The sequence below is a fragment of the Impatiens glandulifera genome, chromosome 6, assembly GCF_907164915.1.
Source record: "Impatiens glandulifera chromosome 6, dImpGla2.1, whole genome shotgun sequence".
Classification (NCBI taxonomy): domain Eukaryota; kingdom Viridiplantae; phylum Streptophyta; class Magnoliopsida; order Ericales; family Balsaminaceae; genus Impatiens; species Impatiens glandulifera.
In genome coordinates, this window is record NC_061867.1 from 42050490 (window position 1) to 42122578 (window position 72089).

Below are 72089 nucleotides of genomic sequence, written 5' to 3' on the forward strand. Positions count from 1 at the left end.
TTAGGTGGATATGTGGAATTTGACGAAAATACCGACTTAAAATGTGAGGTCGGGCGGGGAAGAATTCGTGTTGGTCCGCTGGAATGAATGTCGAATATTATTGTCCTAGAACATGGTATGATTGTGTATAAGGTCACAATGTGTTTGAATGGACTTTGATTGTGTCAACTGTCTCAAGTTCTAATTTAGGTCCGAATTGTGGGAGCAAGACGTGTCGGGTCAGACTCCTCCTTCCACGGACTTAATGGGAAAAGATATATTTAGTTAAAAGTCGCAACCAATTAATGTGGATAATTGATTAAAGGAGGGGATTTATTTCCGCAAGGCTATGGTGGATGTGGCAGATATTCACCAAAGCGGTGAACCATTAGAGGTAGCGATAAAGATGAACCAGGTAGTGCCATGGAGAAGGAGGGTCGAGATTGCAATATTGTGATTAGTATATAAATCATCACCTACATCCTATAATTCAGAATTCGATTAGCACTTGACGCCTAAGGAGACTCCTATAGTTAATATTTTGATTAATACGCTCCATTTAGTTTTGTATCAAGCCTTGGTGGAATTTTTCGTCTATCCTATCTCAAATTTGGTAGTTGATTATGAGCGGATTGATGCGGCATAAAGTGTAATATGGCCACTCATGGAAAATGTTGTTCAGATAAATCCCATCAGATTTTTGTATCCCGAGAATGTGAGTGATTTGTCTATCAAGATACATGAGGTATCAGAGGAAGAGTCAATTGAGTTAGATGAAGAATATGACGCTAATGAGGAGGTATGTAAGGAGTTTTCGATTCATAACATGATGTTGAACGAAAAAAATCTCCTGTCAGAGAGATTTTTGTTGAAGAGTTCGAAGTGTGGTCCAAAATTTGCAAATCCCCATATTTACATATAATTAGAGGTGTCAACACAAAAAGATTGGTAATCTACCCCTTGAGTTCTTGTCAATAGGAAAATGTGTACCAAAGTCGAATCGAATATACTCTGTGTAAGCCTATTTTGATGATTAGTAAAATATTAGTTTGAAATATTTGTGGGATTAATGATAATGAGAAACGATGTATTCTTAAGCCTCTTGCGGAATCTATTGGAAGTGGACTATATTGTTTTTTGTGAGACGAAAATTCGTCAGATGGATTAATGAATTGTTAGGGAGCTATGTAATTGGCGATTGCATTATCGTAAGTTTGTCAAAAAGAAATTTGGCTTCAAATTATGGTGAACCGTAAAACCTCGATCACCACTGCTGAGCATGTTCCTCTTCTCTCCCACAACCCAAATGAAGTTGTGGCTCTAATTAGTAGAAATCCTAAATCATAAGAAATGAAACAAATAATGGTGTGACCACTATAGGAAAATTTGACATACCAAGGAAAATTGGTGTTACGAACTGTGTAACTAAAGAATGACCCAACAAAGACTATGGAGCCACGTGGACGTTAGAGAACGATTGGATGAAACTGTTTTAGACTTAGTTATTTTATTTTGTAGTTTTCCTATTGTCTTTAGTAGTTCCTGAACTTATATTCTTTTTTTCATTTTGGCCCTTATCTTTAGGCCACCTCATAAGTATTTTGTAACATATTTAGGGCATGATTTCATGAGATTGTTATTAACTTAAAACGATATGCTCATGCGGGTATGTTGAATGATCGGTATTCCTCATCTTCCTCAGTGACCTGTCTGAGTTCTCTTCTCATATCTCCTCTTACGTATCATTTGGTATTAGAGACGATGTTCCTCAAGATGGTCAATAACAAGCATCACTTAGAAACGACTCCTTGCATGTATCCATAGACTTTATTGTCGAGACTATAAACAAGACGCAAAGTGGATGGAAAATAAAGTGAGGTCGATTAAAGAATAATTACATATTTTATCAAGTTAAGAGGCTAGTGATTATCTAAATGATTCAACAGATTCCTCACGAGCAACTCCACATAGAGATGAAAATTATGTTTCCCCAACGCGCCTAATAAAAGTGAATTTCCCAAAATTTGATAGATTAAACGTGGAAGAATGGATTATCGTAACTGAACAATTTTTTAGGGTTGATTGTATCACTGATACAACTAAAGTTGAGAATGCTTTCACTCACTTCTCTAGAGACACTCGAACTTGGTATGGGTCATCTATGCAAACAAGGAATAATAACACTAACTTAGATGAACTTGAATAAGTTTTTATTGCAACAGTTTGGGTCTTCAATTTGCGATACATCTATTCGCCAATTGATTAACCTAAAACAAAATAAGACAATTCATGAATACAATTTGAGTTGGTGTTACTCCCTTGATATTATGGATTTTAGATTTGTTGGTATGTCAACTTCTCAACAATATAAGTGTTGGAATTATTAATAAATGAAAATTAGAATGTGGTTAATAAAATCAAATAAAATTTACATGAAATTTAAAGGTGAATTAAATGGTGAAATTTGATACAAATATTTATTTGAATTCATTAAATTAAAATGACTTAAATACAATTAACAAAATGTTGTTAAATTTAGTGTAACTTACATGAGTATTATTATTATTATTATCAACTAGCATGTATCTCGTGCATTTGTACGAGTAATAATATAAAAACTATGAAAAAATATTACGGTAAAAATGTGATAGCATTTTTAATTTTATTTTTAACCGTTTTAAATTTATGGGCGGGTCAACCCACAATCCGACCCAAGTATCCATTTACTCTCACATATATATTCAAATTAACTACAGCTCTCGACCCGGCAATCCAGACACTAAAAATTATGCATCATTATATATATATATATATAGATTAGTTAGTTAAAATGTTGAACTTATATTGTTAAAATGTTCAGCGTTCATCAAATTTGGTGTTTAATTTAAAATATGAAGTGTTATTAGCCTAGTTGGTTAAAGAGTTTTACTTGTTTTGTTAGGTTGCAAGTTCGAACCATACCTATATCATTTTTTATTTTATTTTTAACCTTTTTAAGTTTATGGACGGGTCAACCCACAATCCGACCCCAAATATCAATTTACTCTCACATATATATACAAATTAACCACAACTCTCGACCCGGCAATCCAGACACTTTATAAAATTAAGCATCATTATATATATATATATAGATTGTTATAATAATTAACAAATTAGAAACCATGTAACGTTAGTTTTAAATTATAAATGTCTTAATTATTTTTGGTAAATAATTACTCCCTAATGAAGAGGAAACATTAAAGTAATGAAGAGGCAAACAATGTCAACATTGAATCAATTGATAATTTTATTTAATGATTTAACATTTTAACATTATAAAATCCTCTCTTCTCTAATTAATTCATATAATCTATTCTATATGAGATATATCATTTTATCATTTCTCACTCTAAAATTCTAAAAAGTCTCTCCTTATTTTGTGAGTGTTATTCGAGTTCTTTATTTAAAATTTTTTTCTGAAACTCCGTGATAGTTTAGGTACATTGGTTAAGTTCGTTGCATAATTATTCTGATACTAAATCAATAATAGATCCGTTGTACCCTGAAAAACAGTTATATGCGATAACCTCCATCACAAAAGAGAGTGGATAAAACTATTTTAAGATAAATATATTTAACACATGAGTCAGATCAACCTTTATTTAGTGATTTCATTCTTTGTATGCATTTAGTTTATTTCATTTCTTTATAATATTAATGTAATTTGAATACAATAATACTAACAATAAGTCTCCAAATATTCAAACAACCCCTATTATAAATCCCAAAATAGATTATTCTTAAAATGAGGCATAATCTAGACAGTCTACTTCCGACATATCCATGTGGGCGAATATTTTAAAAATTCTTCAGCCATTCAGTTTTCCTCAAGAAAAATCATCCCCAAGAAATACTGAAAAGTCTGCACTTGCTCGCTTTACAAGTGAGACTGGATTGCACCTGTCCCAAAATTTTCTTCGACGAATAATGATTCTGTGGATCATACAACAACACCCTCTATTTTAATTGGATCCATCACTAAAGGGTTTGTGGATTCCTAAAAAATGCAGTGAAGATTGTGGAGGTCAAAGCTTGCCAAGTTGTTTTCCAAAACAATAGAAGAGATATTTGGAAGGAGGATTTGATTTGGACATGACTTACATCACAAAGAATATAATTGCAATAAGGTTCCTTGTTGGTGATAGGAGTTTCAACATTTTCGAATGTGGAGGAATATTTTAAAAATCACATGGAAGAAGTCATCATTTTCCTTGAAATACATCACGCGGAAAAATATAAAGTGTACAATTTGTGCTCTAAGAGGTTGTATGATATATCACTCTTTGAAAGAAAGGTGATCAATTTATCATTACCATAATTGTCCCCATTCAACTCATAATATTCTTATATAAAATTGCATACTCTGGTTGGAAAAGGATATAAAGAATGTTGTAGTTGTGCACTAAAAGGCTAGAATGACCAGAACATCCCTAATGATGTTTATTCTTCTTTTGTACCTGAATATCTTTCCACAATTGAGGATTCCATAGATTATTATAAGAAAAAAAAATATATAGGTGACAAAGGGCTTGTGTTACCAAGTTAAATTAAGTGTCCTTAATAGGTTAGTCCATCCATCACTATTTTTAATCACAATGTTGTTTTGTTTTTTACAGAGATACATCCAATAACTAAGGATCTCTCTTCAGAGGATTTTTTATTTAGTGCTTCTAAGAAGGGTGTGAGGATTTTTGCTCTGCCTGAATATTTTATATTTATAGAATTTACTAGTGACTTTAAAATTTATTTTTAAGACTTCTAGAGAGGCTTTTACTATTGGTTAAACATAATAATGATAGAGAATAGAAAGATCTTATCAAAAAGTGATATTGATGGGTTAAGCAAGAAGAAATTCTCATCTCTTGGATTTCAAGTTGAGGTTGTATGTCTTGATATTAACCCATCAATGACAATGATTGTTCCTACTACTCATGCTGAAGAACTTAATTTTGATAAACCAATTGAAAGCTCTAATGCTACTCCAATCCATGTTTCAGGTGAACCAACAACCTCAAACAAAGTTGATGTCTTCCCTCATAGCGAGGCTGATAAATTGGGATCTTTACAAGGCAGGAGATTGGAAGAAACTTTAGTAGCAACCCAACCTAAGGCTATTTCTCAAGAAATCTCTAATACTACTCCAGTTGATTCTAAAAAAGAAAACAAAATGGAGAATTTGACTCGCGAGACTGCTCGAATTATTATATGAAAGACAAACTCTAACTAAAATCATCATAATAGTAACAATAGTAAAGAAGAAAAATTTATTGCTACTACTATTGATTCATCATCACCGTTAATTTGCTTGTGGTGGAGAGGAGAGTTATGATTTCAATGCAATGGCTACTGATGCATATGTGATCACATTTGGAGAGGAAGAAAATGGTTGCATGAATTCATCGGATTCATCGGGACGTTGAGTTTCAGATGGAGAAAGTATTGTTATAAGTTGTAACTAAAGAATGATTCAAAGAAGACTAGAGCCATATGGATGCTAGGAAAAATTTGGATGGAACTATTTTAGTTTTAGTTATTTTATTTTTGTAGTTTTCCTGTTTTCATTAGTAGTCCTTGAACTTTTATTTCTTTTCATTTTGTCCTTTCTCTTTAGAACACCTCATCATTACGTTGTAACAGATTTAGGGCATGATTCTATGAGATTGTTATTAGCTTAGAATGATCTGATTATTTGGGTATTTTGCATGATTAAGAGAATAATTTATATTTCTTTACTCTCGCATGCTTTTTGAATCTTCGATCGAAATTTTCGTCTTTGTTGAGTTTTGGGCTCATATTTTATTAGAGTTTATATATTGTAATTGGGCTTTAAGTTTTTATTGGGCTTAGGAAAAAATAGTTTAGTCTTTTGACTTTTGATGTACTCTTATAAATAGAGACATTGTAGCATGGGGTTACTTGCACCATTATTCCATGGAAAATCAATAGAATGGACGACTCCCCGAGAATGTAGACATTATTGGCCGAACATCGTTATATCTTGTGTTCTTTATTATTCTTTATCTCTTTATCTCTTTCTCTTTATATCTTTTTTATTGTGTGTTTAGATTAGATCTTTTCTCAATAAGTGTTATCAGAGAATGTTTTGAGAATATTTTATATTTGTGAAGATATGATAGAAACCCTAACCACCATAAAAAAGTTGTTGGAAATTTGTGCTTTTGTTAAAGATTGTTGGTTGTTTGAGAAAACGACATTGGTTACAGAAGAATTAGCCGTTGTGAAGATTTGAGTTGAAATCTTTAATTCCTAAGGAGATGGCAACGGTCGTTAAAATATTTCTTATTTTTGGTTGACAATATCTTGAGAAGAAGACAATGAATCTTTTGTTTTCTCAAAGGCGACAATGGGTGCAGGTGACGAAAAATCGTCATGTGGGCAGCAACACCAGAATGAAGAAAATGAGGTATATTCTTTTGACTTATTTTAATTTGGAACATATGATCTATTAAAATATATAAAAATGAAAAAAATATATATATCCACATATATATATATATTATATTATGATATAATATAATATAATATATATAGAGAAGGAGCTAAGAAATTTTGAAGCGGTCAACAACTAAGATTTTTTCAACTAAGATTTTTTTTTACGTCTCGTTGATTTCAAAAAATAGGTTTAAGGCCTATTTGATTTCAATTTTCACAAGTAAAGCATTGTTTGATTTTAATCAAGTTCTTAAAGCTTTGTTTTCTTTGATCTTGGATTTGTATTGAGGCTTGTTTGACTTGAATTTCTCAAAGATTGAGATTTGTGATTTATCTTCTAAGAGATTTGATATTCGTCAATATGGAGATTGACAATTGAAAATTAGTGTTGAAAAGGAAGGTGAAGTGCTTATTCGATGTTGCAGATTATGGAAGACAATTAATGCAACATGTAAAGAGTTTTTCTGATTAAAGTGGTGGATTTAATATTTGTTTGTAAGAGTGTGGTTTTGATATGTGTATATAAGGGACAAAATTAGATTTGCATCAAACCTTGTGAGTAGGTTTTGATTGACAATCTCTGGTAAGTGTTGGTGCGAAGTTGTCAAGTGGGTGTTGATGCCTCAAGGGTTCTACCAAGAATGATAATTTCTAAGGTATAAGTTGAGTGTGCACTAATCATATACATGGTTTGTTAGATTCTTTCTATGCAGGATTTGGCTAGAAAAATGTGGAGAACAAACGATACATCTTCATGCTTGTTGAAAATTAGTTGGAAGTTTTATTATAACCGATTGTTGTCTTGGCATACATGAGTGACATTATTTCACTATGTCGAGGACCCTGACTTGAAGAAAATCTCGGATAAAATGATTTTGGAAAGATTTTTCTTTGGAAAATGGTTATTAAAAAGTCATAATTAAAAAAGAGGTAGAGAGTGATAATCTAGCCGTAGATTTTCGCCTATAGTCACGCAGGGTTCATCAAATTGATGATCGGAGATTCAAATGGAGTCCAATTGCACTAAGATTTTTTCGAGAGGTTGGTAACTCGTTGCTCTACATTTTTAATGGTGGCGTCAAGGTTTGGACGTCTCAAAGTTTGATTTTCTTGGACTTAAAGTATCTTCCTAGTTTGCGTTTTATTTGACTTGTTTGGGACAAAAAGTTTGTATCTTTTTTATTATGACCTTTATCTTTTTAAAGAAATATATTGGAAAAGCTAATCAAGATGAAGACGTTGGTGAGATTATGTGCTTTATATTTGACAAAAATATGATCGAGTATGGAAAATTGTTATCAAAATAGTGTTTACCGATGACAACATTGTTGACATGTTGATAGGGAAATCCTTCAGGACAAATTGCAAGATTGCATTGAGTTGGCAGGTGATTAAGGATTGACACAATTTCAGTTAACACATAATATGAATGAAAGACCAGAAAGAGGAAGACACTTATAAGTTGAGGTGGAGTCATCTTGAGAGCAACTCTCAAACGAACTAAGAATAAATCATTGCATTATCTTTTAATGTGAGAAGATAAATTAAACCTTTAGTGAGATTACAAGTAATGAAAAAGGGACTAAATGGGAGACTCAGTTAATTCGAATGTGATGATTTGTTACTTCTTTTGTTTTATCTTAATTGTCTTGGGGCGGGGTGGTACTTGTGATATTTCGGCTTGGGACACTTTTTACTTGGCAGTTTTCTGGATGTTAAATACCATTGGGTGGGTTACTTTTTATTGGCACTAGAAGCACATCACCAACCCTTTCGTTCTTATTGCTTTGGGTTCCAATCTATATGACCTCCGGGAAGTACAAAGTACACCTCTAGAGTAGAGGCAGGGTCGATGTAATTGAGCTTGATTCCTGGTAGCATCTTTTTCAGATCCTCGATTTTATTCTTATAGCCTTGTGGTCTTGTGGCACTTCTGAACTTGGAGAATGGGGAAGTCATTTTGAAAACATTTCTTCAGATCAAGAACAAATTCAGTCCGTCCGAATAGAAGTTAAATGCGGACTTGACGTCATCCCACCTTCTTCCATGGATTGAGCTGCGGGCATCAAGGAGAAACTATGCTACTACAGAAGCGTAATCGAAGGAAAGCTACTTGATTGACTAGACAAAGACTATAAAAATCATATCATAGTTTAGATGAATAAGATGATTGATTTGTCATCTTATTGATGAGATTATTGAGATCTTTATTGGGATTCATAGTCATGAAAAAGGGGATAGATGAGAGGTTCGATAAATTCAAATGGAAGGATATTCGATTTCTTTCAAAGAAACTATAGATGATCATTTGAAACATTCGTAAAGACAATTGAAGAGAGATATTGAATCTTGAAATAATATTCTTGAATTGCTAGTCATTTTTGGATTAAAAAACTAGTAGATTGATAGCTAATTTGTTCAAGGAGAAGTATGAGATTCAAGTTGGTTGAGTAATCAACGTTCAAGGCAAGATGGGTGATAAATACTTTGTTAGATCTTGAGCTTGAGAAAAGAGATGTCATGTTAACCTAATTTATTTGTTATGAAGTAGACGATAAAAGTTCGTCTTGGGTCTTCTCGCTTTCAATCAATATCATATTTTGAGGAAGTAGACAATGGGATTTTGTTTTGGGTGTCCTTAGTTTTCGATAGATATCTAAATTTTGAAAAAGTAGACGACGAAAGTTCGTCTTGGGTCTAATTGATATTTTTGGTTTCAGTCGATTGATGAACTTGAAAAATAAGACAATTTGTGGCAAACAAGGGTAAAAATTATTTTGACATAATAAAGAATTGTTAATTCTAGTTTCCGCATATGTCAAGGTATGAACAAAGATTGGGAAGAGTTGTTGAATGTCTCTCATTGTTGAAATAACGTGGTTACCCAAATTTATTTGGTGTTATAAACTCTATGATTTTATCTTCTAAGGGCTTTTGAGCGGAAGTGGAAGTATAATGATTTATCTCGTGAATGACTCGAGTAGTGAAGATTGATGTGTGACTCATAACATTTTGATGAAGCGATATACGTGATGATGAAAATTGTTATTCTTCTAAAGGCTCTTGAGTGGAAGTGGAGGTATGAAAAGTTATATCATTAATTGCTCGAGCAAATGTGAAGATTGAAAGTGTTGAACCCACTTATTTCATGATGGTTTGACTTTTGTCAAGGTATAGATTGATGGGTACGGCTCGTGTATTTCTTAAGGGACGTGAAATTCATCAAGGTGGAGATTGTTAAAATTTTAATTTATTCATCATATATCAATAAGCGTGGTATTTGCCAAATGTGGAGATTGTTGGGTTTTGGGCTCATATTTTATTAGAGCTAATATATAATTGTAATTGTGCTTTAAGCTTTTATTGAGCTTAAGAGTAGTAGTTTAGTCTTTTATTTTTTGATGTACTCCTATAAATATAGACATTGTAACCTAGGGTTACTTGGACTATTATTCCATGGAAAATTAATAGAATAGACGACTCCCCGAGAATGTAGACATTATTGGCCGAACCTCATTATATCTTGTGGTATTTATTATTATTTACCTCTTTATCTTTATATCTTATTTTGTGTTTTTAGATTAGATCTTTTCTCAATAGTATTTCCCAACGAGTTGTCCGAGTTCTCTTCTCATTTCTCCTCTTAAAAGTATCAGTGTTCTCAAAAGTCCGTTAGGAAGAATTTGGCCTCAAGTTATGGTGAACCCTAAAGCCTTGGTCGCCACTGTCGAGCTTATTGCTCTTCTCTCCCACAACTTAAATGAAGTTGATGCCTTAGTTAGTAGAAATCCTAAATCAGAAGAAATGAAACAAACATTGGTGTGACCACTACAATAAAATTGGACATACAAATGATATATATTGTATCCTCCAGACGACCAATCTCTTAGGGTGTATTCGTCTTCATCATCATCGAACTTTGGAGATGCATTTAATCATGAGTAGCTGAAACAATTAAAATATATATTTGGTCAGTTAGGGATGCACGACTAAACAACATATCAGATAATTCAGGACAGTTTGGTTCCAAATAAAATTATGAAAGTATAAATAGTATAAGGTTTGTTTGGTAGATTTTCTAAAGGTATCTAATTCAGATTATTAAATAAATTTTTTGTTGATTATAAAATAAAAAAAGTGGAGAATTTAACTCGCGAGACTGTTCAAATTAGTATTAAAAAGGCAAACTTTAGAAAAATCATCCTAAACTACTACTAATTCACCATCACCGTTTGATAGTGATGGGGAGGAAATTATGATTTCAAGGTAATGGTTGATGATGCGGAGAGGAAGAAAATTGTTGCATGACTTTGTTGGGACGTCAAATTTCATATGTAAAATTTATTGTTATGAACTGTAACTAAAGAATGATCCGAAGGAGACTATAGAGCCACATGGATGATAAGTAACGATTAGATGAAACTATTTTAGTTTTCAGTTATTTTATTTTTGTAGTTTTCTTGTTGTCTTTAGTAATCCCTAAGCTTATATTATCTTTTCTTTTTGTCCATCGTCTTTAGACCACCTTATTATTAGCTTAGAAGGATCTATTCATTCGGATATGTTAAGTGATTAAGAGCATAACTCGCAATTCTTTTCTCTCACTTGATTTTTGAATCTTCGATCGGCATTCCTTGTCTTTCTTAGAGAGATGTCCGAGTTCTCTTCTCATCTCTCCCTCAACCCAAATGAAGTTACGACCCTATTCTCAAGAGCATCCAAAACTATTATCCTCTGAGCCTCGTTAAGAAGATTACGAAATTAATGAGAAGGAGTTGTTAAATTCTGAGAGGGAGTGTCATTAAAATTATACTGCGATGAGTAACCTACTTGAGGAGACGAAATCTCTCTAAGGACAATGCTCAGCACGCCTTAACTACAAATCTCGATAAGTTGTTTTCATATAAGTTTATTTAGTTACAATTATTTGTGTAACTTAATTTTTCTTCCATATTCATACAAATCTAATTCTTACAATCTTAGAGAGATCCTTTATTTAAAAAAAAATAAAATGAATACGACTTTCCTTCTCCTACTTAATCTTTTCCTGACATCAATCGCATTGAACATTTTAATGGTCAAAATTTTAAAAGGTGGCAAAAGAAAATATTGCTTGTTCTTGATATTGCCATGGTTAAATTTGTTTTAACTACTCCCAAACCTTTGGATAATACAAGTACTGAATCTTTAAAAAATCTGGAAAAATGGATTACAGCAGACAAAATCTGCAAAACTACAATTTTAAATGCCTTATCAAATAAGTTTTTTTTATGTCTACTCAAATTTTAATAAAACATATGAGATTTGGGAAACTTTAATAAATAAATATATCATTTAATATGCATGCATTAAAAAATATGCTATAGGAAATTTTTAAAATTTTCAAATGAACGAGGAAAAAGATGTTTCTTCTCAAATAAATGAGTTCAACTTGATTGTTTCTGAACTAACAAATAAATGTATCACTTTACCCGAGGCTTTTGTTGTTGGTGCACTAAAGGGAAACTTCTAGATTCTTGGAAGCACTACAAGAATTCCATGAAGCACAAAAGGAAATTAATGACACTACTAAAATCGTTGTTCATGTTCGCATTTAGGAGAAATAAAAATATCAAGATAAAGCAGAGAAAGAGAATGAACTAACAACAAAAGACAACCTAGTACAAGATCAATGTGGTAACATCAACTCTTGTTCATTCCATCGTAACCGTCCCCATTGTTGGACGGATAGAAAGCAACAAACTAGATCAAACGAAAAATATTATGAAAGGGTAGTGCGACCTCATCATCATATAGAAAAAAAGAAAATTTAGTCACCATATAATTAATTACAGGCACAAGAAGAGAGACAACAGACCTACACCTAGGGAAAACCTAGTTGAGACAGATGATGTGATAGTTGCAGTTGTCTTTGAAATAAATTTTGTGGCAGAAAAAAAGTCATGGGTAGTAGACTCTGGTGCTACCAGGCATGTATATGCTAACAGAAATGCATTTTCCTCCTACACTAAGGTAGGGGAAGGAGAGGAACAAGTATTTATTGCAGACTCAAGAAGAATTGGTGTTTGTGGAAAAGGAAATGTGAATATAAAACTCACCTCCAGTAAAATCCTCTCATTGACTAATGTTCTTCATGTGCCCGAGATTCGCTCAAATCTTGTGTCAGTTTCTGTCTTGGTGAAGGCTGGAGTGAAGAGTATTTTGATTCTAACATACTAACACTTACGAAAAATAATATTTTCATAGGTAAAGGTTATTTTGCTAATGGTGTATTTTTATTAAATGTTTTTGAAGTTATTAATAATAATGCACCTTCTTCTGCTCATATGATTGACTCGTTTAATTTATGGCATCTAGATTAGGACATTTGAATTATAGTTATATTCGAAAAATGAAAGAGTTGAATATTTTACATGATATATCAACTAATAAAAATGAAAAATGTCATGTGTGCGTAGAATCTAAGAGTACAAAAAACCATGTAAAATAATTAATAATAGAGAAAGTGAACTATTAAGTCTTATACACTCAGACTTGAGAGACATGAAATATAACATGATTAGAGGAGGAAAAAGATATTATGTAACATTTATAGACGACAAGTCTTGATACACATACCTATATCTTTTAACAAATAAAGATGAGACGGAAGGAAAATTTATAAAATATAAAGTTGAAGTAGAGAATAAATTAAATATAACCATTAAAAGACTAAGATCCGATAGAGGTAAATCTTTTAGTGAATTTTGTGAACAACATAGCATAATACATGAGGTAACTCTTCCATATTCACCAAAATTTAATGGGATAGCTAAACAAAAAAATAGGACATTAAAGAAAATGATGAATTCTATGCTTATAAGTTCGGGTGTTCCTTCAAATTTGTGGGGTGAAGCTATTTTGTCAGCGTGTTTTATACAAAATAGAGTTATATTTAAAAAAACAAAAAAAACTCCATTTGAAATTTGGGAGGATAGATTACATAACTTAAAATATCTAAGAGTGTGGGATGTTTAGCTAAAGTTCTCTTACCTGATATTAAAAAGAGAAAAATAAGATCTAGGACATGTGCTTGTATGTTTATTGGTTATGCTGAAAATAGTGCAGCTTATAGATTTTTAGTGTTAAAAAGTGATCTCTTAAATATAAATACAATAATTGACTCTAAAAATGCTGATTTTGAAGATATGTATTTCCTTTGAAATTATCGATTAGTAAATCACCTTCTTTAATTAATAATGAAAATAATAATTAGATTGAGGTTGAAAATTTAGAAAATATTGATACAATTGAATTGAGGAGGAGTAAGAGAATAAGAAAAAAAACAACTTAGGAGATGATTATTATATGTTTCTAGTTGACGGTGAACCACTAAATTATAATGAAGTTATTTCCTCATCTGATGGTGTACTATGGAAAGAAGCCGTAGACAATAAGATTAATTCAATAATGATAAATCATACTTGGGAAATAGTAGACTTACCTACTAGAACTAAACCAATAACCAATAGGTTGTATATGAATATTTTTAAAAAAATTAAAATTAGATGGATCAATTTAGAAATATAAAGTTAGACTGGTAGTTAAAGGTTATAGACAAAAGAAAGACATATATTACTTTGACACATATTCCCCTATTGCTAGAATAACCTCAATTAGAGTTTTGATAGCGCTTGCTTCAGTTTTTAAAATGGTGATACATCAAATGGATGTAAAACAAATTTTTTTAATGGTGATTTAGATGAAGTAATATAATGATTTTATTAGTTTACACCCCAAATTATTTCTCATGATGCTCCTTTTATACTACGACTTGATTGCAGTTTTTGTCTATAAGAAGATTGAATATGAATATTAAGTGTTATGTTAAAATCTTACCGAATCGTTGTGATTTTCTGGCTACGACTTTGAGAACGATGATTGGGAGTGCCGATTTGTTCTTTGGTCTCTTCATCATTCATGAAAATTTCTATTCAACAACCTTTAATTCTATTTTCAATCGAAATTTCGATATCATGTTGTGGAATTATATACTAGGTCTCGTAACTTTATGTATCAATCTAAACTATTTCCTAAGTTATTTATCCATGCGAATTTTAATTTTTTTTAATTGAAGTTTATTAGTATGCTAAACATTCACTTGTTTTATTTCCTCGTTTAACATACAAAACTTCAAAATTATTTGCATTATTTCATAGCGACATTTGGGTCTCTCCAAGAAGTCAAAACATTACATGGAAAACATTGGTTTGTTATTTTTGTCGATAATCATACACGTTTGATATGATTATTTCTTATGAAGAAAAAATATGAAGTTAAAAATATTTTCAACGATTTTACACCATGATTCAAACTAAATTTCAAGTCCCATTCTCGTTTTAAAAATTGATAACGCAAAAGAGTATTTATCTCACTCTTTTAGCCACTTTCTTTCGATGAAAGGTAATATTCATTTTACTTCATGTGTTGATACTCCTCAACAAAATGGAGCTGACAAACGCAAGAATTAACATCTTTTCGAAGTCACTCGTCTAGTTATTTTCTCCTCAAATGTTCCAAAAGTTTTTTGGAGAGATGTCTCCACTGTCACCTATCTTATAAATCATTTGCTATCGAAAATTCTTCAATTCCAAAATCTTATCCAATGTCTTCTACCACTCTTCATACATACCAAAATAATCTTTTTCAATAATCCTCTTAAAGTGTTTGGTTGTTCCTTTTTTGTTCATATTCACTCTCAAAACCAAAGAAAACTTGATTTCACCGCCAAATGTATTGATGTTACTCTCCAACTAAAAAACGAACATACATCAAGATGGATGTCACAATTCTAGAAAATCAACCATTTTATCTCGTTTCTAATATTTAAAGGGAGACTTTTGAAGAATATCAATATCATTCATCCCCATTTGGGGAATCTCTATCATCATCACATCATCATCCCATTCTAGAACCTATACATGAGTCTCACTCTCCACGTGACTCTTATCCCATTCTCTTTAATAACTCTCCACTACACTCTCCTCCTATTCTTTCTAATTTCTACACCTCACCCATCTAGAGACCGAGAACCATCACACTCTTCACCTGAACCATTATCGAGATTGAAGTGGTGATGATATTTTTAATCTACCTATTGCATGAAGAAAAAGAATGAGAAAATGTACTCAACATATAATTAGTAATTCTGTTTTATATAAAGGTTTGCCATCACAAATTATTGAGATTGTCTTGTTGCGTATAATAGTATAGAGGTTCCTAAGAATGTTGATGAAGTTTTACAACACCCTCAATAGAAATGAGCAGTACTTGAGGAATTACAAGACTTCATAAAAATGGAACATCGACCATTTGTGATTTACCAAATAACAAGAAAACTATCGGATGTAAATAGATTTCCAAAGTGAAACACAATTTTGATGAGTCAATTGAAAGATCAAAACTCAATTAGTAGCAAAAGGTTTCTCACAATCATATAATATTGATTATCAAGAGACTTTTGCTCCACTGACAAAGTTAAACACAATGATAATACTATTTTCCTTAGTTGCTAGCAAGGATTGGTTGTTGTACTAACTTAATTTGAAAAATGTCTTCCTAAATGAAAATTAAGAAGAAAAAATATATATGGATATTCCTCTGGGTTTAGATTTAGATTATCAACAAAGTAAGGTTTGCAAACTTTACAAATCATAGGATGGGCTCAAGCAATCCCCATAGATTGGTTTGACAAGTTTGCAAAATCTGTCATTAATTCTAGCTACAGTCAAAGTCAAGTCAAAATCAAGTTGATCACACCTTATTTATTAAGACCTTTTTGTAAAAATAAGAGAATTATTCTTAATATTTATGTTGATGACATTATTCTCACCATTGATGATGAGAAATAATTACTTAACTTGAAAAAGACTTTATCTATATAGTTTATACTAAAGATCTTGTACATCCCAAGTTTTTTAATGGAATGAAAATTGTCCAACTAAAGGTATTGTTGGGAAAAAACCCTGACAGAAACACAAAAGAAGAAAACAATCAAAAGAACACACTAACATAATTGATAACGGAGTTCGGCCAAAATGTTGTCTACGTCTCCGAGCACTAAGGCTATCAATTAATAAGAAGAAGAGATACAAATATTGGGTGCAATAAACCAAAGAGGGGAGAGTTCACTAAGAAACTTTCCCAACTCCCATCATCTTCCGATGTGGGATTTATTCTAATTGTGGATATAGTTTCTTTTATATACTAAGAAACTTCTTTCAATCCCATCATCTTTCAATGTGGGATTCTAATTGTGCCAAAACAACAAATCTCCACCTTTGCACAATATCCAAATACAATCTTCATTATTAAAAAATAGTTCTTAAGTGCTTCCTTTACCAAATCTAAACAATGTTTAGATTTGGGTTTTCCCGTGTCTTTCATATCGAACTCTTTACCCAATTGAGCCTTCAAGTTATCAATTTCATATTGGCTCTTTGATGCTATCAACATATCATCAACGTACAAGAGTAAATAGATATAAGACTCATCTTGTAGTTTACGCAAATACACACATGAACTGAATCTGCTTCTTGTGTACTTGTGCTCAATCATAAACTTGTCAAGTCGCTTGTACCATTGTCTCGACGATTGATTCAACCTTTACAATGATCTGTTCAACTTTGCAAACCCAATTGTCTTTATCAGCAACTTTGAATTCATCTGGTTGATAAATGTAGATTTCCTCGTTCAAATAAATGTGTATGTCTGCGGTCTTCACATCTAGTTGAGCTAGCTCCAAATTCATCTACGCTACCAAGACCAAAAAAATTCCAATGGAATAGTGTTTAACAATAGGAGAAAGTACCTCATTATAATCACCTCTTTCCTTTTGAGCGTAGTCTTTAACTACCAATTTTGCCTTGTAGCGAACATCAGTTTTATCAAGAAATCATTCTTTCTTCGCAAAGATCCATTTACAACCAATAACCTTCTTCCCTTTTGTTAGATGCGTCAACTTGTATGTCTCATTCTTCTGAAGAGATTGCATCTCATCTTCCATAATACCTTTCTTTTTTCCATTTTCAATACTTCGACTAACATCTGAAAAAGTGGATGGAACATCATCTACGACTAGATGTGCATAGGCTGCCATGTCAATAAACCGACCTGGTTTTGAATAACTCGTCTTGGCCTATTCACAACAATTGATTCACGTTGTTCTGAAGGATCTTGGGTCGGAACCTCTTCCTCATTTAACTCTTCGTCTATCGTCGGAGAGTCACTTATAGTTGGGCTTATCTTTATCTGCTCAAACTCCACCTGTTGCGGAGTACAATCAATCTTGTCTGGTGTTACCTTATTCAACATTGAATAATCATAAAAAGTAACATCTCTACTGACTACTGATAATGGTTTTCTTTGAAACAAAACACCAAAGCATTTTTTGCTCGTGGATCTAACTTTGATTCAACTACATGATAATATGCTGTAGAACCAAAAATATGTAAAAAATCATAATCAGTAGTAGGTTTTCCAGACCATACCTCTAATGGAGTCTTACCACCAATTGCAGATGATGGTAGGTGATTTACCAAATGTTGAGCGTATGACACAACTTCTGCCCAAAACTTCCTATCTAACACAACATTAGACAACATACATCGAACTTTCTCCACCAATGTTCTGTTCATACGTTCAAGATTTTTTAAGCAATAATCTGGCTATTTCAAGATTTATTTATAACATGTATTTCATTTAATTAGTAGTCTCCAGGTCCTAAACAAGGATAGGTTTAGGTTACAAAAATAATTGTACACAATTATTTAAAAGGGAATACATACGACCGTGTTGATATAAAATTGAGTTAAAACCCTAAAAAATATCAGAAAATTGTTAGAATTTAAAAATAAATTTTAAATGGGGCCTTAGTCAAAATATTTGTTTAGGAAATATCCCGAAAATATTTAAATATCATTTTCTTACATTATGGGATTATTTAAAAATGAATTGGGTTCCAAAATTACAAAAATAATTTTGGATTTTGAAAAGTGGAACCAAACAGGCTTTAGGACCGGAGTCCTAGGGTCTGGGTTTGGTTTTGCCAATCTAAGCTCAGACGGGCTCGGTCTAGATCAGGGTGGTCTGGATTAGAGCTCGGGATGCATGGTCGAGGGACCATAGGGCTCAGTCTTGGGATTCAGGAGGCTCGGTCCTGGACTTAGGCTATTCGGTCTTAGGCCTGGGAGGCTCAATCCCAAGTCTAGCTTTCTCCGTCATGAACTTTGGAGGCTCGGTCCTAGGTCAAACCTTCGGTCCGAGGTTAGAAACCTCGGTCGGCTTCCTCAGTCCTTGCTCAAGAACACTAATATTAAGTCTCAATCCTAACTCAAGAACATCGTTCCTTGATCTCAGTCCGGACTAAAAAACATTAGTCCTTAGTCTCGGTCCAGACTCAAGAACATCGGTCTTAAGTCTCGGTATTAACTAAGATTCTCGGTCCCAAGAGGACCGAGTGTTCTTGAATTGATAAAAAAAATTATCGGTCTTGTATCTTTTTATACAGATCATGAAATCATGATCTGTAAGTTGCAATCAACTCATATGATAATAAGGGTTAAAAGCCCTAACTAATTACAATAAATCGATCTTTACAAAGATCAATTTTTAAAAACCGTTTTTAGGTAAAAAATTGAGACCTTCTGAATTAGGTCATCTCAAGGTCTAATTCTTGTTCCATTAGCTTTGAAATGATGAACATAGTCGAACACAACCAAAACAAAAACATCATTCAAGCTCTGTAACAACTTTTGAAAACGAAATTCAAACTCATTTTTTTTTTCAAAATTTCAGTTGGATTGAACATGATTGGGATGTTGTTACAATGATCTGGAAATCATACTAACATGTTTACAAACATGTTTAGTAGCTATTTGAACCAAAAATTCAAGCTTAAAGTCCAAGAACATTAAATTCAAAAATCCAGAATTTCATTCCAAATTTTTATTTATTCTGTTTGAGGTTGATTTGATCAAAACTATTTCAATAGAATGTTCATATAACATCTAGGGAATGATTCTAAATAAATAAATCACATAATTGAACCCTAGAACAGATCAAACCGATCAAACTTGGTAAAAACTAATTTTAATCACAAATCGAATTATAAAGGATCTGAAAGCTTACCAACAGCTGGAGAACACTCCAAGGATGTATTAGAAGCTTTCCTGAAGCCTGGATCAAAGTTTGATTTCCAGAGAGAATTTAACAAAAAAATTCAGTTTGACCGGAATTTTGATTTCTTTTATTTAGGCCCTAATATGTGATAATTGTTTGATAATCTTGAAGTTTAACACCTAAGGAGTATTTTTACTTAGCTAGGTCGGTTGTGTTGGACTAATTCAACTTCAATTTCGTCATTAAAGTTATTATCCATAGTTTTGATCTTATCTTCGACAGTCTAGTTTTAGGCTAAAGTGGAGATTATAGGCTTAGGGAAAATGATGTCGGAGAGGAGACGTGCACGGGGTGAAAAAACGAAGGGATAAGGTTGAGAAACAGATGAGATGGAGCTTCTAGAAGAATCGCCGGTGATCGATTGTGTTTCCGGCGATCCCTTATAGCGACGAAGAAGAATGGTCAAAATGATGTCGTTTTTCTTTAAAATAAAACGCACCGTTGCGTTCCATTAGAGATCTGTCCGTGTTTGGGCGTTTTGGTTAACAAGCTTGACGTCCCATTAGTTGACTCCGTGTGGATCGGGCGTGTGTGTGCTTATGCTACATCGGGGTGTGTGGCGTCTTCCTGGGCGTTGGATGATGCCCAGAGGTGCTCATCTGATGGTCTATGATCCTACTACAATTTAATTTTCCATTTCCGGTTACATCCGAAATAAAAGAGTTATTTAAAATCGAATTTTAATCCCTTTTTGCGTTTTTTCTTCACCAAAAATTCCACAAAAATATTTTTAACAACATAATAAAAATTATGTTTATTTATTTTATTTTTGGGTATTTTAGGATATTTATTTAATTGTTTTAAGCCATAAATTATACTTAATTTATGTTTAAAATCATAATTAAATAATTTCAACCTTTTTGGGTTTAATTTGATTAAAATAAATACAATATTTTAACCTATTTTTTTTTTTTAATTTTTATTTATTTTTTCTAATTAGGGTTTAATTATCTCAATAATTAACTCTAATTTAATCTTTAATCTCTTTTTGAGTTATTTTGAATTTAAAATTTTAAAATATTATTTTAATATTATTATAATTTAATAATATTATTTTATAAATTATTGTATGTCAAATTTTCATATTTATAAATAACATTTAAAATAATTAATTTTTTTTATAAAATAAAATATTTTAAGGATGATTATATATTCTCCTTTATAAGATTTTGCAAATATATAACTACAACTAATAGTAAATTATAAATATTACATTTAAATATATTTTATGCATCTTTTTTATTAAATAATGTATACTTTTACTAAGAAAAATAATTTAAGTTAAAAGTGGAGTCATTTATTAACTTTCTTCCAAGAATAAATATCTAAAAAAGCATAATTGAACTTATAATCATTCTGAATGAAATAAATATTGATGGTATATTTTTAATATGGTAAGAAAAATATTTACAAATATAGTCCTATTCAATAATAAATATATATTGAAAATTATTTTATTTTCATTAATTATCATATAATTAAAATTAGAATATCAAAAATATTAATTAATCATATTAAAAAGTAAAGTCTTAATTTAATTATTTTAGAAAAAAACATTGTTAAACCTAATGGGGGGTTTTGCATCCACAATTCCACATGCATTATAATACATTTTAATGGAATTTTTTTAGATTGGCCAAGAAGTTTATTTTGAATATTTTGATTACCTAATGGACAAAAATAGGTATTTTTGGTCACCAATAAAAGATTGGGATAGTGGGAGAGAGAAACATTGATGTTCATCGAAGACTGGAAGAAAAGCGGCACTCTTGAGAGAAAAGTGAAAATTGGGTTTTATTGGGTTAATGAAGAATTGGAGTAGCAAGATTGAGTATATCTGTACAAGTTGATTCTTGTATTCTTAAGCGGGATGGGCGGCGTTCGATGATCATTTCTCAGTTACAAACATTGAATTTCTCATCATCAATCCACTTGGATAACTCTTTAAATTGTCGATCTTTACAATTCAATTTCTTGCGTTTTCACTTGACAAATTCTATCCAACCAGTTTTGTGTGGGATTCTGTTGATATAAAATCAACTAGCAACTGGGTTGCTAATCAGTTTATCATGGAAAATGTTGAAGATGATGATGATCAAAGCTCTGGATGGTTGCTAGTTAAAAAGGTATATTTTATCATCAACTTATTTTCAAGAATTCTGTTTGATGCTTTGTTGGTTTGTGGGTTTGTTATGCTCTCTTATATAAGTTCTGTTCTTCTGTATAATTAAAGCTACAGACTTGAACCCGAATCAGATGACAAAAGGAATGGGCATCAATCTGAATGAACTTGAATTCTATGAATCAAAACTGTTGAATGATTAGGGTTCATAGCATTCAGTATATGTTTTATGATGGATTATTTGGATTTAATTGAAATAACCCCTTATCCCATCACCACTAATTTCTTCATTCAAATCAAAATACCAAATTACCTTTACTTTATTTTTATACATTTTCAGTATTATAGTGTCCTTAAACCCAAATAATTCGCTTTTCTTTAAACAAGTTTTTTTTTTCATTCTTTCTAAATTTGGAATATTTAAAAAAAACCTACATCAGAGAAGCTCTAAGAATTAGTAGTTTGCTACTCGTGTGTCTATGAAGAGCCTGGTTCAACGAAAGCGTCGAGAAACTCGGTTTTACATATTTGCCTTCTCAACAAATTTGTTTGCTCTATAGATTATGAAAAAAATGTTTAATTGTGAGTGTTTCTATTGCTTATTAGAATATTGCTGAAATTGTTTTGTATGTGTAGGACAGGTGTTTGCCTTCTCTGTGTTAATGTTTCACAAGGTCCTAGTGTTTGAGAATCCCAATCTTATATTTATTTTGTTCTAAACAAAAGTTGTATTAGGCAATCCATGCGTCATTCTTTCTACCTGACAAGTTGTCAGATGGTAACATGTAACCCTAGAGAAATTTCAAATAATTTCTCATCTTTTATTTCAATTCCATTGACTTGTGCTGTCCATATCTTCCCCAGACCTTTGTAGGAGTATTTGAAGCTATCAAATCATATTTACTTAGAGCTATTACTAATTCTTAGACTCGTGCTATCAAAATTATTGTTGACAACAGCCTATTTGGAAACTAATCTTTTGTCGCGATCATGATCAAATTAATTTTTAGACCATGATCTAGATTATTGGGTTTTTTTGTTGCTTCTTTTGGTATGCAAATTATTTTCTACATCATGATCCAAATGATATATTGTATTTTTTCCTTGTTTTATTTGATATAAAATTCTTTTCTACATCAAATTATTTTTTAAGTCATGATCCTATTTTTTTTTTCTTTTTTCTTTGGATCATTCATATTATTTTTGATCATTGTGGTATTTGTCAAACATAACCAATGTAGATTTTTCAGGATCATGATCAACATGAAAAGAATTGATATCAAAACAGCCAATTGTTGTTCAGTTGTCACTTGTCAGATACAAAATTTGGAATGTATTACTAATTCTTGCTAGGAACTGATATGATGTCCTCAGGAGAGGATATGACATGACTGTAGAGCTTATGTTGTACAGGAAGCTATCTTGACCCTTTTATTTTATTCTCAACAATGGAAGACTGCAATGTAAATATTCACTAATATTCTCGAGACAATGTTACCTGGAACTGCAAAACAATCAATACACTAAATGATTATTGAACAAAAGGATATTTTGGTCCTGCTCAAATGAGGTTCTTTTAGTGGGAAATAATTGAAGTTTTTCATAAGCAAAAATTACTACCGTATACCAATGAGATAACTAGAGCGAAAAATGGGACAAGTTGCATTCACATTAAGCAAGCACGTCTCTCAATAATGTCTTTGGAGAAAAACTTAAACCATGTATTGCATAAATTTGTTATGGAAAGAAGAAGCAGCTTATGTTCTTCCAAACAATACTTAACGACGTTGAACTGCATTACGAAATAGGATTCTTTTTGTTTTTCCTTGATGAGGGAGGATGAAGTCTTTTGAAATGCATTACTATCTCAATAAAGCACAACCTTCCTATCAGATAATGTTTAACTAGTCATAGCTAAGGGTACCACAGACTAATTTCCCACTTCCATTGGACAGTCTTTCATTAATTGCATCAATGCACCAAAGCTCATTTTCATCTGTTCAAGTATTGTAAGCCAGTATATCCTAGGCCATTGCACCCCCATAAATAGTTGGTTGAGAAATACAATTTTCTTCCAGGTCATAATCCTATTAGAACAGTTTCTTATTTTGCTTTTATGACTTCTACTTTAAGTATCATATCTTACAATAAGTAATTATTTCACATACCCCTGTATACTCCCTTGCTTTTAGTTTATGTTGTCCATTTGAAAGATTGTTAACTTATTTTATGTCTAGTCACATTTTCACTTTATTAGTATCAAATGTATAATATGTTATAGGTTATATTTTCATTTTATTAGGTCATATTTTTCTGTTCAAAAGATATTCACTGTCAAAATTGTTTATGTATGTGGATCCGTTATCGGATACAAAACGTTCGGAAACTAAATTTAGTCAGGGATAAATTCAGAATTTTATTTTTGTTTCTATTTCTGATACGGATCCAGATACAAAAACAATAAGTGTTTCTAGAGTGGGCAATGAATGCAGTGTGTTCTATATATTATTCTTAAATTAGGGGCAAAATTGAGCATAATATGTTGCATTAAACTTTGTGAAACTGAAAAAAAGCTCACATAAATGGAAATGAGGGAATATGTCGTTTTTAGTTGTTTTTCTCTTGTAATGTTTTACTAGTATTAACTAACATATCATCATCCATTAGTGGAATATGTTGGTTCTAAAAATTCATTATTTCCTTCTTTAGTATTCTAGCTTAACAACTCCAGTAGCTAAGTTGGTAATTAGCATTCTCTATGTTAAAATGATATTAATATGACTCTTAACGATATATGTCAATTTATGCTGTTTTCGGATATCTCAACAACTTAGGAATTTTTATATTTGGCATTATATGCCATTTTCTATTGCTGTAATATTGCCTTTTTGTCCATCTCTCTTGCACGTGGTTATTGTTTTTGTTAATGTCTTTTTTTTGAATGGTCGTGACAACTCGAAACCTTGCAGACACAAGTTTTCGAGCTAAATGAGTGTTGTATTTTTTTTTAGTTTTTTGAGAACGCTGGGTTCCGCTACTCCAAAGGAGTACGACTAATCCCCGCGGGTTAAGCACATAGCCCGCAAATGTACTCAACCAATTTAACTAGATGAGCGGAACTTGCCGTTTCACGGGCTCGAACCCAGGACCTCAGAGAGGCTGGGGACTTGGGGTATCCACCTCTTTTTGCCACTAAGCTAGAAGAGAGGATAAATGAGTGTTGTATTTTTGTTAATGTTTTTAGTTTTGCTATTATTGAGAGGTGTATCGTCTAACAAATAAAAAAATATTTATTTTGCTTCAAAGATAAAACATTTTGACATGTATTAGAGCAACTTTGTAGGATGTATCATTTCTTTAGATGCCAATGAAACTCATATATATGATCCCATTTGGTCTAAGGATATTCTAGACGGGTTTGACTCATTGAATTCTCACTTTGAAGTTTTCTTTTTCAAAGATCTCGTACAAAATCTATTAGTTAGTATTATGAGTCCCACATGCTTCTTCATTGGAAATGTTTTGCTTTAAATTTCATCTCAGTTGATTTATTAGTTGGATGTTTTAATGTGCCTCTCTATTGTTCTTCAAAATGCTTGCCCAACTTCACCCTTAAAAAACTTATTTGTGTCATTATTGACCTTTACACCATTCCTTTAACTTTCCATATCCTGAAAGTATCCTTCATCATCTTCAAGCTCCCCCCTTTCCTTACTTGATGATTTTTGACATTTTCTAAATCATTTATTTTTATAGGTGATATTCTTGTATATCTTGTGTTATTTTCGTAACATAATTGTATTATTGATTTTCGCTCTCATTTCTTGTCTAGAAACATAGGAGTAGCTCAAAGATCTCTTTACAAGGCTGGGTTGCTGGAAACTCAGTAAAGAATTCTTTAAATACTGCCTGCAATTCGGCTCTGTTAAATGGAGAACTTGAAAAATCAGATGGCAAGCATGGTGTTCAGCCTTCTAAAGCAGGAAGCTTCTCTAGACAAGTAAATCCCACATCTGTTCAAACGAAAGCAGCTGTGCAGTACTTTGACAAATGTGTGGTGTCTGAAGACATTGAATGTTCAAATTCAACTGTTAAAGAGTTTCCTGAAAAATGCAAGCCTAGTACCATTCAGAATAACATATTTCTTGGATTGACTGAAGAAAATTTGACAGGGGCTCCACAGGGAACTGTTGCCCAGGAAATTAGATTCGGTGAATTTGGAAATGTTCCTTTGCTTAGTAGCAAATCTGATAGTTCTGTTTCAAGTATTTCTGCTTCCTCCAAACAAGAAGAGAGCAAACAACTGCATGGAGATCACACTCATCAACTTAAGAGAGAACGAGAAGACTATAAGGGGATGACTGAAGATGTGAAGGTTCGAATTACAGACGAAATTCTAGTCAATTCACAGAATGATGTTTCTGATGTTTGTGCAATTCCCGATGAGCATGTGAAAGTATTAGATGATGTTTGTCCTAACAAAGATATGCTCAGTGATGATGGTACATCAGACATTTGTGAAGTACCTCCTGTTGATGAGAGTGAGAGTTCAAATTTAGTGCTAGATTCCCAAGATTCTGACTTACTTCCCTGCAAAAGGAATATCAGTGAAGCTTCTGGAGGGCCTAAGGTCTCAGCTTTGGTTGAAGACATTGGGAACCAAATCTCCGCTGCTATTGTTGGTAATGCACATAACCTTAATGACGTTAGTGCAAGTGGATCTGCTGATTGTAAGGAAAGATTTAGACAACGGCTTTGGTGCTTTCTCTTTGAGAACTTGAATAGGGCCGTGGATGAACTTTATCTTCTTTGTGAATTAGAATGTGATTTAGAACAGGTGAAGGAGGCTATCCTTGTGCTTCAAGAATCTGCTTTGGATTTTAAAGAACTAAAGTCTAGAGTTGAGGAGTTTGAGAAATTAAAGAAGTCATCTTCCCAGTTAACCGATGGCCCTCTGACAATCATGAAGTCTGATCATCGCAGGACACATGCATTATCGTGGGAGGTCAGCATTTTGACTTCTGATAAGATATATGTTTTTTTTTTCAATTATGCACTTCTAAATTTTCAGAATCCATAACATGGAAATTGGCATCATATCCTGCTGTATAGATAATTACGCACTTAGATAACTTTACTGCTTTTTAATATTCCTGGTGGAAGTTTCTCTACGAAAGTAACTTTTGGGTATTATTGATTCTATTGAGTAAAACTGTGATAATGAAAGTATTGTATTTTACTAACTTAGTTGTATAAAAGATGCTAAAAGTTTTTATATGGAACTAACTTTTTGGTATTATTGATTCTATTGAGTAAAGCTTGTGATAATGAACGTACTATTTATTATTGTATAGTAAATTTACCCTCTTACATATTTCTTTTGTTAAAACTTGGATACTAATGGTAGGAATTGTGGGAAGAAGAAGACGTGTTGTATTTCTTAAAGATTTATTACACAATGAAACCATGGCTTAAAATAGGCACCTAAAGGACTAATGAGGAAAGATTAATTAAGGAAACATAAAAATACTTGCTAGGTTTTTAAAAATAAAAATAAATAATAACTAGGAAAGGCTAATTAGGAAATAATAGTCTAATGGTTATTAGTATATTTTCCTCATCCTCTATTAAATTCAAGTTAGTAGCCTGTAGACAAAATCATCTTGAACCTGCCTTTTTTATGTGGTTTCTCAAACCATACCTTACTTTGTCTCTAGCAATTTTCAACCTCATGATTAACGACTAGGACATGGCTTTGACATCACAAACACCGCCTACAATTGGTGATGCGTCTCCCCATGAATACTCGTGATGAGGATATTGACTTCTTGACCTTTAATGTCAGCTAGAGCATCCATTTGGCGACAAAAGACGCTATGTTGAAGGTGTTGGGAGTGAGGTAGCAACAACCCTTAGTGCATGTGGTTTGTTCTTTCGAGGACAATGGGTTTGAAGATTTACATGACTAGAAAGTGTGATAAATTGGTCGTAAGCATGACGATGAGAGAATCACTAACGGTCGACGCACTAGAGAATGCGTTCGAGAAGGACTTGCGCACCAAAGGTTACACTCCTGATAGTGTGATTGACAAATTATATTTAGGAAGTGCCATCATTAATGAAAACACTGGAAAGTAAAGGCAAATGCCCTAGAACCGATAGTCGCAATTGAAGCAAATGGGTGCAGATGGATCTTCTAGAAGAACAATTATTAGGAAAATTATTAAGTAAGTTCTTCAAGTTATCATATAGTTACCAAATGGTTAGTTATGCCAGCTCACACTGTTTCATAGTTTGTTACAAAAGATTCTCTGGCCCATATGCTATAAATGGAGTCAAGGATTCTTAGAAAATCTATCAAGATTTATGAATTGAGAATGATACTCCCAACTATTTCTCATCTTCCTAAGGGATTCCATCTCTCTCTCTCTCTATCTATCAAACCCTAGAAATCTTTTTGAAATCGTACCAGAAAGGTTCAACAGCAAATTTGTTGGTGCAAAGATGGAGGCTTTGTCAAGAAGAAAGAAAAAACCAATAATCAAAGAGGGACATAGATACACCCATGAAACCCTTCACCAATGTCTACTCTACTATTGGCGGAGGCAGCCAAAAAATGGCCAGTGGGTTGCTCAAGACAAGAAACAATGTTTTGATACTAGGATAAAAGTTTATTTTGTTTGATGAAATTGTACTAGAAGTTTATTTTTGCTTTGTCAGTTTGTAAGGCTCAATTTGCTTGCTGAACTTTTGAAAATGGCTCAAAACGAGCTACTACGTTAGTAATGTCGTTAAATATTATTTTTTTAACTAACATTTCCTTATCCTTTAAATTGGATCCGAGCCATTTAAAACTTGCACATAACCACCTCTAAACTAGCCTAGTGCACTTAACCTAACTAGTCTTAACCCCCCTCTCTCACTCAATTTTTTTTCCATGTTCTCTTCCACTTCTTACTCTCATTTCCTTCAAAACCGTTGCCCCTTCCATTTTTTTCCTCACTCTCTCTCTCTCTTGGTCGGGATACCCTTTCGTCCACGGCACACATCTCTTTCTAATTGAGGCAAAAGACATGGTCCTGATTGTGGCCAAGAAGATGGATGGTGAGAAACGAATGTAGAGAATTATTGGAGATAACAGTAGTAACAAACTATCTTGGGAGAGGCAAACCAATTGAAATGAGATGAAAAGGAGTTGAGGATTGTTGCTGGAAAAATTGATGCTTTGTAAGCCAAAATTAGTGCAATGACTTGTGGGATCATTTAGAACAAGCAAGTATTTCCCCAAACAGCTTTCCACTTTGTCTTCTCCATTGATGCAATATCTTTCCCTTAGCTCAGGAGAGCTAAGAGAGGGGGGATGTGTGGCATTGATGAAGGGGAACCCTTCCCCCAACTTCCCCCAACGACAACTTTGCAATTAGAGAGAGGGACGTGTGACATGATCGGAGGGGGAGTCTGGGTTGGCTACGAGACAAAGAGTGAGGGGAAAAGTAAAGGATGGGGTGGCTCGAGATGAGAGTGGATGGAGTAGGGGAAGAGATAGATGAGTTAGGTTAAATTTGAATAAGTTAGTTTAGGGATAGTTTGAATAGGAACCAATTAAAAATAAGGAATTGTTTGTTTAAAAAATTTAATATTTAACAATTTTAATAATAAAATATCGGCGGGAGTCATTTTGATCCATTTTCAAAAGTTCAGCTAGCAAAATGAGTCTCACAAACTGAGCATACAAACCGAACTTTTAGTGCAAGTTCAACAAATAAAACGAATTTCTTTCCTTGATACTATGTAGGAGTGTTCCTTGATACTATGTAGGAGTTAGTGAAGATGAAGTTGTATATTTGGAGTATTTGTTACTGTAATGAAACTATGCCTTAAATAGGCACATGAAGAACTAATGGGAAAGGCTAACTAAACACAAAAAGACTAATTAGGAAACTACTTAGTCTAACTATGGTGGTAATTTGCATATTTTCCTCAGTAACAGTTACAAATATCCATCATCTCTATCTATCTTGAGAATAAGTTAATTCAGTTGTCTATGGTAGATAACATTTAGATAAAACATTATGTTGAACCAATTCTTGGAACTATGCTTACTGAAAGATCAATTAACTTTATAGGACTACTATGGTTCTACCCTTTAATATGTTAATTTGCATTTTGGTTGCATCAGTTTTTAATCAAGATTTTTTTTGTTATATGGATAGGTTCGACGGATGACAACTTCGCCTCAACATGCAGAAATACTTTCTTCATCTCTGGAGACTTTTAGGAAATTTCAGGAAGCAAGAGATAAAATGCATGGAAATGAGGAGCAAGATGGGACTGGTTCTAGTCTCCTTCCTATGACCAATAGAGTTATTGATAACGATACTGGAACTAGTGATGCAAAACATCATGTTAAAGAAGTTACCTCAAAGCCAAAAAAGAAAAGTGGAATATCAGATCTCACTCAGGTATGTTTGAATGTGGATAAGAGGACTTCTGATTCAAGTAGATCCAGCAAAATGAAATCAAAGCAAAACAGATCCCTCCCTACATTTAGCCCTTCTTCTTCTTCTGATGCTGTTCCAACGAAATTAGCGTTTAGAGAGAATTTAACTGGTCATGACACTGAGTCCAAGAGGGAACTTCAATCTTCTGAAATAGAAAATATGCTTTCAGATAAGGAAAGAATGTTAACAGATTGTGTGAGTGCGCGAAGTGCAAAATATCTAGATGCATTAAAAAAGCAAACATCTATTTCAGAAAGGGATAAGGAAAAAAGAAATGGATCATCTTGGAAATCCATGGATGCGTGGAAAGAGAAAAGGAACTGGGAGGATATACTCACAACACCTTTGCGCACTTCTTCTCGTTTTCTACATTCTTCAGGAATAAGCAGGAAGACTACAGAGAGGGCCCGGATTTTACATGATAAACTAATGTCACCTGATAAGAGGAAAAAAACTTCTTTAGACCTTAAAAGGGATGCAGATGCAAAACATGTTAGAGCCATGCGGATTAGGTCTGAACTAGAGAACGGTAGAGTTCTAAAGATTCAGCGCAATTCAGAGAAAGTGAATCGTGTTAGTGAGTGGCAAGCTGTAAGGAGCATGAAACTACGAGAAGGTATGTATGCTAGGCATCAACGGAGTGAATCTAGGCATGAAGCTCATCTTGCTCAGGTTGTGAGAAGGGCAGGTGACGAGAGCAGCAAAGTTAACGAAGTTCGCTTCATCACGTCATTAAATGAAGAAAACAAAAAGTTTATTTTGCGGCAGAAGCTTCACGATTCCGAGGTTAGAAGAGCTGAAATACTTCAAGTCATGAAAAGCAAGCAGAAAGAAGACGTGGCAAGAGAAGAAGCTGTTCTTGAAAGGAAGAAGCTCATTGAATTTGAGAAGTTGCAGCGACTGACAGAGATACAACGGAGAAAGGAAGAGGCTCAGTTGAGGAGAGAAGAAGAACGGAAGGCGTCGAGTGCTGTAAGAGAGGCAAGGGCTATGGAACATATGCGTAGGAAAGAGTTTAGAGCCAAAGCACAACAGGAAGAAGCAGAACTTCTTGCCCAGAAATTAGCTGAAAAACTTAGTGAAAGTGAACAAAGGCGGAAATTTTACTTGGAGCAAATAAGGGAGAGAGCTTCAATGGATTTCAGAGATCAATCACCTCTACTACGACGTACTGCTAATAAGGATCAGGGGAGATCTCCTCCAACTGGCAATGGAGAAGATTATCAAGGAGGCCATATTACAGGTCTTGGTGATTCTACTATTTCGACTAATAATATCCCATCACAAAATTCACTGAAAAGAAGGATAAAAAAGATCCGTCAAAGGCTTATGTCTCTGAAATATGAATATGCTGAAGCCCCAGTTAGCATTGAGCATGCTGGTATTGGGTATAGAACATTAACCGGAATTGCAAGGGCAAAAATTGGGAGGTGGCTTCAGGAACTTCAGAAACTTAGGCAAGCTAGAAAAGAAGGTGCTGCTAGCATTGGACTTATCATTGCTGAGATGATCAAGGTACATGTTCATGATTCTTATAATATACAAGAGTAGAGTAGAGTTCTTAGCATTTTTTTGTGAATTCATGAAACTAACTAGAAATTAAATATGTTTTTTTTTCTCCTGAATTTCTTTTGATCAGTTTTTGGAGGGGAAAGATCCTGAGCTACAGGCTTGTCGCCAAACTGACCTTATCGAATTTATTGCCTCAGCCCTTCCAGCTTCTCACACTTCAAAACCTGAAACCTGCAAGGTGACTATATATTTTTTAAGACTTCTGAAGGTAGTGCTTTCAATACCTGCAAACAGAGGCTATTTTATAGCACAAAACCTATTACCTCCGATCATCCCTATGTTAGCAGCTGCTCTAGAGAACTATATAAAAATTGCAGCATCAGCCGGTGTCTGTGGTAGCAGCAACTTACTTCCATCAAAAACTTCTGTTGACAATTTGGAGTCGATCTCTGAAGCGCTGGATGGTTTCTTGTGGACAGTTGCGATAATCATTGGTCATGTAAGCCATGATGATCGACAAATCCAATTGCAAGATGGTTTACAAGAGCTTGTGATTGCGTATCAAGTAATACATCGGCTGCGAGAGCTTTTTGCTCTTTATGATAGACCTCAGGTCGAAGGATCACCATTTCCGTCATCAATACTCTCGAGTATAAATTTGTTGACAATCTTAACATCCAGATCCAAAAGATCTTCTTCCTTGGATTGGGAATCTATCCCAAACCAGACAGATGCAAATGCTGGGTTTTCTTATTTAAACATTTCTGACAACAATAAATCTGCTGTAAGTAGTGATATTATTACTCTCCCTCTGCTTGATGTACAAGAGGATAACCCACTTGATGAATTATCCATAGCTGAAAGTCCTATCAATTTTATACAGCCTACAAGGACTGATGAGGCTGACTTTGCTGTAAAATCTTTTGCTTATCAGAAGGATGGGAAAGTTATTTCTAGTAGTGTTTTGGAAGAGAAGACTGAAAGTAAAGTGAATATAAAGCAACCAGTGGCATTTCTTCTTTCTGCCATATCTGAAACTGGATTGGTGTGCCTTCCTTCGCTATTAACAGCTGTGCTATTGCAGGCAAATAACCATAGGTTCTCTTCAGAACAGGTAAGAGTTTCAAGTTTTCATTTACTTTTCCTACATGATGGCTCCAAGCATGAGTAGTATTCTTCGTCATATTCAACTATTTCCCTCAAAGCCCTGGCTGTCTAAAGTTGAATTTGAGTAAACAAAAGTTGAAAATCTCGTCATATGTGTGTTTTTTTTTTGTTTTTGTTTTATGCTGATATATAATTTTCGTGTTATTTTCAATTACATTTTGTCTTCCTATTATGTTCTAGATGTCAGGAAGACCACGTGTTTCAGTATCATTTTGTTATTATATTCTTTTTGCTCAGATTTGTTTTGATGCTTAATTTCATTGCTCATATTTTGTTACGATACTTAATTTTAGCTTATAGCTACTTTAGAAACTGTAAACTGGCATAAATAGCCAATGATGATCAGGGAATTTGTACAAATAATATTGTCTGATAAGCTTAAAATAGCAGGTAAAACTATAATTATATGTGTGCAATTAATTCCCTCTATGTTCTTGAAGCTTGTGAAAAGTAAACATTGATTGTGAGATTGTCAATTAACCCTTAGATATGTAACACGACAAAGTACTTGGTATTTAATGGGTTTTGCTTAGTGGCCGCCAAATAATTATATAAAAAGATAAGACCCTAGCACCCCCTCATGTAGGACTGTATAATCTAGATGAACAAGGGGTGCGAGGATATTGAGATGTTATGCTAATATACAAATTTCCACAACTCTACTTATGGAGTAGTAAAAATGATAATCTAACAGTTTGTTCACTTACCCTGGTAAGTCTCCTTTTCGTCTGACTCTATATTTTGTTATGAATCTCCATTGTTGAAAACTGGTATTTCAGGCTACAAATGTTCTTCCATCGAATTTTGACGAAGTGGCAACAGGAGTGTTGAAGGTCTTGAACAATTTGGCCCTTATAGATATTACTTTCTTGCAGAGTATGCTAGTAAGTGTTTCTTACATTATTATGTTTGTCTACTTGGGGATGAGTCTTTTTGAGCTTATCAATCAGCTATGATTACCATTCCGTATTAAAAAGATTGTTAATGAGTTTACTTTTTTTTTTATTGTGGTCACAGGGTAGACCAGACCTGAAAATGGAATTGTTCCATCTAATGAGTTTTCTTCTTTCTTATTGCTCAAGCAATTGGAGAGTAGCTGTTGATCGGGTACTTATATAAATGCCCACTTGTATTATTTATAATATGCTATAGATGCAATTGCTTATACAAGCTACTATGTACGCATTTGGCACGTTCATATTTTCTTTTTTCTGGAGCAATTATTAGTAGAATTGTTGGAAACAAGAGAAAAAGATAACATGCTAGAATAAAAAAGTAGAAAAATAGAAACTATGCTAGAAAGCCATTCCAATGTATGGATTGTCACATCCGTGTCTTCTTCTTTTCTTTACAGTTTTTGCTTAGAAAAACATTTATCTTTATGTTAATATTTAGTATTGTATGCACACAGACAATAATATTGCATCATCAATGAAGTTGATTCAGTAAAGTTTGTGCATCTAATCAATACAAATATGTAAACCATTGTAACTCCCTTCACTGACAGTTGGATAAAATGATTTATTGAAATAATAAATCGTTGAGTCTATTTGAAAACTGCTTTCGTCACAATCACGTTTCCATTGAAAAATTGCCCAAGTTAAAATTGAAATTGATCCTTTTTTCGTTTAGTATAAGATTTTACTGATCCAAATCCAGATTATAGGGTGATTTTTGGCTTCATGTGATATACAAATTATTGTCTGAATGATGATCCAGATTATCGTGATTTTCGCTTTATTTGGTATTGAGATTTTTTTTTGGATCATCATCATTGTGATTTTTGTCAAACATAAAAAATTGAAGATTTTCCCAGAAAACAGTCCATTGTTAGCACTGTTTCCAAATTGATGTTTCTAATATTTTATTAACATTTTTCCAACCAAATTTATTGAATTATGCTTATATTCCCTCTGTTGTGTTTCTTCAGATTGGTTTGCTTCTTCTTGAATCCTTATCGCTTCTTGGCTATTTTGCCCTGTTCCACCCCAACAATCAAGCTGTACTTCGATGGGGAAAGAGCCCTACAATCCTTCACAAGGTTAGTGAACCCCTTAACAGTTTAATATTTCCCATCTCGGGTCAGATAAGGTTTTCTGTATTCTGAACTTTACTTTATTGAACTTAATAACGTTGAGTTGGAACAAACAGGTGTGCGATCTTCCTTTTGTTTTCTTCAGTGATGCAGAACTAATGCCTGTTTTGACTGGCACATTGGTTGCTGCCTGTTATGGTTGTGAACAGAACAAGGGCATTGTTCAGCAAGAACTCAGTACTGATATGATTCTCTCCTTGCTTAATTCTTGTAAAACCAATGAACCTGGTTTTGTCAATGATAATACCGTAATGGACAGTCCAATTGAACCCCAAAACCACCCCTTTCGGTCTGGTCGTTACAATCCAAAGAATTCTCGACTATTTTCTGCGAAAAGTGTTTCAACTGGAAATGGGAGCCGAACTAATAGAGGAAAAATATTACGGCCCTTAGAAGAAAAGTTTATTAAACCAAATCGGCCAGCTTTGGAAACATCCTCCATCAAAATGCTACACTCTAGATTTCCTGCTAGTTTTATTGACAGAGCCGAGCAGTTCTTTTCAGCTGAGATAAGTTGTTAGCTTTGACAACCACAAATCAACTGTAATAATCTCCAGGCTTATTTCGCTCTTAATAGTCTTAGATATTATTGTTGCATTTTAATGCTGGTTTGAGAAAAGTGTGTACTTTGGCCACTCCAAGGGAATGAAAAGTGGGAATAGAATAGTGATAACTAGTGAAGAATCCAGAAAAATGTACTATGGGCATTAAAGAAAAATATGTGTATTTATGTAATACATATAGTGGTTATAAGTTGACGTCATGGTTGGAAAGTTTATCCACCTGAATTGACAAAGAAATAAGTGATAAGAACTATGAATTGTTTGGTTACATATATTTAATTGAATGTTGTGGTTTTCATGTGGGTTTTAAAAGCTGAATGGAAACTGTTTAATTATTATTTTGCAAAGTTAAAGTTTGTAACATTAATGGTTATTCTTCTTAAAAAATTAATAATTAGATTACTAGTATTTGTATTGGTCTTCAATTGCTGTTATCTCCATAGGACTGAAAGGTGGTACAACTAAAGAGAAACCTTGTTCAATGATATGCCTCACTTTCAAATGATGTAAGTCTTTTAATAAGTTTAAGCTCTTCTTCTTTCCAACTGATATTGTTTGTGTGATGTGTTCTATTTTGTTATCTTGATAATCTTAGGCCTTGTTTGATGAAAGGGTTTTTTGGATTTTATCGAGGTTTTATCCAAAAAAACCCTTATTTGATAAAAAATAGGAAAAAATTAGTTTTTAAAATTTGAAGACTAATTTACCCTTTGACTTTAGTTGATATGAGTGTAGGTGAGAGAATAATGGTTTAGAGAGAAAGGATAAAATTAAATGGTAGTTTTGGTATTTAAATGATAAAATTATTTGATTTGATGGTTGATAAGATGTTTGAGTTTTGGGATAAAAACTGGGTTTTATCCCAAAAACCCTTTCATCAAATGAGGCCCTAGAGTAAGCATTGTACTTCATTCTCCTTTCAAATCTTATTCATAGAGATTAATAATGACTCTTGTCTGTCCTTGAACTGAAAATAATTGTACACACAAATAGGACTTTCACTTTCTTTATAGTTACTAAATCTCTTCCATTGACAACCTTTGTTTTATTCTCCTTAAAATTTTCAAAACTATCTATCTTTTTAAAAGCTTAACATGTTTTCTTTAATCCTAGATTTGTATCCATACCTCACACATAATTTGAACATTGCTTTAGGTTTTATCGAGCTTTCTGCTTTGTCGTTATTCATGTACTTATCACAATACTCATTACTTCGAAGATTATATTTTGTATAGTTCTCGGGTTGTTAATTACTAGTATCTAAATCCACCTTTATTCGTCTTCCATTGTTCTTTATTATTCGCTCTTCCTCTTACAACTAAGGCCTCACCATGATGTTTACTCTTGTTAGCTAGTTTAGACATCTCCTTTTACAACAAAACACTATGAACCTCTTCAAATGTTATGACCTCTCGACCATACAATATTTGTATTAACAAAGTTTGATTAAGAATATGGAAGAGATATGAGTAACATAATAGCTCGATCTTCATCATCAATCTTCACATATCTGATATCTGTTCTCCATATGAAGGATATGGTGTACAAAACGACAAAAACATTGTGCGACTCGAAATATAATTTAAATTTTTTAAAATAATTTTTGTTCAGCCAAAAATCCTAAAACCACTTGACAATATCATGAAGACACCAAGGGACGTGCCCAAATTATTTCATAATTTATTTCCTCCAATTTTCATGTCAATTTTATCAATTGATATAGGTTTTGTAGTTAACGGGTATAACAAATCCTGGTATATCAGTTATGTGAGTTCTTTATCAATTTTATTTGGAGTTGTTTCCAAGGCAATTCATCTTAATCTCATACTATTATTGTTTTTTTTTTGTCATTTTAGTTGTTTAAGACATGACTTATTACTTATATTCTTACCAAAATATATTATTTAACTCGTATAAAAAATTCAGAACCTTTTTTTATTTATAAAAATTAAGTATATATATATATATATAATAAATAAAAGTAAAAGAAAATAGTAAAATTTTATTCTTTATTATATATATATATTTTTTAAATTACATTATAAAAAAATAGATAATAAATATAATGTTCATTATATATTTATCTGAGTTTAAAATGTTTCTCTATACATGATGTTGTTTTGAATTTCACTTTATCATTTATTTTTGTTTGAATTTACTCTCAAAGCATTTAAAATGTTATAACACCGTTAATTTGTGCCGAGAATAATCATATATTTCGACTATACGTGGCAAATCTATTATTTTTTTAATTTTTCTAATTATATTGCTGACAAATCTCTCACGTCCGTCTTCAGATGACTTTTTCAGTTTCATTTTAACGACGCAGTTGCTCTGCTTTATTTCGAGGCAACGATGTTGCAGATTAATGATATGATTATATATATATATATATATATATATTTTTGTTTGGTTGTGTTCCTAAAATAATCTCTACGCAATAAAAAATAATGAAGGGACGAATAAGCAACAATCTTGTCACTATCTTAATCTGTAAAACATCGATGTCTAGAAATGAAGTGGAATAACTGCGTCTTCATTTAAAAATAAAGTTGAAAAGTCATCTAAAGACGGAAATGAGAGATTTGCTAGTAAAATTTAGAAAAATAAAAAAATGAATATGTAACATATAAGAGAAATATATATGTGCATATTTTCAATACAAAAATGTTATAACATTTTAGATGTTTAGAAATTAAATTCAAATAAAAATAAATGTATAATAAACAAGATCATTTATAGTGATATTTCAAATTTAATTAGATGTAATGAAAGAATTATACATATTAGTACCATTCTCAAAATATTAAAGTTGAATATTAAAATAAGTGAAATTTTATTTGTTTATTTTAATAAATCCTACATCAAAATTACTTTAAACTAGTATAATTTTCTTGCATTGCAATGATAAATAAAAATCATTTTACAAAGTTGAAAATAAAAATACTCACCTCTTTGTGGTCGTCATCATCATCGTTTTCATTCGTTATTTTCTTCGTCGTCAACATCTATGGTTTAAACATGAGAGATGTTCAATGGTTAGGACAACCTAGTGATTGTCTTCCTCCCCCATTCATCGTTTTCGTTATTCATAAAAGAGATAACAAATTTGATAAAAAAAACATTCATTTAACTTTTTTCTCATTAGCACCGACCTCTTCCTCTTTGACCTCTTACTTTCATTTTCCAGTTAACTAGTAATATCATTTCTTACCTAATAGATCTATCATTTTACTAATCTCTTTACCTCACTTCTGCACTCAACCATCTCAATAGTAACATTTTTTACCATCACTTTTGGCAAACCGACAATCTAATCATATCATCAATATTTCATATATTTAACCACCAATATCCAACCTTTTTATCATCACTTCTTCGGTAAACCAACATATTCACTCATATATTTAACCACTAATATTTTTTGCTCTCCAATGAACATTTCATTACTAATTTTGTGACCTCATTTAGAGTACTTTGTACCTCAACCACCTCATATCATTACCACTGCCACTTTTCCATCACTTCAGCAAACCAATCACCAATTCAATCGACCTCTCATCTTGTGACCTCACATTCACACTTCGGTCAACCAACTATTTCAGTCACACAATTAACCACCAATATTCTTTTTCCCAATAAATAACTTTTATTACTAATATTATGACCTAACACACTTTCACACGTATCATATCCCTCGACAAACCAACCATCAAAATCCTAATTGACCTTTCCATCTTGTGACTTCACAAAGACACGTTGGTGATTTCATTGATCAATTCTGCGACATATGACATTCTAACCATTGACATGGTTTATAGTATTTTCAATGAAGAGTCTAGAAGAAGAGAGAAAGGTGAATCCTTTTTAGAAACCTTAATAGATGAAAATTTAGAGTAATGTGGAAGGAGTAAAAATAGATCTTCACACAACAATAAGAAAGGAATGACACGAATAAAGGAAGATCGAAGTTTCGTGGTGGTCTTAAGTTCTATTATTGTAAAAAAAAACTAGGACACATGAATAGAGAATTCCGAATATAGAAACGAGAGCAAAATGAAGGGTAGTAGGGTGAAAAAACCAATGTAGTTGCAAAGGGCAACACCACCGTCATGTGCGATGATGGTTGCGTTAATCTCATAAGTCAAGATAATGACTAAGTGATTGATTACGATGCTTCTTTTCACGTTACTTCTCATGGATATTTTTTCTCTATATATTCGAGAGGTGATTTTGGTTCAAATGGGTAATAACGGTTCATCGAAGATAACGGGTATTATTGAATTTTTCTAAGAGACTACATTGGGATCAAATTGATAGTTAGAGATGTGAGGCACGTTCCAGACATTCGCCTCAACTTATTTCTATGGAAAAATCGACGATGAGGGCTTTGACAATTATTTTGGTAAAGGTGAGTGGAAACTTACCAAAGGTTCGCACGTGATGGTTAAAAGAAAGAAGATGTACACATTGAATGTAATGCAGTTCAAATTGTACAAGGGAGAGATTAAATTATTCCGAAAAGATGTGGATATTTATTTGTGGCACAAGAAACTCGGCCACGTGTGAGACTTCAAGCTCTCAAAAGAAAATAATTCCCTCCCGATTTTCAAAGTGCATCTTTGAAAATTTTCGATGTTTACTGAGTTGAAAAAACACAAAGAGTTGTATTTTATACACTCTCTCCGCATAGAAAATTAAATATTTTTGATTTTATTCATATTGATATTTGTTCTATCCAAGAAAATTTTCTTGTTGAAAGCACTTTATTTGGTAACTATAACCCTCGAAAATCTATTGTCCCAGAAAAGCTTGAGGTTTGAGAAATTTTAACATCGGTGTGCGTCAAGAATTATTTTAATAAAATATTATTTTAAAAGATTTATAAAAAAATATTTTGACATTTTAAAATTAATTATAACAATAATTAACTTTTATGATTAAATTCAAATAATCTTTTAGATTTAAAATAATTAAAATTATAATTTGATTAAAAAAATATGTATTTTAAATTAATTAAAAATAATTAATTTAAAAAATCATTTATTTGATGAAAGAGTCACCAATTGATTTTTAATTTAAAATCAATAAAATATTTTGTAAACGTATATAAATGTATATTTGACTAGAGATTTTTTTAAGTTTGGTGTTTGGTGATACTTGAGAAAGGATTTTCGCACTATATCCTCTGTACCCGTTAAAGAACGGTCTATATTTTATAAAATTTTGGCTTTTAAAAAATTAGTTTTATTACGTTTTATTTGACCAACTATTCTTCAAGTCCTAAAAATTCACATGTTTTTTCTTGCATTAAAAATTATAGAATAATATTTAAATGCTGGTACTTGCGATTGATGTCGATGATTATCGAGAAAGGTACTGGAAAAATATCAGTTTAAGGCATTAGAAATAAAAAATACAAATAGGCCCTTCTCAAAATATTTTTTACTAAATTATTCAAAAAGTATTTTGAAATAGTTTTTTATTTTTTCCAGATTTTAAAAAAATGGTTTGGAGCTTTTATTTTTATTTTTTAAATTATAATCCCAACAAATGGACCCTAGGACTAGTCCTCTCGGTCGAGGGTGTCGATCCCTAGGTCATAGGATAAAATCCCTTGGTCCTGGGCGCTAGACACTTGATCGAGTGCGAGGGATCCTCGATCGAGGCTAAGACCTCTCGGTTGGATGTAGAGAGTTATCGGTCGAGGTGTGAGGTGTTCTCGGTCGGGGCAAGAAATCCTCGGTCGGGTGCAAGGGAGTCCTCGATCGAGGCTAAGATCTCTCGTTCGGATGCGGAGAGCTCTTGGTTGAGGTGCAAGGAGTTCTCGGTCGTGGCTATAAATCCTCGGCCGAAAACCATGACGGACTTGTTTTCTTGGTCGAAAATCAAGTCATAGATAAAATCCATCGGTCGGGTGTAGGGGAGGGTTCGATTTTCGACATGAAAAGCTTCGTCTAGTCTTAGTGATCATTTATCATCCCAATGCATCATTCGATCGAGATGACATTCCATTTGTATCAAACATTTTCTATCAAAAACCGGGATTCTGATTTTTTGGGGTTTAATAGAGTGTATGGAGCTTGCTAATAGCTTCTTTATACCTCATATGATCAAATGAAATCAAAACATGAACACTCGCGGTTTATTTTAACAAATTCAAGAACTAGAATTTTTATTAGTAATGTTTTTGAGTTACTTTTCTTGAGTTATACATAAACCTGATTTTGAAAATCTTAAAATCAAATATGGGTACTTTTGATTAAATCGATTAATTCAAATTATTTTCGACAGAAAGCTTGTAAATGAACTCAGAATCCTTTTTCAATCAAGAAATTGAACACACAAGCAATATATAAAACTAGTTGAATTGAAATATTAAAATTTTAGTTTTAATTCATAAGTTGAATTACAACATGATTGAAAACTTATTGTGAGTTGGAGAACACTCTTGAACTATTTTAACAGTTTTGTGATTACCTAGAATCGAGCCTTAAAGAATAATACAAACTTTCGATACTTTTAAGAAATTTTTAAAAATTTTAATGGTGGATTTTGTATGAAATAGATTGAGGGCTTGAGATTCTGATCATTGCCTTCAGTTTGTCTAAGGGGGCATTTATAGTCTCCTTAGGTCAGTTGATTGATTAAGTGGATCGAATTTTAATCAAAATGCCATTAATGGTTTTTGTCTGTTCTTCATCCTACTTGATCGTATGATCGTAGGTGAAATGATCATTGTGTTAGTGTGATATTTCAACTTTCGAATCAGTCAATTTAGTTGAGTATAGGCCGAGTCAACTTTTGAAAAATTCAAATTTTTGACTGATGATTATTGTTGTTCATCGAGAGGAAGAAGACAAATTAGAGCGGAAAAAACGTCGTTTCCTTCTTCCGCGTTTGAGTGTTGAGGGGGTCTTGAAACAACATCGTTTTTGGCCAAAGCACGAACGCTTGTGCATTCTATCCGCGTTCCGTCTACGATGCATCATCTGTGTGTGTTTTGAATAACAACGTTGAGGCATCTGAAAAGCTCTAGAGATTTTAGATTTTTGGTGAAAATTCTGGCAGCAAATTCTCTCATCGCGAATAACACGATCGGCACAATCGGCACGAACGACACAATCAATACCATTTTCACGGTATCAAGGTCGTGGTTCGCTAATTGTGATCACATTGCTAGTTTCTCAGTTTCGTTTGTCAAACGTGCGCACGATCGACACAATCGACACAATCGACACGAATGACACGGTATCGACTCTAATTGTTAGGTAGGTCATTCATCTACAAGCTTGGTTGGAAGGTTAGGGTTTCTGGTTGACCATGTTTTATATAGCTAGGATTTCTGGTGTACCATGTTCTATAATTGTTCTTCTTTATTGCTTTGTTTCTTTGTTATGTTTTTCATTAAAATGGGAAGAAAGAAAAACAACAAGTATATAAGGAAGTCAAATAATTTGTGATGGAAGGTTTAAGGGAGGTAGCTGAAAAGAAAATTGATATGATTGCTGAAGAAATAATTCAAGAAAAACGGGAATGCAACAAAGGTAAGGAACCAATTGCTGTTCCAAATTCTGAAGAAAATGTTGTAGGAAAATAGGGGAAGAAATAAGTAATTTGGAATGTTGGTTATAATGAAAGAGCCAACATGTTTGGTCTTAAAAACTATATTACCAAACTCCCAATGCATGCTAAGAAGGGTGAAATCATAATCAGTAAAGAGAAAGCTCGACAAATAACAGTTCAACTCAATATTCATTATCTCTAGGACTAAAATTTATTGAAAAAAACAGAATATGAGGAAATAGTTAAATGGTCAGTTGATGCAATGAAGGAGCTGATGAAAGCTCCCAAAACCAAGACCTTCACTAACAGGAGTAATTCAACATGGAAAGTCAACGAGGTATGGATAAATAAAGTAGGAAAGAAATCTGAAGATCATGCCTACAAAGGAAAAATCTACTTGGGGAATATCCAAACAAAGGTAGAGGTACTTAACTCTCCTTTTGAATTCAAACTGCCTTCTAAAATAGAGGAGAAATGTATTGAAGACTGAGAGTTTGTAGTGATTGGAAACTTTATTGGGAAAAACAAAGTATCATTCCAAACTACCAAAGAGACACTAATTAAATAGTGGGAATAAAATGGGCTTGAAAAAGTTTATGCAAATATACATGATCTCTATTTTCTGCAGTTCAAAAAGGGCTCAAATCTGAAAGAAATTTTGGAGAAAGGGCATACTTACATATGATCAAATTGCATGAATCTGGAAAAGTAGTCAAAAGAGATGAATCTACAAAGCAAACCAAAAGATGCCCAGATTTAGTTCAAGATTTGGAACATTCCAGCCCGCATGTACAATGCTGAAGCAATTAGTCATTTTGCAGGTACAATTGGGAAACCATTATATATGGACCCAATAACTGAAGGAGGAGAACACTTGTCCTTTGCTAGAATTAGCATTATAATACATCCTAAGAGTCTCCTGCCAATGAAAATGACAGTTGTTGACATAAAAGTAAAGCACAATGTCATGGAGATCTCTTATGAATGGAAACCAAAAAGGTGTACTTTCTGTAACATTTTTCTGCACAATAAATGTGATAAAGCTAAAGAAGAAGAGTTATAAAAACCAGAAAATAGAAAAGAAAAGAAGGAAATAGAGGAGGTTAAACTCAAAGATCAAACATTTGTAGAAGAAAGCAAGAAGGATTATGAGAAAATGGAAAGCAACGAAAGAAAGAAAGTAAAGGGAATCAAGGTGAAGAGGAAAAGAAAATTTTCTGTAATGCAAAGGATTATGACTAAAATGGAAGATGAACCTCAAGTTATTGTTGAGGAAACTCAAGATGAAAACACCCAGAATTTCAAAGCTGAAATAAAGAATTCTAAAGCTGATAAAGAAGATTCCAAAACCGATGTGGAGTCTGAAGCTGAAGCTGAAGATAAGAAAGACAAGAATACGTAAATTCAAGTTGAAGATAACAAAGGTAAAAATCCTAAAAATCTCAGAAACAATTCTTTCTATTAAATCAGAACGGGCTCGTACAAAGAGAGAATTCAAAATGAGAAACAACAATACTCATCATCCTTTTCAATACAATCTCCTTTTATCGTTAGAGGAAGAGAAAGAGGTAGAGGAAGAGGAAGGGGAAGGAAGCCTCTCAATAAAGATAGATGGAATGCGAAAATCCCAGGCTGGGATGATAGATTTGAACGTAGTCATTTCTATTTGTAATCTCTGTTTTTTAGAATGTATGGATGCTACTAATCAGTTTTTTAGGGTCTTTTGATTGTCAACCTTAATCTTATCTAGAGTTTGTCTAACTTTGATTTCTGACCCTCCCACTTTTGGGATTTTAATGAAATGGTTTTAACCGTTTCCCCCCAAAAAAACAACGTTGAGGTGTGCGTTAGTCGATCCACTACTTCGTGGACGCGTCTCTTTTTCGTTGTAGCGGGCGACGCTGCTAGCAACTGAGTGTTGGATGAAATTTTAGCGTTCATCCGATGGGAGTGGAGTCTGTTGCACTAAATTCTATTAATTTCATATACAACAAATCATGTTCCCTTTTTAGCCTTAGAGCTTGTTTGAAATTGATTTTTCTTTCATCCCTTTGGCTTTGTTTTCAACCTACAAAATATATAAAATATTTTAAATAGACATAACATTTATTTTGCCTATCTATTTTAGGGATTTTATAAATAATTTATTTGGGATAAAATCGCTACAAAATTTATCCTAAATTATTTATTTTAATTTCTTTTGACCCTTGAAATTAATTTGAGATTAAATGAATACAATATTTATATCAAATTATTTTATTTATTTTTCTTAGCTATTATTTTAATTAATTGGGGGTGTTATTACTATAATAATTATTCCAATTAATTATTTAATCATGTTTTGGCCTTAATTTTAATTATCTTGAATTTATTTATTCAAAATAATTATTTAGATATTTATAAATTGGGTAGGTAAAATTTCAGTGTTTATAGAGTGCTCCTCTAAAACCGAGTTTGATTACAACAAACTAGTTTTTGAAAATTTAGGATGACATCTAACACTATGTTTACCCATCCAATTTATATTTTGTATGAGAGTAAAGGAACGATAAAACCTGGAGAGGGTGGATGTCGTTGTTGACTTCTTATTGCTGCATGTAACTGTTTGTCGAGGTTTTCCCAAGTGTCCATTTTGTCATTTTTAATATTCCTTTGGTAATTATTTCAACAAGGATTAAATATTTTGACCAAGTGTGGTCTTCATCATATCATTGGATCTTGTTTACATATCTTAACAAAGTATACGTAGAATTTATAGAATAATGGTGCAGGGATGACCATAAATATTGTTGAAAATCAACTTTTATCTTAATTAGACGTGAATATCAACATATTATTCGTATCAGATGTATTTTTTTATAACTATCGACCGATATTATTTTGTTAAAGTTTATTGGGATGATCATATACAAATTATGATAGTTAATGTCAATAGACAAGACATAAATGGACATGAAAGTTGATAAACTTATTCATGTGAGTTACTAATAAGTAATGTATGATGATCATATGCAAATGATCGTATTACTATCAACATATAAAATTAGTTTAAACGTGAAGGTTGACAAACTAGTTCACTTACTAACAAGTAACGTATTTGAATGATCATATACAAACGATTGTGAGTACCTATTGGCCAATAGAGTTTATCGTGAAAGTTTGTAAACTTTTCCATGGAAGTTACTAACAAGTAAAATTTTGAGTGATCGTGTATAAATGAACGTGGAACTTATTAAAATATATGTTTGATTTTGACGTGAATGTTAATAAACTATTCACGAGAGTTACTAACAAGTATAGTTTAGAGCGATCATGGTAGAAATGATCGTGGTATTATCAATAACAGTTAGGTTTGATTTTGATGTGAATGTTAATAAACTATTCACAGGAGTTACTAACAAGTAACTTTAGAGCGATCATGGTAAAAACATTTAGGAACTATTAACAGATATATTTGATTTTGACGAAATATTAATAAATTATTCACGAGAGTTACTAATAAGTAATGTTTATATCGATCATTGTAAAAATAATTGAGGTATTATCAACAAATATGTTTGATTTTGATGTGAATCTTAATAAACAATTCATGGGAGTTACTAACAAGAATATTTAGAGCAATCAAGGTAAAAATGATTGAGGTACTATCAACAGATATGTATGATTTTGACGTGAATATTTTTTTGGATTTAAAAGAGAACTAGAATGACACCCCACAACCATGGCCCTCCGCTTAAAGTCAAAGCGCTTCTTGATGACGAACCCATAAAATTTTGGTTTCTTAAGTCGACTATTACCACTGGCCTACCTTGGTGGAGTGACATGAATGTTAATAACCTATTCACGGGAGTTACTAATAAGTAACGTTTAGAGCGATCATGGTAAAAATGATCGAGGTACTATCAACATATATGTTTGATTTTGACGTGAATGTTAACAAACTATTCACAGGAGTTACTAGCAAGTAACATTTAAAGCAATCATGGTAAAATGATCGAGTTACTATCAACAAATATGTTTGATTTTGATGTGAATGTTAATAAACTATTCACATGAGTTATTAATAAGAAATGTTTAAAGCGATCATGGTAAAAATGATCGAGGTACTATCAACAAATAGGATTGATTTTGACATGAAAATTAATAAACTATTCACGTGAGTTACTAACAAGTAATGTTTAGAGCAATCATATATAAATGATCGTGGTACTATTAATAGATATGTTTGATTTTGACGTGAATGTTAATAAACTATTCACGGGAGTTAATAACAAGTAACGTTTAGAGCGATCATGGTAAAAATGATCGAGTTACTATAAACATATATGTTTGATTTTGACATGAATGTTAATAAATTATTCACATGAGTTACTAACAAATAATATTTAGAAAAATCATGGTAAAAATGATCAAATTACTATCAACAAACAATTTTAATTTTGACGTGAATATTAATAAACTATTCACGTGAATTACTAACAAGTAACGTTTAGAGCGGATCATATATAAATTATCATTGTACTATCTATAGATATTTGATTTTGATGTGAATGTTAATAAACTATTCACAGGAGTTACTAACAAGTAACGTGTAGAGCAATCATATTTAAATGACCGTGGTACTATCAACAAAAATATGTTTAATTTTGACGTGAATATTAATAAACTATTCACATGTGTTACTAACAAATAACATTTACAAAAATTATGGTAAAAATGATCAAGAAACTATCAACAAACAATTTTAATTTTGACGTGAATATTAATAAACTATTCATGTGAGTTAATAACAAGAAATATTTAGAGTGATCATTTATAAATGATCATAGTACTATCAACAAATATATTTGAATTTGACGTGAATATTAATAAATTATTCACGGGAGTTACTACCATATAACGTTTTGAGCAATCATTGTAAAAATGATCGTGGTACTATCAACATATATGTTTGATTTTGGATCATAAAGAAACAATACCACGCACCTATTGTCAAATAGGGTTTTGGTTGGATCATGTACGAATGATTATTGGGTACCTATCAATAAATAAGTTTTTGATTGAATCGTATAGAAACGATATCATAAACCTATTGACAAATAGGGTTTTGGTTGGATCATGTACAAATGATCTTGGGTACCTATCAACATATATGATTTTGGTTGAATCGTATAATAAAACAATATCATGTACCTATTGACAAATAGGATTTTAGTTGGATCATGTACGGATGATTTTGGGCACATATCAATATATAGGGTTTTGTTTGAATCGTATAGAAACGATATATCATGTACCTATTGATAAATAGGGTTTTGGTTGGATCATGTACAAATGATTTTTTTGGTACTTATCAACAAATAGAGTTTTAGTTGAATTGACTACTTACTTAGCTTTTGTAGTATCATCCTTCACTTCTTTTGCCTTTAAGGGATTATTTCAATAGAATATTTTCTCCCTCTTTTTCGAAGTGACATTCATAACTAGTTGAAATCCGCCAGTTAGTGGTTTCAAGTTTTATTTATGAACAAAGAGCTCATGTGTTTGGATAAAGGGATGTTTTCCTACTTCTTAATTTCTTTTTTTTAGATTGGCATAAGCCTTGATCCCTTTAATGAATCCTTATACTTTGGTTTCTAAATGTGTTTGGGGATTAGCTCTGAACATAATTTTCTGACCTTTTATGATCATTATAAGGAAATCATTTTTTCCCTGATTTTCAAGATATTGGTTATAAATTCGATCTCGTATATAAACGATTATTTAGAATCTTAACTCTCGAAGGAGATGGTCAAAACATTGATATCTTAACGAAGTGCAACTCTTTTTTGTTTGAATAACCTTGAGCCACATTTCTTTGAAAGTTTAATCATCTTGAAATATCTTTTAGATTGGGTTCAAAACTTTCAGCTTTGGTTCCTTGTCATATAATGTTGTTTTTTTTCTTTCGTTGACTCTGGGTATATAGAGTAGAATCAATACATTCTTTCTCTTTTGTAGCAATCAAGAATAGAGTATGAGTGTGCAACTAATGATTATTTCAATACTTCAACCTCTTTGAGTCGTTTTTTAGTTTCCGGGGTGTATCTAATAGAATTGATACATTCTATTCTTGTCGTTGCAATCAAGACTAGAGTCTGAGTGAACAACGAATGGTGATTTCAATACCTCATCCAACACAGAAATATTTTTTTTTCTCTTTTTGTGGAGATTTGTTTGTTTATTCCTTTTTCCTTTTTGACATTTTTGTTTTTTGTTTTTTAATCTTCCCAAAGCATTTAGCTTTAAACCTCTATTTTCTATTGTATAGAAGTGATGATGCGTCTTTTCTCAATTTATAGCTCTTGGCCTTGCTTTTTAGTTTGATTTATTCAAGTTTTTTTCTTCTCTCTTTTGTATAATCGTTTAGAATGAAAAAGAGTTTATGATCGATATCATTCTATCAAAGATATTATGAAATAGTTGAGTTTGTTTTGAGATTATCACTTTTGGAAAAAAGTGATAATCTTTACTTTGTCCCTACTTGTACCGTACCCCCAGCGAGATCTCCATCTCCTGGTCCCATAGCTTAGCACGTTTTGTGGGGCAGACACATGGCAATATGGAGGGAAATATCATATCACAGGTTGGCTCAAGGTTCAATGCGTTTCAACATTGGTTTGCGTGTTAGACATCTTTTAAAATAAAACATTTAGTTTTTAAAAGATTTTGAAGATACCTAGAGCAATAAGAAATTAATTATGTAAAAATAATTAATTATTTGTTCAAAATTTAAATAACTTAGGAGGCTAAATAACAATTTAACCTGAACCCGGTTTAAATTAATCAAATATAACAAATTTAAAAGATTATTTATTTGAAAATTAGAGTCGCCAATAGATTTAATGAAAATCAATAAAATGATACGTGTATAAACGTATTTAGACTATAGTTTCTGAAAAAGGTGGTTCGTTTATGCTCGGGAAAGGGCTTTCGCATTATGTCTTTCACACCAACGTAAGGACGATTTTAAAAAATTCTTCTAAAATAAAAAGTCTAGTTTTTATAAATCCAATTATAACATTTATTACCTTTAATTAGTAGTCTAGGGGTCCTAAGAGAAGATGAACTTTAAAAAATTGTACAAAATTATTTAAAAAGGGTGTCTACATGTTGTGCTGGTATCTAGATTTAACAAACCTGAAAATATTAGCAGAGAATGTTAGAATTTAAAAATAAATTCCAAGCGGGGCCATCCAAAACATTGGTTTAGGAAACATTCCAAAAATAAAAAAAATCATTTTATAACCTTTCAAGATTATTTGACAATAGATTCGGATTCTAAAATTAAAAAAATAATTTTGATTTTGAAAAGTGGAACCAAATAGGCCTTAGGACCAGAGTCTTAGGACCTGGGTTCAGTTTGGTCGATCAAAGCTCGGTAGGGCTCAGACAAGACCGGAGTGGTTCAGACTAGGGCTCGGTCGCATGGGTCAAGGGACCGGAGAGCTCGGTGCTGGGCTCGGGAGGCTCAGTCTCAATCTCAGACGGCTCGGTCGAAGACTTGGGAGGCTTGGTCCCAAGTCAAGCCTACTAGTCTAGCTGCTCGGTCCTAGGGTTAGGTAGTTATCGACCTTAGGTCTAGGGTTAGGATTAGCTTTACTAATCTTAGGTTTATGAGGCTCGGTCCTAATCATCGGTCCTAGGTCTAGGAGGCTCAATCCTAATCATCAGTTTTAGGCTAAAGGCTCTTGGTCCTAGGTTAAATTAGGGTTTGGTCCTAGGTTAGAAACATTTATCATAGGATAAGGGGAGGACTCGGTCCTAAGTCAAAAAACTCGGTCAAGCTCCATGGTCCTAGGATAAAACCATCGGTCGCAGGGCTCGGTCCTTCCTCAAGAACATCGGTTCTAACCCACGGTCGGAGCTGAAGAACACCGGTCGGACTCTTCGGTCGTTGGATAAGTCCCTCGGTCGCTGAATAGGTTCCTTAGTCGGACTCCTCAGTCGCCGACTAAGATCCTTGGTCAGATGTAGGATTGAGGTGTTCTTGATTTGGTCAAAATTTTGGGATCTTTCGAATTAGCCCATTTCAAGGTCCATTTTTTGTTCCATTAACTTTGAAATGAAATATATAGTTGAACTTAACCAAAACAAGAACATCATTCAAACATTAAAAAAGTTTTTGAAGATTGAATCAATATCTAAATTTTTTCAAAAACACAATTTGATCAAACATGATCAAATCGATAAAACGGTTACTTGGAATTCATCCTAACATGTTAACAAACATGTATAACAACTAATTGTATCAAGAAATCCAGATTAAAACAAAGAACACAAAATTTTAAAAAATCCAGTTTTAGGCTTAATTTTTAAAAATTTCAGTTTGATCAAACATGATCAAATCATGATTACAATTTCTTGGGATTCATTCTAACGTGTTAACAAACATGTATAGCAACAATTGGATAAAAAATCAAGAATAAAACCAAAAACACAAAGATTTTAAAAATTCAACTTTCAAACTCAAACTTTTGAAATTCTTGATTTAGTTTGATTTAATTTGATCTCTTTGAACAGAAAGTTCATACATGATATATATAATGATTCTAAACATAGAAATCACATAACTAAAGCTTAAAATAGATCAAACCCGATCAAACAAAAAATTCAAAAATTCAAAATTTTCAATTACAGATTGTAATTCAAGGCTCCTAGATTCATACCAATAGTTGGAGAATACTCCTTTGATGTGTTGGAGGCTATTCAGAAACCTGGATCGAAGTTGGGATCGCCGGAGGAGGTTTTGATAAAAACCATATTTGGCCGGAATCTTCAAATCTTCTTTTAGGGGATGTTGTTGTGTAATTGTTTGATGATTATTTGATAAGTATAAGGGGCTATTTATAGTGCCTCAAGAGATCGATTGAGGTAATCCAATTCAAGATGAATTTGACCTCCGACAAAATTATCTCCAAGTTCTATATACTTTGTTGGAAGCCTTATCTAGGGAAGGATAAGGTTGGAGGATAAAGGTGAAATGTGGGCGTCAGTGAGAGGAGCACATGGTCGAAAAAATCAAAGGATTTGATCGCATGTGGAGGAAGCTAGAGCTTCTGGAAGAATCGCAATGGCGAGGTTGCGAGTCTGGGGAAGAATATGAGTTGAACGACGTCGTTTTGGGTAACAGAATGCAAGGTTCTGTTGGAGTTCCGTCCGCGATCAGCTTAGTTGACTAACAGGGTTAGTTTGTCCCGTTAGTTGATCGGGTGTGGTCGGTTGTGCGCTTGATCCGTTGTAGTGGGGTCTGGCACATTATGGGCTTTTGGATGAGATCTGGGCGCTCATCTAATGGTCCAAGATCTTGCTATAAGGTTTTAACAAAAATCCGGCTACACAGGATTATCCGATTTTATTTTTATTTAAAAGTTTTATTAAAATCGATTTTTAATTTCTTTTAAATTCATTTTTCACCAAAAATTTCACAAAAAATATTTCTTGAATCATAATAAAACTTATGATCATAATTTATTTTATTTGGTATTTTTGGGAATTTTGGGGTATTTTATTTAATTGCCTTAACTCATAAATTAAACATAATTCATGATTAAATCAAAATTAAATATTTTTAACCTCTTCTTTGGTATAATTTGGGTAAAATACATACAATATTTAATGCTCAAATTATTTTTGAAATTTTGAATAATTTATTTAATTAGGGTTTAATTATCACATTAATCAATCCTTAATCAGGATTTAATTCCTTCTTTAAGTTATTTTGAATATAAAAATTCAAATTATTATTTTATTACTACTAAAAATAATAATAATATTTGAAAGAGAATAGGGTAAGTAAAATTTTCATGCTTACACCACTTTTTCCTTAAATCCTCTATATCAGTTCATAATAGGGATTGAGGTTTTCTTCCTTTCTCACAATTTTGTTGTGAGAGTACTAAGAATTTTATTGATTTACTTAAGACTGGGCTTACAAAAATATAGGTTGCCTACGTATCTTCTCTACTTTTTATTTTTATACTGAGAAGAATCAGGTCTTTCATAGTTCGGACCAAAGTAAGTGGTACAAGTTTTACAAAAGTTGGATCAGATTTTGTTGAAATAAGCTTCTTTCAAGGTTGAGCTTAAAACTATTTTTCGCGTAGCTTGATATTATAAAAAATATCTTTTAAGCATATCGAAATTTCTCGGTGCAATGAATTCTTCGTTACCTATTGTAGATAAACGAAATGTTCCTCTAGAGAGTATTTTCTTGATAAAAAAAAGGTTCTTCCCATTGGAGAAGAAACTTCCCTCTTGGGTTTAATAGTTTCCGAGTTCGTTTGATAACCATGTCACCTTCTTTGAGGTTCATGGGGTTTTCTTTCTTGTTAAAGATATCTAACATCCATTTTTTGTAGGCTTGATTTTGCACAAAACATTTAACCTTTTGTCTACCATTAATGTTAGTTGATTATATCGAGATTTGATTCAATCTTTCTCAATAACATGGCTTTCTAAAAGTATTCTTAGAGTTGAAATCTCGTTTTTAAATTGTTGTACTATGTCCATGCCGTTAACCAATGAGTATGGGATTTCGATCGAGGTTTGAATAGTTGTACGATATCCCACAAGGCATATTGCAATTTTTTGTGTCAATCCTTGTATATGTTGGTCATCATTTTGATGATCCTAATTACATTCTTGTTCGTCTCTTCGACCACACCATTGGTTTGGGATATGTAGGGAGATGACTTATGATGCTCGATCTTGAATTTATCAAGTATAACAATATTTTCATTGGAAGTGTCGGCCATTATCTGAAATCAGGGCATGAGGGATTCCGTATCTAGCGATAATGCTGGTGCAGATAAATTTCTCCACATGAGATGATTTTAAGATTTTTAAGAAGCTGCTTCCACACATTTGGTGAAGTAGTTAATGGCTACAAGTATAAACTCGTGTTCGTTTAAAGTATGGGGATAGATTTTCTTAATGACATCAATGCCCCCATATAAAAAAGAGCCAAGGGGAGGTCATATTATAGAGCATATGTGCCAGTGTATGCTTTGAATTAGCATATATTTAACACTGATGACAACTCTTCACATAGCTCACACATTCTTGTTTTAGGTTTTGCCAATAATATCCTAGACAGAGTATTATCTTCATATGTGGACCACACACTCCTACATGTACTTTTTATGATTTTTTTATTCTAGACCATCTATGAAGAGCATGTTTTGATCATCGAAAGATTGTCTGCATAGTTTGTTTTCTATCCAAGCATAATTAGTGTAAAATTGGCGTAGCGATCGTTGTTCCTTTGCTCAGAAATGGAGAGTAGCATACCATGATTTAACAGAACTTTCATAGGAAGTTACTGTTTCCTTTTCAAAAGCACGTCTTTTCTTTTGTCAGATTTTGAGTGGTTTGACATTAATTCAGTCGGGAATTCGAGTTATTGCTGCAAGAGTAGCCAAGGCATCCACAAAGCTGATATAACCAAATTAGAATAACTAATCACCTTTAATTTGATTTCCCTTTTTTCGTATGCCAGTTTGAGACCGACCTGAGAGATATGCCTCATATTTGGTCTCGTTGTAAGTAATGGGGTATTCGAGTTTTATGGATATTTAGTTGTGTTTGCCTTTAGGGTCAACTAACAAAATTCCAATTCCATAACCTTTTTTTTTTTAAGTTCTTTGTCAAACATTAATTTCCATGTGTTTGACGTGACACTCATGATTTCATCATCAAGGAATTCAAGTTCGTCTTCTAACTCAACAATGATGGATTGGTTAGTTAGCAAGTCTACCACAACACATTCTTTTATGGATTTCATCATCAACCATTTATCTAGCCTTGACGATAATTGTTTTAGTTGGAAAAAGAAGTGGATTGGATCCAATCTAGATACAAACTTGATGGGATGAGCTTACATGTAGTGTCTTAACATTTTTGTGACCCATTCTAATTCCCAATATACTTTATCAGGAGTGTAAATGAGTTCACATCCTGTAATTCTTTTACTGATATAGTAAAAAAAAAATTCAAGTTTATCCTCGTTTTCTTGAGCTAAGAGGCTTCCCATTATTATTTATGTTATAGTGAGATATAAGATGAGAGAGATATCGGGCTTTGGCGGCATAAGGATTGGTGGTGATTTCAAATAATCCTTAATTTTTTTAAATAGTTGCTGACAATTTTCATCCATATGAATTTTTGGTCTTTTTTAGAAGCTTAAATAGTGGATCACATATCGTGATAAGTTTGTTAATAAATCGACTAATGTATTAGATTTTTCCAAGGAATTCTCGGACCTCTCTTTTGTTTTGAGGTACTAACATAGCCGTTATTGCTTCTATTTTAGAGGGATGAGCTCAATTCATCTTTGGATGATTAAGAAGCCCAACATTTTATCGACGGTGACTCAAAATGTGCATTTCTTTGGATTATGTCGTAGTTGGTATTTCTTAATCCTTTGTATGAAATTTTTGAGGTTTTGAACATATAGTTGTCGATCATTGGATTTAACGATCATGTCATCGATATAGACTTCCACTTCTTTTTAGATCATGTCATGAAGGATCATAGTAGCTTCCCTTTGATAAGTCGCTCTCGCGTTCTTTAGGCTAAAATGCATGACACGATAACAAAGTACATACTTCTATTATGAATGTAATATTTTCCTTGTCATGCGGGACCATCAGGATCTGATTATATCCGAGAATCCGTTCATGAATGAAAAAAGTTCATGACCGCCAGCATGGTCGACTAGTATGTCGATGCGAGGTAACGAGAAATGATCTTTAGGGTTAACCTTATTTAGATTATGCTAATCCACACATACACATATTTTCTGTCCCTTTTTAGAACGGGAACTAGATTGTCTATCCATGTAGGATATTCCACTACCTCGAGAAATTCAAAAAACGTATTGGTAAAGTTTGAGAAGAACCTTGATCGGAATTTTTCTTAGAATTGGTCTGAATATACTCTTAACATTCTTAGAAACGTATTGGTAAGGTTTTTGGGTCACTATTCTTTTGTTACAACTCAATAATAGAAACTCAATTTTGAAAATTTTCAAAATCAAATTCAGGTACTTTTGATATAAATTTATTTATTCAAATTAGTTTCGAAAGAAAACTTGTAAATAATCTTAAGATCGTTTTCAATTAAGAAATTGAACACACAAGCAGTATATAAAATATGTTGAACTGAAATATAAAAATTTCAATTTGAAATCATAAGTTGAATTACAACAAGATTGGAAGCTTAATGTGAGTTGGAAAACACTCTTGAACTCTTTTAGCAACTTTGTGATTATCTAGAATCGAGCCTTAGAGAACATAAATTGAGACTTAGAGCCTTATACAAAGTTTCAAAATATTCAAGAAAAGCTTGAAAAGTTTATTAGCGGTTTTGTATGAAATGGATTGAGGGCTTGGGATTCTGATCCTTTCCTTCGGTTTGTCTAAATGCGGTATTTATAGTTTCTTTAGGTCGGTTGAACGATCAAGTTGATCAAATTTAAGTCAAAACGCCATTAATGACTTTTGTCTGTTGTTCATCCAACTTGATCGTCCAGGCAATGATGAATCCTATGATTTATGTGAAATGATCATCGTGTTAAGGTGATCATTTCAGCTTTCGAATCAACTGATTTGGTTGAGTATCCGTCGAGTCCCACTTTTGAAAAATCAAATGTTTCGGTCAATGATTATTGTTGTTTGTCGCGAGGAAGAAGACAAACTAGAGAGGAAACGATGATGTTTGCTTCTTCCTCGTTTGAGCATTAAGGGGGTCTTGAAAGGACGTTGTTTCTGGACAAAGAGTGGACACTTGGGCTTACTATCTATGTTCCGTCAACGATGCCCGCTCCATGTGTATTTTGACTAACGGTGTTGAAGCGCGCGTTAGTCGATATGTTTCTTTGCAGACGCGTCTCTTTTTTGTAGTAGTGGACGACACGATTAGCTGTTGGGCGTTGGATGAGATTCTAGCGCTCATCCGATGGTTGTGGAGTCTGTTGCACTGGTTTCTTTTAATTCCAATTGTAGCAGATCATGATTCCTTTTTAGTCTTAGAGCTTGTTTGAAATTAATTTTTCTTACATTCATTTAACTTTGTTTTCAACCTACGAAATATACAAAAATATTTTAAATTGTCATAACATTTATTTTGCCTATTTATTTTATTTTTATATTTTTAGGGTTTTATAAATAATTTATTTAGGATAAAATGAATACAATATTTATCATAAATTTTTTATTTTAATTTTCTTACCCCTTTTGAGGTAAAATAAATACAAAATCTATCTCATATTATTTTATTTATTTTTTCATGGCCTTTATTTTAATTCATTGGAGTTTAATTATTACAATAATTATTCTAACTAATTATTTAATAATATTTTGGCCTTAATTTTAATTATATTTAATATATGTAAAATAATTATTTTAATATTTATAAATTGGGTTGGAAAAGTTTAGTGCTTATAGTAACTTTTATTGTTCATCATTCTAGAAAGGCTTGGTTTTATGCTCTGAAAACTAAAGATTATGTGCTAAAGATCTTTAAAGATTTCCATACTAAAATTGAGAGAGAAACATGAATGAATTTGCGATGCATTAAGTAAGAAAACAACCGTGAATATAGTTGGCCATTTGAACGATATTTTAAAGATCACGACATCAGATTAGAGAAAACACCTTCTAAGATACTTCATCGCAATGGTATAGCTGAAAGAATGGACTAAGTGCGGTGTATATTGTCTAATGCGAAGTTGACCAAGTCCTTTTAAGGGGAGGTAGTAAGAACGACAATTAATTTGATAAATCTTTATCCTATAGTAGTATTGAACAATGACATTCTGAACATGATTTAGACATAAAAATATGTCTCTTACAAATATTTGAGAGTCTTTGGTTATAGAGAGTTCATTTATATCCTAAAAGATGAAAGAACGAAGCTTGATGATAAGGCAAAACCATGTGTCTTCATGGGGTACGGTCACAAAGAGTTTGGATATAAGTTATAAGATTCGATAACGAAGAAGATCGTGATAAGTAGAGATGTTGTGTTTCTTGAAGACCAACTTACAAGTGATATTGACAAGGTTGAAAAAGCTAGTTCCTCTACTAAAATTAATGTTGGATTGGATGCAAGTCCACCTGCCATTAGTTTTGATCATTGGGTAGACACTCCAGAAGGCAACGATGATAGTGTTAATGACGACAAGCTAGTTAAACACATTAAGAAGAAACTACATTGACATCAGTTGAACAACCTTTGAGAAAATATAATAGAGAGAGTCACCTCTGTTAGATATCCTTCCAATAAGTATTCATTGCAAACTGATGGAGTAGAATTAAATACTTACCAAGAAGTAGTCAAAGTTAATAAAAAGAACGAGTGGTAGAAAACCATACAAGAAGAGATGTAATCCTTAATGATAACCACACATACAACTTGTTATAGTTATCTCAAAAAAAGAAAACATTTAAGAATAAGTGAATGTACAAGTTGAAGATCGAATATAATAGCTCACAACTTAGGTATAAGACTTGGTTAGTTGTGAAGGTTTTGGTTAGAAGAAAGGTATCGACATTGAAGAAATATTCTCTCCGGTGGTAAAGAATTGCTCAATCTGAATTGCACTAGGTTTAGGTGCACGCTAAACCTAGAGGTGGAACAACTTGACGTAAAAACTATATTTCTTTATGGTGAATTGGAAGAAGAGATTTATATGGAGTATTCCAAGGGATTCAAAGTCAGGGGTAAGGAATAACTTGTGTGCAAATTGAAAAAGAGCTTGTATATGGACTCAAATAAGCTTTGAGGCAGTGGTAGAAAAGATTTGACTCGTTCATTATGAGTCATGGATAATGTAAGACTACATTAGATCACTGCGCTTTATCAAAAGTACGCAGGTGACGACTTCATCATTCTGTTGTTGTATGTCGACGATATGTTGATCATTGGTTGGGATGTTACTAAGATTGACAAAGTGAAAATAGAGTTGAGAAAGTCTTTTACAATGAAAGATTAAATTCAGTGAAAAAGATTATTAGAATGAAGATCTTATGTGACAAGAAAAATGGGAAGTCGTGGATATTTCAAGAAAGCTACATCGAGAATGTTCTTGAACGCTTCAACATTAATAAAGCGAAAGTAGTCAACTCTCCACTTGCGAGTCACTTCAAGATTTCTTGACAAGTGAGAAAGAATAAGCCAAAATGAGTAAAGTTAATATGCATATGTATTTAGGAGCTTGATGTACGCTATGGTCTGCACAAGGTCGGACATCGCTCATGCAATTGATGTTTTTAGTAGATTTCTCTCAAATCCAGGAAAAAGTACTGGGAAGATGTCAAGTGGATATTGAGGTTTCTGAAAAGCACTTTAAATGTGTGCTTATATTTTTGTAGTGAAGAATATGTTCTAGTTGGGTACACGGACTCAGATATGGTTGGTGACATTAATTCAAGAAAATCTATTTTAGGATTTCTGATGACCTTCGTAGGAGGAGTTGTTTCTTGGTAGTCTAAGTTATAGAAGTGTGTTGCTTTATCTACCAGAGAAGCATAATATATCTCAATTACTTAGGGTTGTAAGGAAGCATTGTGGATGAGAATATGTTTAGAAGAATTGAGTCTGAAACAAGAAAAATACATCGTGTACAATGATAACTAGAGTGTCATCCATCTCTAAAAAAAATCCACATTACATTCGAGATCCAAGAATATTGAAGTGAGGTATCACTGAATTCGAGATATGTTTGAGACAAAACAATTTAAGGAAAATTCATACCAGTGAGAATGAATCGTATATGATGACCAAACTTTTGTCAAAATAGAAGTGTGAAGCTTGTCAACAAAGAGAAAACTTGTTAAAGCCCACCCAATAATCTAGAGAGAGAGTTTGTTGGGTCCAACTCATGTGATGGGTGCTAGGGTGACCGGTTTGGGCTTAGATTATTATATTATATGTAGAAAATGTTTGATACAAGAAATAAAACATAGAAAGAGAATAAACAAAAATAGAGTTGTATATTTAGAATTTTGACGAGACGATAGAGTAGTCGAATGGCGTTGGTTTTGGTCGAATCGCATGTGAAAAATCCTCGTAGAGTCTCTGCAATTTAAATAGTCTAGATTTTTGTTTGAATTTCTCTTAGATTCTTGTTGAGTATTCCACTTCGGTGAGATATTTTATTGTTTTTGTAATTCACCATTAATTGTGAAGATTTTGTATTAGTGAACCTCTATGGTACTAGAGAATACTTTGATGTAAGGCCATCTCCAACTCTTAATTCCATTCTCACATCCAAAATGCAGTAAACGTTACATCAAATAGTAATTCATATCCAACAATAAAACTCATTTTCAAACTCAAAAAAATATTCTCAGAATATTCCTTTCCTTACCAACTTTTTAACATTTTTAATACTATCTACATATTTATAAATTTTACAAATTAAACACCAACATTTTTTCTATTTAATAAAAAAAATTATAATAAAATTAATTATAGATTAATAATTTATATATATTAAAAATCAAATTAGACATCATTACATAAACGAAAATTACAATAAACCGAACCAGAAAATTATATAAACAAACATTACTAAAAATAAAATAAAAAGTATTTCGTACACATAAAATAGACGATATATCAATTCTCGGAATTGGTGTACTCCTACCACAAATGATCAATTAATGCATTATGAAGTGCAATGTGAGCTTCTTTATCTCTTGAAATCTTGAAATCGAATATTTTCATCTTGAAATTTTTATCAATTAATGTAGTCTAAAATGTCTTTTATTTTTAATTTGTAGTTTGTAACGATCTTTTCCTACTTTGTATTTTATTTTAATGTATTTTGTACCTTTTTTAAATTATTATAAATTTAGGATACATAAATATATATATATATATATGAAAAAAATAATTAAATAAATATAAATAAATAAAATTAATATATAAATAAATTATATAAATATATAAAGAAACAAAATTAATATATTAAAAGATTATATAAAAAATAAAATTAATTATATAAAAAATAAAATAAAATTATAGAACTTTAAACCCAGTTTTTAAATATTAAAATACATATATGTGTTTTCAGGAGAGATAAATAGATAAAAAAAAAAAAAAAAAACTCATTATGCGTATGAGTTTGATGGTGGGTTGGAGCTTTCAAACCAAAATGAGTTTGCGTATTGGATTGGAGATGGTCTAACTCACTATATAATATAATGAAAGTATTTTAAGAGGTTTATGAGTACTGTAGTTTTTATCTTTATTTAATTTTTCACGCTAAAATGATTTGTCGCTTCATGTTTGTTTTTTTGGGAAAAAGAGTTTAGCGATATTTCATTAAAAATCCCAAAAGTGGGAGACGGTCAAAATCAAAATTAGAGAATCTCTAGCTTTGATTAAATGATGACAAATAACGACCCTAGAGTATCTGATTGGAAACAAACAAACAAACAAAGATTACAGTAACAAACAACAAAAACATAAAAGACCTACAGTTTTACAATTTTGATTTTGTTGTGAACTTCCTCTTTGACTACTCTTACTCTGCTTTAGAATCCCAATTTGCATTCCTCAAAACTCAATTTGCATTTCTCGAATTCCATCGATTATATTTATGTCGCATCATCACCTGTTTGGCTCTGGCTTTACTATTGGTGATTGAACTGTTGCGTATGATGATGTTTGTTTGTGAGTTGCGCATTCATCAACTTCAACTTTGCATGAGTTGCTTCGATCTACTTTCATAGTTTCCTCTTCACTTCCCTCCACTATTTTTCTATCACTTTCATCTTCTAATTTTTTACTGTTTTGATCCCCTGATTCTTCACATTTTTCTTACTCTAATTCTTCTTCATTTTCACCCTCTAATTCTTATTTATCTGATTTTTCATCTTCTCCTCCTCTAATTTTCCATGCTTGATTTGATTGCTTGTTATTTGGTTAGCTCTCTTAATTATCTAATTGTGCCATACAAAGAGGGAAAAATAATTATTTTTCAATTGTTATTAAGTATTTTTTTTCAAAAAATAATACCAAAATAACACTATTTAAGTTTTCAAAAAAAATATAATTATATATTTATACCCTATAAGCCTTTTTTTTTATTTATTTATCAAAATTTACGCTGCTCTTTCAAATCAACACTCATCACTATTTTTAAAATAAACCAATGTTCATTTAAAAAACATACCGAACAATCTCTAAGTAAAATTGTAAAAAACCCATATCAAACAAGCTCTAAGTAAAATTGTATAAACCCCAAATCAAACAAGCTCTAAGTAAAATTGTAAAAAAACGATATCAAACAAGCTCTTAAACGTCAAAGTTGAAAGCATTATAAGGCAGAAGCGGCCCCTCCCTTGGATAAATAATTAATGAGAAATGAAGCCAATTCATATCCATTCACTCTTCCTTTTCTTTCAACCACATGTTCTCTGTCCCATCTCAATCAATCCAAACGTGACCTTCATTTAGATTAGGACCACATCAAACTCCATATAACAAAACCATCTCATGGAAGAGCTCCTATTTACTAGGAATTCTTAAACATCTAAATCTATCTATATAAAAGACATAGAAACAGATCATCATGAGTCAGTGTATTGTACCCAAATGGAATTTAACCCAACAACAACAACAACTAAGACAAGACCAAGATCAAATACTTGAAGGAGAAGATCAAGAAGGCCAAAATCATCATCTTCACAATCTCACTCATTTTGTCTCCATGTATGTTCTACCCACAAAATCTATACCATTTATACAACATTTGTTTTATGTTTTCTAAATTTTTTCAGGTCAAAAGATGAAGATATTGCAGAGCTAACATGGGAAAATGGGCATTTATCAATGAATGGTTTTAGTGGACTTCTTCCTCCTCCTCCGACAAAACCAACATGGGCAAGAGCAGGTGAAACGCTGGAGTCTATTGTTCATCAAGCAACAATAATGCCCCAAAAACAAAACCAAGATCAACAATTTAGCCAATTTCTTGATCAGGGTCCAGCAACTATGATATCTCAGGCTCTTCCTACTGCCGGAAAATGGTTTAAAAACTCCGGTAATGAACGGATGGCAGTTTCTGGGCCTGCCGGAAAACGTACTAGACATGTTGGGGTGGCTGCTTCTGAGGAGATTGGCGCAGGTGCAAGTGCAAGTGCAACATTTTGTAGGGAGAATGACAATAATACACTTATGACTTGGGGAGCTTCTTTTGAATCTCCAAGAAGCTTGAATTTCATTTCTAGAAGAACATCAAAGACTATTGATGAGGATTCAACTAATTGCCTTGGTGATTCGGTAAGGATTAAATTTCTTGTAATAAATTTGTTTGTAAATGCAATTTTTTTTTAAATATCTCCTCCAAATATAGATTTAAAATAAAAGTTAAAGAGTTAAACTATTACTACTATTATATATATTATTATATAATATTAAAATAAACTGATTTGATAGATGAGAAATGAAATGAAATAATGTTTGATTATGTGTGAATTATTTAAATAATTTCAACAAAATAAAGTCAAAAGTTTATTCGGTGTTACTTAAAAAAAAATGTTGAAGAGTGGTGATTTTGAAAAATGAGTTTTTTACAGGAATAGAGGGTATTAATATATAATGATAAGATATATTTTTTTAAAAATATATAACATATTTAGTATTTTAATTAATGAATTGAGTGATATAGTTGATGAAAAATGGATGAAATAATGTTTGATTATGATTAAAATTGAACAAGCTCTTAGATTTCATATTTATATGAAAATAGAAAAAACAAACAAACATGATTTTGTTACTTTCTATAATAATTATCAATCAAACAATCTTTTTATATTTATAATGTACCTCAAGAATTGCAGCATGTGATAATTAGATTTGATTACATATGCTTGTAAATTTGATACTTTCAAAAAAAAATTAGATAAGGTATAAATGAAAAGGATAAAAGTGGACGAATTATCCTCTAAAAATAAAAGTCTTATGCTTAAAGTAGTTACAAATTTCGAATTCAATTCTTAAAAATACGCTTTAAGTTGAAGTTGAATTAAGTTGAAGTAATAATTATAACGTAAATATTTATTATGTTTTTATAGAAAGAAAATTTGAATTTGGTAACAGGTAAATAGGGAAGAGATCGAGGAATATTACGAAGAACGAGAAACTAAAGATGAAATCAGCGGTCGATCTCACTCGATAAATCGAAGAAGTCGAGCTGCTGCAGTGCATAATCTTTCAGAAAGGGTAATATTTTTACTATATATTTAATTACATATTTTGAAGTGTTGTTTATTTATTTTGTATGGCATCTGGTTCTTCATTGGATTGCAGAAGCGTAGAGATAGGATCAACCAGAAGATGAAAGCTTTACAAAAGTTGGTCCCAAACGCTAGTAAGGTATATATGCTTTACTAAATAATAAAATTAATTAGTATCAAAATTCTAAAGTTCTATAAGTAAAATTTTTTCAAATGACATTTTTAAACAAGAAAAGTAATTAGTATTTTTTTTTTTAATTTAGAAATCTAACACGACACCTATAATCCTCACCTTCGTGCCAATCAAACATATAATCTTAGACCCGACTCTTACTGCTTGAGCTAATCTAATCAGTTAAAATTAAATTAGCATTAAATCCCATTTGTAAGAATTTGGTCTAGAAAATATGGAAAAATTCATTAAAAAAAGTTGTGTTTGGAATTTTTACCCTTTTTCTATTACTTTGGATGATGATACATCCATTAATATAGATATCCTTATATTCTTTATCCTTCAATCCTACAATTGTGTTATAAACACTAGCATTCTTTCATTTCATATCTCATGGCTAGAGAAGAAGCTTTTTCAATGTCATTTTAAAAACAAATCAATATTTCTCGAAAGTTTCTTCCAAATTAGGAATTCAAAAAGGATATGCTCAAGAGGGTCATCATCCTCAATTTGAGTTACATTGAGTGACCAATATATTGTTTTTGTTGTAGACCGATAAAGCATCGATGTTAGATGAAGTGATAGACTACCTAAAGCAACTCCAAGGACAAGTTCACATGATGAACGCGGTTAGAAACAACATGAACAACATGTCCCAAATGATGATGACACCCATGGGAATGCAACAACAAATGCAAATGTCTCTTCTAGCCCGGATGGGAATGGGAGGAGTTGGACTTGGAATGGGGATGGGGATGGGAATGGGGGGCATGATGGACATTAACACCATGGCAGCCGCGGCCGCTGCTGCTTCTTCAAGACCCCTTCAACATTCCACACCCAATAATATGCATCCTCATGCTTCTCTCTTGCCCTCTATGATCCCAATGCCGAACCAGGCTCAAACCGGAGCGCTTGACCATTCTCAAGCAACACGGGGTTCTTCTACAATTCCCTTCAACGATCCATATGCATCATTTCTAGCCCAGGTATGATATGATAGTCTTTTAAAATAATACTTTATTACAATCATCGTCAAAATTATAAACACTTTTGAAAATGATCAATGTAACAAGTGAAAGTGAAAAATGTAATTGAACTAGGGGATACAAAAATGTTTAGTTTATGTTATAAAAAAAAGAAGATAAATTGATAAGATTTGTTGAAAAATGATTTTTATTTTTTTGGCAAAGTTGTAAAATAGGCTTCATAAAAGGTTTCATTGATAGGATAGGGGTAGTTTGATCATTTTGTACTCATATGCCTAAAATGTTATTTTTAATGTATTTTATAGTCTATGAATATGGACCTATACAACAAGATGGCGACACTGTATCGAGAACAAGTTAATCAAGGAATAAAGCAGCAAAATATGGGTTCTTCTTCTCCGTCAAGTCATGTCCAAAGGGAATAATGATCTAATTGCATGTCCCTTGAACTCATACTATAGGACTTTTCAATTCTTTTGAACCATTAAATGAATGTGTTTAATAATAACAGTCAATATTGCAATTGTAGATTAATTTGTATGTTTAGTAAGAGTAATTTTGTTTAATATACAGTTGTCGAAATCATTTGATAAGCATATTTTAGTAAATTTGTAAGTGTTGAACGAGTTTTAATGAAAAAATGTCAATTTTTCCTTTTACAATTAGCTAAAAATATTGTTTTGGGATTATAATATCATTTCACATTTAATTAGATGACTGGCTTTTCATTCAATATATTTATATAAGCAATTAATTTGTTCACAAGTCACCACCAAAATTTGCCAAAATGAAATATTTTTGGAATATTTATTTGTTAAATATAATCCAACCAAATAGGCTATTTTAAGTCATTTCTATTCATTCTCAACACTCAACCATACCCACAATGGAGCCTACATGAAAAATAAATTATTTTTTTTCATTGTTAAATTTTGAGAAAATTATTGAACCAAAATAGTTTGTTTTAAATGTACACTATTTTTCAATGATTTGTGCATGTCCTCCAAATAGGAAAAAAAGGATTATTTAAAAAGCTAATAGTTTTTAAATAAAGGTCAGTTAATTTATATATATATATATATATATTATTTTTTACGATACAAATATTCACATTACCCCCTTAATTTTTTTAATTTAATACAATAAATTTTTTTTTATCTAATTTATAATAAAAAACTTACCTTTATCAATTATCGTTTTTATCCACAATTTTTCTCGTTATATTTTTAAGTACATATCAATTTTTTTTTCACCCACCCAACTCGAATTTTATGATCCGTAGTATATATATAAGATTATTATTAAAATATTAGTGTACCTTTCATTTTATTTGGTATAAATGTTAATTTTAAATTATGATTCATCTTATATATTATTCTTTTGTTACACGAATTATTTTTTTTTGGATTTTCTCAATTATTGTCTAGTTCATTCTATTTGTTCATATATATATATATATATATGTGGAAGACATTCAAAACAAAATATACCAAAACAGCCTAATAAGGATTTGCATACAACTGTCCATGAGATTAATTATATATAGAAGGTTGATGTGACTCATTAATTTAAATCATGTTATAATGAGAAGATATCATGAATCCGTCTTTCAACATCATCAACTTGCATAAGCATTAATAGATTTAGCTCCTAGTTATTTTGTCATGTTATTCTATAGTTGTGAAAACAATGTATGTGACTTGATTTATATTATACTATAACATGTTAATTCAAGTATTAAGTGTCGGTGTCCAAAATTTTAAAAGTTATAGGTTTGATTCTTATTAAGAACATATGTTAGGGTTATACTAATTTCTTATGTAAATATGATTCAAATTATCTTTAGAATGAATTTATTCATATAAAGATGTGATTTTTTTTTGTGTGTATATAATTAAATAAAATTTTCATGTAAGTTTTTTTTTAGCCCAAACCCAAAAAATTAATTATGCCGACATCCTACGTTAATTTTCGTATGTAAACACAAGTAGGGACACATTTATTGGAGGAACCGACCAAAGAAAAATGTAGAAACATTTGAGGAGAATAATCGTGCATCATGGCCTTCTCTAGACCCTACAAACAGTTAGAAGGGAGAAGAAGATGCATCGAAGCAATTTAAACAAGGGATAGATCAATTTGAAGGTCCTCATCGATCAATATGTTTATATTCTTGAGGGACCTATTTATGTGTGATTCTGGTTGGATAATGGGTGGGACCTTTCAATGAACTCTCTAGATATTGCTATTTATTACTTTTATTATTTTCCTTGTTATAGATATCTTCTCATATCTTTTTCTTTTTTAAGAGTGAGATCATTTGATTGGTGGAGATTTCGTCTATGAGTATAGGTCTTGTTCGTTTAGGGACTTTAAGCATTTTATATAACTTTTTTAAAATATATACTTTCATGCTGTCTTTTAAGTGTTTATATATATATAAATATTTTTTTTATATTTGTAATGGGGTGGGGTGACTCTGGGAGGGGATGGTCCGGCCTTCGCCTTAGTCAAAGAGGTTTTCGAGAGAAGAATATATAGTTGTTTAGAACTCGAGTTGGAAGTCGATTAATAAGATATATATGCAACAATAATATATAGAGGCTTAAGTAAAACTATTGTATTTTCCATTATTCAATTCCATTATGCTCATTGTGCGGAAAAGTGAGACAATGTTGGGTGGAACAAATTCATTCTAGTTTGAGTGCCCTGTTTATAAGCTATCAATATTTATTCAACCAATCAGTCAACGAAAAGAAAGAGACACGAGTTTTAGCGTGGAAAACCTTTTAACAAGAGTAAAAAACCATGGGGCCCTTAGGCCGCTTAAACCGTCCGTTATAATATTGTTTATAATGGATAATTAATACAAAGTTTTTACAAAATAAGGTTTACAATCTAAAAGATTACATAAACCTTTAAGAACTATCTAGAAAGAGAAGTGAAAGTAGTTAAAGAAAAACACATTTTCCTTCTTAACATTTGTCTTTGTCTTGTTCTCTCTGTTTTATTTCTTTTAAACTTGTGTGTTATGACTTGAAACCTTGATGTCTATTATATAGTATAAAATACTATATAATAATATAGAATATATCATTATAATTTAATATATAATATATTATTATAATATATAATAATATAATATATATTATTAGTCCAAACCCAATGGGCCGGACACTCAACATGATTTCTCACCCGATGAAGTATTTATATTTTTCTATTATTTGATTTTTAACCAAAACTTTGAACTTGGTAAATATGGATAGGGTTGAATTGTGTTTAAATCATGAACTCACCTAATTTTGATAATTTAGCTTAAAAAATGAGAAATTGTTAGATGAAGGTCTTAATTGATTTAGAATAATTAACATACTTGATTTTGATAAATTATTATTGATGAAATGATTTTGATAATGAATGAATAACAATATATATATATATATATATATATATATATATATATATATATATATATATATATATATATATATATATATATATAATCGTTATTCATATCAATTATATAAATATATACTTAAATATCAACATTTTAAATGGTGTAGTGGTAAGTACTCATGCTTGTCATTTGCACCTAGTACTCGGGAATCTTCCTAGGTGCAAAATTAATAATTGGAGTTTTATTATTTTAGGCACAGCTCAAAGTTAAAGGGAAGTGAGCAGACGTCTCAAAGTCAAAGGTGCGCGAGTAGACGTCCCCGTCTGAAGAGGAGGTGCGAGCCATCTGGTCCAAGAAGATGGCGTCTAAGTGGAGCAAATGTCTCAAGAATATATTTCTGTTGTACTACCCAAACCTACCCAAACCTAGTCAGAAACTCATGATTTAATTGACCGCCTGTTCTGAACTCATAGCACACACATTATTGAACAAATCACCCTCTGTTCAACTTATAACACACTGTTAATGACTATCAAGTAGTCCAGTCAATTTCTTGATTCAACTTACTCTCTCTCTAGCTATTTTATTCTCAAGTGTATTATGTGCTAGGAGTTCAGAACAGACGGTCAATTAAGTCATGGGTTTCTGACTGGGTTTGTGTAGGCTCTATACAAATCAAAGTCTTCTAGTGAATATCCTTTCTGTTTAGAAAGAAGTGGTGACGTAAGAGTTTTATCTCTGAACATCCATAAAACTCTATGTGTTCTTTACTTTCTATTGTTTGCATTTTTTTATCCAACGCTTCAAATCTAGCTAGATGTTTCGCACTTGAATTGTTCAAGAGTTTGCAAAGATTTGCGAAGAATAGAAACAAATCTTAATCCCTCACAGAATTATTATAGAATCGAAAACTGTAAGCTGTTAACTATAGTCAAATCCCCGTCTCTATAGTTGACACTAATCCTAACAAGTGGTATTAGAGTCTTATTTTCTATTCTCAAGCATCATCAAATTCTTGAATCATGTCTACCATCATCAACAGAACCCCAATGTTCTCTAGGGAAAACTGTGATAACTGAAAACTGAGAATGCATGCGCATTTGGAAGCTCTCGATGACGACATGTGGTATGTTATCACTAATGGTCCGATAAAAATTGAGAAGCCAAGATGCGAAAGTACGACTGAAGATAAGAAGAAGAACAACCTGGACAATGTTGTCAAAGATATTCTGTATAAGACACTGGACAATAATACGTTCAGTAAGATTACCACCTGCACTTCTCCAAAGAAATCTGGGAGCGGTTGGTTCAGCTGTGCGAGGGCAATGAGCAAACAAAAGAAAACAAACTCATGGTTTCCACGTAGTAGTTTGTCAGCATCAAGATGCGTCCCGGAAAGAAGATGAATGAATTCGATGAAAGATTTAGTAAGATCATCGTCAATCTCACCAATCTGGGCAAGACTTATAGCAACAAAGAGGTTATAATCAAAGTAATGTTTGCTCTACCCAGAGAATGAGACATAAAAATAATGGCCATGAGGGAGTCCAATGACCTCAACAAGATGGAACTGCATGATTTGTTCGTCGATCTGAAGGCCTTCGAGTTTGAGATAAACTCTAGGAATAAAGAGGAACCATCCACATCTTCCATCTCTACCAAGGCCCTAGTGACTGCTGAGGAGCCACCTGCCGCCAATGCTGTGAAGTCTGCCGAGCAGATCAGCAGCGATGTCATGGCTCACTTTGAGAAGAAATTCGACAAAATAATGAAGAAGAACAAAGAGCAGAAGACTCTCATGGTTGTTGAAAGCAAAGCCAAGTGGGCCGACAACGATTCAAACGACTCTTCATTAAGCGAAAGTGATGATGAAATTATTGCCTACTTCATGGCAGATGACGAATCTGAGGTACTTGATTTCTCATCTGAAGAATTTTTAAGAGATGAATTAACTACTATACTCAATGACATGATCATTGAGTACAAGAAACTGTTAGACTCTTTTAATGAACTAAATTTGAAAACAAATCTAACCGCTCTTTTTGATCTCAAAACAATGATTATGAAGTTTTTGAAAACAAAATAAATGAGCTCTCAGCTGAGAATGAGAAGCTAAAAAAAAAAAATCAAATTCTGTCGGCTGAAAAAGAAAGATTAAATTATGTGGTTAGTTTTGGACGAAATCTTGGAATGCTCTCAAGCAGTTGCTTAAGCAGCAAAGGCCCGTCGGACACAAGTCCAGTTTGGAATATGCTGAGAGCAATCCAACTAAATCAAGTAAAAAGTTAAATCCTGTGAAAGGGAAGCCTAATCCTCTAGGTAATCTTGGTGTAGGATCAAATGCTTATGTATTTTTTTTTCTCTTTTTATCCATTTGTTATTGTTAATGTTTTTAATTTAATTTGTAAGATTATGACTGTGTTTGGTCTAATTAAGTTTCCTTGATTTTTTTGTATGACTATTCTAATTTGTTTTTGTTATTTTTTAATTTTTAATGTATATTGTTATTTTTAAAAACATTATAATTATTATTTCTTTTGAATTAAGGAGAACATGACAACTCACAGAAATGTTCTCAACTTCAACTCAAAACGCTAAAACATTACAATGATGTTTTCTAAAAAAATATTTTTATTTTATAGAATCATATTTTTTTTTAGTACGAAACTCGATATATTTTTATTATTTATAGATAAAAAAAATTTTATATATTTTTTTTGTTTAGTTAAACTAACTTAGTAAGTTATGATTTTAAGAAATAATAAAAATAACTTCATAATCTTAGATAAAGTCAACTTTGATAGACAAAAAAATAAATAAATAAAAACAAGAGGGGATTTAGTCACCCTCTATCACCTTCATGTAATGAATGTGAACAGAAGAGAGTGGGGTTGTTGAAGGACCATCGACTTGTTTACCACAGCCTGGCTGTACACAAATCATTGGCCATTGTTAATAGATTTCCATCTTGAAAATGACAGACTGTTCATATCCGAACTTGTTATTCTTCATTTCATTTATGA

The 72089-nt window shown here is 32.2% G+C and overlaps 2 protein-coding genes and 1 pseudogene across 4 annotated transcripts; all 3 read left to right on the top strand.

Annotated features, from left to right (window-relative positions):
- The first annotated feature begins 328 nt into the window (after nucleotides 1–328).
- Nucleotides 329–5230, top strand: LOC124943635 (annotated as a pseudogene).
- A 16190-nt stretch (nucleotides 5231–21420) lies between these two features.
- On the top strand, nucleotides 21421–35950 carry LOC124941660 (S phase cyclin A-associated protein in the endoplasmic reticulum-like). 3 transcript variants are annotated; one of them, XM_047482002.1, is made up of 9 exons: nucleotides 21421–21818; nucleotides 25647–26819; nucleotides 30028–31830; nucleotides 31955–32611; nucleotides 32711–32941; nucleotides 33774–33878; nucleotides 34012–34101; nucleotides 34925–35035; nucleotides 35146–35950. In XM_047482002.1, exons 1-9 carry the CDS (start codon nucleotides 21762–21764, stop codon nucleotides 35608–35610), a joined length of 4692 nt encoding a protein of 1563 aa, XP_047337958.1. In that variant the 5' UTR covers nucleotides 21421–21761; the 3' UTR covers nucleotides 35611–35950. The 3 variants fall into 3 exon arrangements, with proteins under 3 accessions (XP_047337958.1, XP_047337960.1, XP_047337957.1); XM_047482004.1 differs by having other exon boundaries at nucleotides 32762–32941; XM_047482001.1 differs by having other exon boundaries at nucleotides 31955–32941.
- Nucleotides 35951–62782: 26832 nt separating this feature from the next.
- LOC124942653 (transcription factor UNE10-like) lies at nucleotides 62783–66353 on the top strand. Its single transcript, XM_047483199.1, has 6 exons — nucleotides 62783–62982; nucleotides 63051–63552; nucleotides 64372–64494; nucleotides 64582–64647; nucleotides 65232–65669; nucleotides 65975–66353. Exons 1-6 carry the CDS (start codon nucleotides 62843–62845, stop codon nucleotides 66092–66094), a joined length of 1389 nt encoding a protein of 462 aa, XP_047339155.1. The 5' UTR covers nucleotides 62783–62842; the 3' UTR covers nucleotides 66095–66353.
- The last annotated feature ends 5736 nt before the right edge of the window (nucleotides 66354–72089 follow it).

Bases quoted from the DNA above. Each gene is read 5' to 3' on its own strand.
- LOC124942653 (XM_047483199.1), top strand. From the start codon at position 62,843: ATGAGTCAGTGTATTGTACCCAAATGGAATTTAACCCAACAACAACAA. The intron at 64,648-65,231 runs GTATATATGCTT...TTTTTGTTGTAG, and splicing joins TGGTCCCAAACGCTAGTAAG to ACCGATAAAGCATCGATGTT. The intron at 65,670-65,974 runs GTATGATATGAT...TGTATTTTATAG, and splicing joins ATGCATCATTTCTAGCCCAG to TCTATGAATATGGACCTATA.
- LOC124941660 (XM_047482001.1), top strand. From the start codon at position 21,762: ATGGAAAATGTTGAAGATGATGATGATCAAAGCTCTGGATGGTTGCTA. The intron at 21,819-25,646 runs GTATATTTTATC...TTTCTTGTCTAG, and splicing joins GATGGTTGCTAGTTAAAAAG to AAACATAGGAGTAGCTCAAA. The intron at 31,831-31,954 runs GTACATGTTCAT...TCTTTTGATCAG, and splicing joins TCATTGCTGAGATGATCAAG to TTTTTGGAGGGGAAAGATCC.